The 57,934-nt window shown below is 40.9% G+C and overlaps 1 protein-coding gene and 1 long non-coding RNA gene across 3 annotated transcripts; one reads left to right on the top strand and one right to left on the bottom strand.

Annotated features, from left to right (window-relative positions):
- Nucleotides 1-218: 218 nt before the first annotated feature.
- On the bottom strand, nt 219-54,746 carry insra (insulin receptor a). Of its 2 annotated transcripts, none has more exons than XM_082513279.1 (21): nt 53,441-54,746; nt 42,928-43,476; nt 21,556-21,892; nt 18,281-18,420; nt 17,592-17,736; nt 17,032-17,246; nt 15,602-15,728; nt 14,929-15,182; nt 11,869-12,036; nt 10,074-10,272; nt 9,611-9,891; nt 8,963-9,102; nt 8,281-8,440; nt 7,393-7,492; nt 7,230-7,294; nt 6,538-6,767; nt 6,139-6,249; nt 3,362-3,521; nt 2,854-2,983; nt 2,447-2,581; nt 219-1,768 (listed from the first exon to the last, which is right to left on the bottom strand). In XM_082513279.1, exons 1-21 carry the CDS (start codon nt 53,532-53,534, stop codon nt 1,411-1,413), a joined length of 4,098 nt encoding a protein of 1,365 aa, XP_082369405.1. In that variant the 5' UTR covers nt 53,535-54,746; the 3' UTR covers nt 219-1,410. The 2 variants fall into 2 exon arrangements, with proteins under 2 accessions (XP_082369405.1, XP_082369406.1); XM_082513280.1 differs by having other exon boundaries at nt 54,522-54,746.
- LOC309693766 lies at nt 18,442-21,569 on the top strand. The gene is made up of 3 exons (XR_014272702.1): nt 18,442-19,683; nt 20,446-20,723; nt 21,488-21,569. It is a non-coding gene; the product is annotated as an uncharacterized lncRNA (long non-coding RNA).
- Nucleotides 54,747-57,934: the final 3,188 nt, after the last annotated feature.

The following is a 57,934-nucleotide window of genomic DNA, read 5'->3' as shown; positions in this document are numbered from 1 at the left end:
AAACATCATGGCATCAAGTGTTGAAGTAACGCAGAGCCGCCACTTTGTATGTAAACTAACTTCTGTGTATGTATATGATATTTTTTAGGTAAACAAAATGCTTCAGATGTGTTGTACTCACTGGGGAAAAACACAAACATCAAATTTACACATAACCATTTTGTGAACACAAACATGCTGGAAAAATAAGACAAGCAGTGGCAGAGCCTACTCACAAATGCATCTCGCTGCATTATTTACAGCACTATTTTATTTGATCTTGATATGACGGGCAAACATCTTAAGCCGAAGACGCCACACACTCCTTCCCCCGGGCATCACATAGATCACATAGTAAAAAGACCAAGTGCTGTTGGTTGATCATGAGTCCAAAAAAGCTAATTAGTATGATTTTCTGGATTAGAAAAAATAAAGGTAATAGACTAACATGTAAAAACATTTTCTATGACCGGAAATACCTCAAAATTGACATCAACTATGTACAAAAACATCAATATAACATTTATATATATATATATATTTTTTTATCTTCTATACCCACTAAAATATACCAACGAAGCAGCTATTGGTCAATCTGAGGAACTCGTTCGGCAACGTGTTTTTGAAAACAGTTTAAATATCCTTCAGCTATAAGTGTGAAAACTCCAAAACAAAAATAAGTAGGGAAAAAGGAGAAAACAAAAAAGAAAGACCATTATATAAATTAAAAAACAGAACCCGACAAACGTCCTGTGTGTATCCCGTGTGCCTTTTTTGGAATACTGCAGAGTGTGAGGAGGTAGGCTGCTTCAGCCAGCTTCTCCAGTGAATAAGAGTTTGTTCGAGGATGGGCCGCTTCTGACCATCCAGCAGGGAGCTCCCGAAGCTTTCCTTTTCAGTTCGTCTTCGTGTGCGTGCAAAGATTCAGACGCAGCTCCATGATGTGTGATGTAGGCCACAGACAAAATAGAAGGGCACTTTTTTTTCTCTTTTCCCCAAAAACTCAGGATGAACTCTTGTGATGAAATAAGGGAGAGGAGACGGAGTCTAGAATTAGGGGTGGGGGGTCAGTGGGGTTAGCAGCCTTCTTGTTTGTCAAGAGTTTGTTTCACAGTTGAATCGAATATCCACCCAGACTAGCACAAACTTGGCAATATATATATATTTATATACAGTATATAACCTACAATCATGAACAAGAGAGACACAGGAGATTCATCCTTAAATACAAAAAGTGTCTTCTGGCGTCCGAGCTTGGACTTGCTGTAGTGTGTGTTTGTGGCATCTGAAGAGAAAAATAAGGTCCTGAGATATGCACTGAGGGGCTGCTGAGGAGAGTGTTTGAGTGTGAGCTATATAAAACAACAAAAACAACAAAAATATATTTAAATCTATAGCATCAATGAGTTTGTGTGGGATGTCTACAGTATGTTAGGAGGGGCTGGACCGTGGTAGGGCCAGTATTCGTCCGTTGGTCTTTCCCCCGTTCATGTGTGTGAACGGGATGTGATGCTCCTCGTAACTGCCCCTCAGGCCCATGGAGGAGGCCTCGTCCCTGTCCAAACACTGCTCCCTCTGCGAGTACGACGAGGGGTCCAGTGGTATGCTCTCCATGTTTTCCATGTCCAGGTCGAAATCCTCGCTCTCTGGCGGCTTGTTCTCCTCGCTGTAGAAGAAGGAGACCTCCTGGAAGGTTGGATGCAGGTCCTCCCGCAGCATCTCGATGATCTCCTGGAAGGTGGGACGCATCTTGGGGTTGTACTGCCAGCACATCTGCATCAGGTTGTGTCTGCAGGATGAGACGGGGAGATTAGGAGCTGAACTGTCTACATCTTTATTTTTATAATGTACTTATGGTTGTTCTGTTAAGAATATTTCAGTCAAATCAACTTCACCTGATCAGGCTTCATAGATACGATATTATCCTTTTAATAAACAACATTAAAAACAAAACCAACTCCCTGATTTATATTATTCCCTTCCCCTCACCTCTGTTGTCCATGTGCACTGATTATTTTGAGTCACTGTCCTGCTGCAGCAAATGCTCAGACATCAACAGCTAAAAATATGGCCACCCTGAGAGCACACTTTAAGCAACACCTGCTAAAAAATGCTCTGCCCAGCTGTTTTAGGAAACTAAAAAGTAAACTGTACATCTGTTAGCAGCTTCTTTTTTTTTTCTTTAAAAAAATATTTACATATTTGCTCTCACAGCTGAGTTCAGATTTAGCACCCTGCACATTCCATTTTATAATGTATTTTAGCACATCGTTAATAGTTATTTATGAACATCATGAAATCCTATGCTTCACTTCCAATCTCAGTGATCTAAATTGAATAAAGTTCAACTTTTGACTGTGGACTTGTGAAATAACTGCTTAAAAGTGTTTTGACACAGTTTGTAGTTTAAGCAGGAGAAGTTGTTTTTCTCAGTGCGTAGCCACCAAATCCCCGTGATCATACTCACAGTCTGTCAGCGCAGTTGTCCGGCCGGTCCAGGAAGCCTCCTTCCATGACAAACTTGAGGACCTGTTCGTTGGACATGCCCTGGTACGGCTGCTCAGCCAGCGTGCTTACCTCCCACAGCACCACCCCAAATGACCTGGTAAACAAGCGAAGAAGAGGGAACGACATGAGGAGAATGAAAACGCAGCAATTAGACCCTAGAATAAATCTGCCTGCAAACATGATTGATGCTGTTAACAGATAGACAGAGTGCAGACAGGTGCAGGTGATACTGATAAACAATGCTGTCTGCTCCCATGTCGCCTAAATATCTGTCATATATTTAAAACTTCCACATGGATGGTTTCAAAAGTGAGAAGTAAAGGATGAAGGAGGAGAAGGAGTCTAAAATTCACACGTGTCACTAACCAGCAGTCTGAATGTGCAGTGAAGACGCCGTCCTTCAAAGACTCAGGTGCCATCCACCTGACGGGCAGCAGACCCTTCCCTCCTTTCCTGTAGTAGTCGGTCTCATAGATGTCTCTGGTCATACCAAAGTCTGGAAGGAAAACATAAATCAGACTCCAAATTACAGCCAAACCTGCACCAATTATCAGAAAGATCTGGTGGTTGTTATTTTACATTCACTATCTGCTGTGATATCAGCTTGTGTAACCTTGTGAAGTTCCCTTTTGTATTCAGGATATATCTAATTTATCTTAATTATAAGGGTGCCATTACCATTGCTTCTGCTCACACCTGTTCAGTCAATACATGGCACCTAAAGCTGTGGATTTGAATACTGTCTTAGTAATGTCTGATGACTTAATATAAACACCCATCAGTGTGACAGTGCATTGTTGGCTTTTCATGCTTCCACTATGAGGCACCAAAATCTAAGCAGTTTTTTGTGCCCATTTACTTTATGAATTCTTACCTCCTATTTTGACTGTAAGATCGTGAGCTACCATGCAGTTTCTGGCTGCCAAGTCTCTGTGAACAAACTTCTTGGCGTTGAGGTAAGCCATGCCATCCGCAATCTCAGCAGCCATCTGGATCATCTCCTTCAGAGTGGGTGGTGGACGGCCAGGGTTATTCTGAGGAACATGAGACAGACTTTGAAATTCTGATCTACCAACAAAAGGTTTGGCACAGTTAGGGCTGCTCAATTAATTGAATTTTAATCACGATTACGATCTGGGCTTTCAACGATCATTAAAGTGACTGAGTAGATTATTAGCCCCTCCCTTGTGCTTTACTCTCACGCTGCTCCATGTGGCAAATCGAGCGCACCTCTCTGCATTTCGAACACGTGTCACAACAATTAAGAGCAGCGGTCTCCAACCTTTTTTGCGCCACGGTCCGGTTTATGCCCGACAATATTTTCATGGACCCGCCTTTAAGGTGTCGCGGATAAATACAACAAAGTAAAACTAGTACCGGTACTGAAAAAAAGAAAATTTATTCATAACACACGTGAAAAGACCAAGGAAAACCGAGTAAACGATAAAAACGATAACAAAATAACTCTGAATACCGATTTAAAAACCCTGAAAACTATACATTTCACACCGGAGCCTCAACTCTCGCGGCCTGGTACCAAACGACTCACGGACCGGTACCGGTCCGAGGCTCGGGGGTTGGGGATCGCTGATTAAGAGGACCCGAGGGAAGCTCGGAAAGCTAAGCAGAAGTTATTTGGAGAGGAGAGTGACTGCCGTTGGTTGAAAAGAGAGGTAAAAAAACAAAAAACTGCAGTGGTGTGGAAACATTATGGGTTCGCGGAGTCAGACGTGGATCAAGTAGACATAGTGTGTAAACTTTGCTACAGTGTCGTAGCTGCACCACAGAGCAACACTGCAAAGTTCACTAAACATAGATGTTTACATTTTTCATTTATTTTTTATATTGCAGACTTATTTTTTAACAATCTTTAAAGTCATTATTCAATACATTGTTATTGTTAAATAAATATCGTCAAATAATCGAGATCTCAATTTCAGTGAAAATAATCGTGATTATCATTTTTGCCATAATCGAGCAGCCCTAGGCACAGTCATTATATTATTACACTTTAGGTAAATTATTGACAAGATAACACATCGTACACGGTTACACAACATAACACCCCGACACAGGCTCGACTTTCAGTTTGAACACTCAGAACTTATCAGAAAAATAATGAGGTTTGTGCAGATGTCAACAAACATAGCATGTCAGTTCAGAAACACTTTTGCAGTTTTCTTAGTTTTGAATTCAATTTAGTTTAATCAATTTAGTTCCAGTTTAATTTCCAGAGTGAGTTTTACTCATTGCAAATTACATTTTTAATCTTAAAGATGTTCAATTTCAGTTTAAGTAGTAGTTTTTCATGATATCAGACTGAAGATCAACCAAGCAAAATATTGTACAAACACTTGACTCATTATCTAGCCATACAGCAGATTTCAGATTTCCACTGTTTGTTGTGTTAACTACACTGTTTCTCAAAACTATGCCTGAAAAATGTAGCCAACTGAACAGTTTCTGATTAAAAAAAAAACCCCAAACACACTTTTATGTCCCAAATCCTCATCCAGCACACGTCTCAGCTAAAAAGGCAAAAGTGCGCACACTGAACACACATACATTTTTTGTTACCATACTGTATTGTTAACTCTGTGATTGATCAATGATGTTCTTTTCACAAGTTAAAAAAAATGCAAAAACTAAAGTACAATAGTTCAGAGAACGGACACAGTTTAACATCTTCAAGTTAAAAACTGAAAGAAAATAAACAAAGATGGATCAATGAGATGTGTTTTAATCTTATGAAAATTAGAAAAATAAAAAGTAAATTTCTGGACTTGTTCTCTTTCTGAGGTCTGGTCAGGTCACCGTAGTAAAACAAGAAAATCAATATTAAGTCATTTTAGTTTTTAGATTAGTGAATTATTATAACCTTGCTCCCAACACACCAGCCACCCGTTTCAAGGCAGCTGCCATGTTTTCAGTTGGCTTTACTGCTAAAACCTTCTGTCAGCATCCTGCAGCTCAGCCCTGCTTCTGCTCTAACAAAAACGCCATCTGCATGTTTACTTAAAAAGGCGCCGCATCGCTTTGTACACAGAAGCCCCCTCAACATGTATTAAAAGAAAATGCAGATTTTGATATTGAAGGCTTCAGTGTTAATGCCACATAAACTGATCCATATTTGTGCACACAGTCTCTGATGTAACACACTATTATTCTGTAGATGTGATTTAGTCCAAAACAATCTGACTGGAAACAAAATAGCAGATGTTTCACCAGGAAAAATACCCTATGACTCCAACTTTGTTAACAGCTGCTTACTTTAAACACTGATGGATTTAAAGTGTTGTTTATCTGCACTTTTGCAGTAAACTGAATGTATCTTTAAAGCACCTCTCTAGATAAGACCTCACTAAGAACCAAAGTAGAGCCTAATGTGTCAGTAAGAGCAGCAATAGCTCCTCGACTGAGCAGAATTAGCCCAGTTAAAACATGACGCTTTAAAAGCTTTTATGCTGCTCAGTGTAAAAATAATTTCCGCATCCAGTTATAAAAGATTGTTTTGCATAAAGTCAAGAAAATGCAACCTAAGCCTAGTTTGCCTATTATACTCACAAAATGCAGAAGTGAAAAGAAGAAAAGAAACCAGAAGTACAGTCTGAACTAAAAGAAGAATAAACATAATTCAAACTAATGTTTTACCTCAGCGTCGGGTCGCAGAGAGCGCAGGAAGCTCTTCAGGTCTCCGTGGGTCATCAGCTCCATAACCACCAGGGTGGGCTGCCCCTTAGACACCACACCCAGCAGACGCACCTGGCAGATAGAAACATGGGGATTTTCATCTTAATGTAGTTTAGTTTTTTCAAAAACGGGAATTAGAAGTCAGCAGGTGAAGCAGGTGCTTGCCTTTCACACAGCTCTGATTTTAGTACATTTAGTACTTTCTGTTCTAAATACTCAAAAATAACAGCTAACACACACACACAGCTACGGCCCACTGCTTCCAACCCCACCTTAAACTTTTACACATCGCCAGTAACCAAAACCATCAATGTCCTCTGCTCATGAACAACATGAGAAAAACATGTTGCTTCTCTTTACCACGTGGTGGCAGCTGAAGGCTTTCATGACGGAGGCCTCGTTCAGGAACTCGATTCTCTCCCGCAGGCTGGCCGACTCGTTCACCGTCTTCACCGCTACTCGTGTTTCACCCTCGCCTTTGACAATGTCCTTGGCAATGCCCTCATAGACCATGCCAAAGGAGCCTTGACCCAGTTCCCGCAAAATGGTGATCTTCTCCCTGGGCACCTCCCACTCATCTTCCTCATACACTGCAAAAAGAAAAAGGGAAAGAAAAAAACATTTAAATGCATAGGAAAACAGGCATGCCCATCATTACTAATAATAAAATAAAATAAACTATGTGAATAACATTATGAAATTAAATCCAAATTTCATTAGTTGTACTGCTGAAACCCCAAAAATAATGTTTATCAACTAATGCAATAGTAGATCTTATTGGATTAAATCTTTGCAAGTGAGAGTAGAAAATGCAGCAGCAATTAAATTCATGCTAACAAAACTAATTTAATGAGATCCTGCAGAGATGTCGTGGTGCAACAGTTAGTTTAATAGTTGATCCACCAGGAACAATTTCACCAGCCAATCACAAACCAGGGGATCCAATCGCTGATAACGCTGATGTGTAATTGCTACTAAGTTGTCAAAATCCCTTAAATTAGCTAAAATCATTAACTATTCTGTTGTTGACAGGAGACCCAAACCCTGTTTACCATCAGTGCTGAGATACTCGGGATTTGAAGAGGCATAGATGGGCCCGCTGGGTCCTTGGGTTTGACTAAAAGGAGAAAAAAATAAAACAAGCTTAATAAGAACACTGGTAACACGTCGAATAATAAGAGAATGACTAATGAGCCGGATGTGAAAGATATTTACCTTTTCTTGAACATGACGAAGCCTACCAAAGCCACAAACAGCACCAGGACAAAGCAGATGACGGGCCCGATGACGATCTTGACGACATGCAGAGGATCGCCTGTTCAACAAGTCCGCCCGGACAGTGAGTCAAATTTCAGGTGAAAAACAAAAACAAGCTGCACACAATAAACCTGCTAAGCTGGGATCAATATGCTGCTCTGTGATCCTAATCTGCTTCAAGTACAAGCTTTTGATTTGGTTTAAGAAGACTGAGTCATGCCAGGTGTCTGTCTGCGTGTTTTCAAGTTAAAATTCTGCATTTATTTGTATTTACACTCATTTCTGAGCTGTACTCAGAGGGGTTTTTTCAGCAGCAGGTCAAAATAAGAACATCAAACTGTATAAAATTTAATATAAGCACCTTGGTTTCTTAGGTAGGACCACAGGAGGTGCTTTATTAAACACAGTTTTGAAAGCTTTTATAATTTTGTGTGCACAGCAGGCCAATTAGATTATTTTTGTGTGTCTAAAATAGACAACTGATTTAGCAGGATTTGGTCAGATCAGGCAAGACTAGAGCAAAGTCACCATGCTGAAACTTATATTTACTTATATTTGTAAATTAATATCCAAACACTCCATAAAGCTAAGTTCAAAATCTTTGTTTTAATTTTGCTGGCACATTAGAGTGCCAAGGTTTATAGAAGAGAGATTACTTTTTTTCTTATTAGTGCATAAATCAAAATATACTGATAGCCAAGAAGAAAACATACATTTTCATCATGTTTTACAAAGAACGTGATATAGATCAGACTGTAATAAATGGACAAACCCGTCTACACATGCCTTCAGAAAACAGAAGGTGTCCGTAGACAAACCATGTCTGAACTCATTCTGTCTACTTACTTGGATCCTCGACGTAGAAGTACGTGGGCTCGGTCCATGATCCGTTCCCAGCCAGTGAGGTGGCCCGGATTCTCACCGTGTAATTCCCAGGATGCATCACTTTCAGTCTGCAGCCGCGACTCGCTTTGTACATGTTCCTCGACACGCAGTAGTGCAGCTCCTGCGGAGGAACAACGCGGCCGTTCAGGTTTGGAAAGTTTAAAACTTAATTTAGACTCATTTTGTTTCATATCTGTGCGTTAAAAACAAGTTTGTTACTCTTTTGGTTTGTTTTGCACTACAAATAAAATCACCAGCATCAACAAGATGTTCTGACTAACTGATCTCTATAGCAACTAAAACATGGTGCATCGTTAAAATTACTCCTCCATTAAGGTTATCTCCCAAATGACATTAGTGAGACCAACAGACCAAATAATAAGCGTTGCTTTTAGCCGTCTGTGCTGCGTGGTGAGCTTTAAGCTGAACAATTTGTTTCTTCTATATTGTTTTCCATTGAAAGCCAAAGTCATTATGTTTAATGAGAAAGAGGAATATAAAAATTGCTTGGTGTAAGAACCATTTGCATTGGCATGAACTTGCAATGAACTCTGCCATCCAAGATTCAAACTATTACATATACTAAGGCAGTAAAGCCATGACAAATGTGCATGCAGATGTGGAAGCCTGTGGACATGTTCACCTCAGAGTCACCCAGCTTCTTGTAGTTGATCTCATACAGGATGATCATCCCATTCGGGGCTTGCGGTTCCATCCAGGTGATGTGTACTGTTTTCTCTGTCACCTCGCATTTGATGAGACCCAAGATGTCATCGGCTTTGTCTGTGGCGAACAAAACGACATGAGTCATATTTGTGTGAAGAGTTGGGCGTGTTTGGAGTAAATAAAAGATGAGCTGCTCATATTAAAAACTGTTTCCTGTGAGCCAAAAGCTCAGGGGTCAAAGGAGCATGCAAAGAAAAGCGCCTGGACTTCTTTAAGTTGCTTGAAGACGTTTCACCTCTCATCCGTCTTCAAGCAACTTAAAGAAGTCCAGGCGCTTTTCTTTGCAAGCTCCTTTGACTACGATGACCTGGATGACTGAGAACCTTCACAGACAAAAGCTCAGGGGTTCATTCTGTGCTAAACACTCTGTTATACACAGGTTTTTACTACTTTTGGCTCTGTATGATGTCCCAGAGAGGGGAAATCCCAAATATGGTCATTTCTTTTCAAACTTTCTATTTGCAACAAGGAGCGAGTCAGAAGAAGGTTAGCTAAAAGAGATCCGGGTTTATTACACAGACCTACATAACCAAGTTCCTTGGTAACGTTAGCAATGCCTCTTTACCTTCAGGCATTGTGCGTGCGCTGACATACGCCGCCATGCTGCAGCGCGCCGGGTCGGTTGGGTGGTTACAGGCATGGACCTCGATCTGGTAGCTGGTGAAGTGGCGCAGGCCGGAGATAATGGTGGACTCCTTGGCATGGACGGTGACCACGGTCTTGGTGCTTTCAAAGGCTTCCTCATCCTCGGGGATGCTCGTACCCGCGCGAGGGCTTGGTGCGGTGGTTAGGAAGGAAAACGTTCGGTTGGCGATGCCATTCAGATCACGCCGGTCTCTCGAGCGTCTAGATGACAGAGGTCAAATTTAAAGTTATTCAAACACAGAAACCACATTACTTGTTATGTGCATCCAACCCTTTAAAAATGATTTAAAAAGTCAGGCCAATAAAACAAACAAACAAACAAACATAGGACATTTTTAGTGACTGTTATTGTTCCTGTGCAGGTTTGTTGTCAGGAGTCTTACTTGATCTCAAAGACTTCATTGTGTAGGTAATTCTCAAAGGTTTTGCGGTACTCTGAGTCCTCTTTTTCCTTCTTGAGCTCCTTTTCGGTTTTGGGGCAGGCGCAACATCGTGTCCCCTGGCCCTGCTCCTCTGTCTGGTTCCACTTCTGCTCCTCGTCACTGTCCACCTGAGTGGGCAGTCGTGATGGCACCTTCATCCCTAGTGACACGTAGTCAGGAGAGAATAAAAATGCATTTCAGCCAGGCAGTTTGGGATGACAGGTGCGATAAACACGGATACACAACACAGTCTTATGCACAACCCCTCGCACCCCCCATGCCCCGGTGGCATGTCTGTCACTGTCATCCCCAGGTCCTCATTCTCTCTGCTGGAGATAAATTATGAGTGACACGACCTCCCTGCAGACTCCCATCTCTGTATGAGCGAGCGTTATGGGAGTTTAAAAAAGGAGCGATTGCGTTGACACAGACGGGCAGTGATGGAAAGGCACACATGCAGGCTGGGCTACGACCAAAATAAATCAACTAAGATATGAAGTCTTCCTGAATTGGAGTTAAAGTGGATGAAGAATATGGCTGTTTTAGTACCACGTTTCATTTAGTTTCAGTTATGCACTGCAGCCCTAACAAAAGACACAACTTTACTCAATTTCATTTCCTTGTTTAGTGACTTTTAGAAAAAACAGGCCAGTGTTTTGGTTTGGGTGACTCATTTCCTTTGGGAACATCATTTAAAATATATTTTAAACAGTGTGTTTTCTTTTTGATTATTCAGTTTGTCTTTCATCCACTGGTCTCCTCCATCCTTTGCCTTCACCACAGGAGGTCCAAAGGTGCCGATGGAGGAAACAGTGGCTTCCTGAGATAATGAACCCGTGGAGAGGGAATGAGTCCCAAGTCATCAGCTAACTAACAGCTCTGGTGCATAGAGCCTGCACTGGACTGAGGGAGAGACCCCAAGTGTCAGACAAAAATGAAAGGGTAGTACAACAACCATTAATGATGTTTGTGCAGGTTCACCTACGGAAACTTGTTAAGACTCCCTCACACGGCTGTAAAGACAAAAGCTGGATTTTCAATACCAGAACAGCAATGACGTAGTAGCTCATCTGGGGCAGAGTGCATTCAAATTCAGAGGTTATTGGACATATTTAACCTGAACTTTGAACCTATCGTGGAGACCTATTATTATGTGCAAGTCTGATCAAATTCTTACCAAAACTGTAGGGGAATTAGTGATTCTAGTGAAATGTGGATATACGTTTCACCATGACCCAAGGTCACTGGTCCTTTGGCTAATGAGACAAAACAAAAGCATTATTCTGAAAATAGATTCAGCAAATCTATTAGTTATTTGTTTTCAGGTGCTGAAAGTGAAGCCATTGTGTTCTCACTGGTCGGGCTACTTGCACAGGAGTTATCTGTAGAGACCGGCACAATAAAACAAAGAGGAACCTGCCAGTTAAGATGGTGACAAGATAGATATCTGTTTTCAAATTAACTGAAAAGCAAAACAACAACTATAGATAAAATTCAGTTAATTGCCCTGCCATAATAAATACACTTTAGGTTAAATAAAACTATCACAGCACTTTCCTTTCTTCAAGGTAACAAAAGCCATCAAGAAGAATTACATCACAAAATATTTACTGTGTCATACGAGTAGACTGCAGCAGCCTGTAGTAGTCAAGAGCCTTAAACTGAGACGAGCTCCCGAGCTAATGAAAAGCATTCAGCGTGTCGGACACAGAAGCAGACGCACAAACACAAAATGACCACAAACAATGTGGCTAACCCTTCTGGCAGTAGTCAAACTTGTAAAGCTCGCTGGCCTCGGGCTGACGCTGGCAAAAGACCAGGTAGTGAGTGATGTTGCCGTTGGGGTCATTGGGAGGTTTCCACTTGAGGATGATCTGGGAGGAGGAGTTGGAGGAAGAAATGGGGTCCAGCGGTACCGACGGTTCTGGGGGGAAAATCACAGAAGTAGCCGATTAAAATGAAGCAACACGTATATTAAGCACACCGAGTAATAAATCGCCTTATTTATCCCAAGAGTGCAGTTCAGAAATACACAGAAGACTTAATAAATACTTAAATTATGACTTTACATTAAAAGAACAATACTGAGATTGTTACTCATTGTTAGTGATGTGTTCAATTAGTCATTCATGATCTCCCTAGATAGTCAGACTCCCAAATTTGGGAAATCTTTGTTTTTTGCCCAGAGTGTTTTATCAACACATGGATGGCTGTTTGCGGGACGTGAATACTATGACCTGTTACCAGAATTGCTGCCAAAAAAAATTACTTTTCTATATTTACTTTCTTCCTGTATTTGTGAATTCTCTGAAATTTGCCAGGAGGAAATTAGTCTTTCCACTATTTTACCATCACATAGATGCATAATAGAATGAATAAATAAGACAGACAACATACACCATGTTCTTCCATATATTGGTGCATAAATTAAAGAGCTGGATCCAGGCCGTGTCACCACCTAGCACTGCTATCTGCAGGACCATAACTCAGCTAAGTTTAAGCTCCTGAGAACCTGCATACTTATGGGGACATTACATTTGGCTTTTCTGCACCCTGTACACTCTGCTCAACACAGGCCTGTTGCATCCCAAACAGCAGCTGCCGTTTCAGCAGATTAAAACAGTTTCGAAGTTATTGAAGATTGTGGTTATCTGCTGCAAAGGACCGTCTGGTTAATGTCTAAACTCAGTTTTGACTATTTTCACTGTAATTTTCTACTGATTATTCATTTTTCCCCCTCACTCACATTTAATGAACTAGGAACATCTCGCTTCAATGTACACATATTAAAAGCACCAGGAATCTGAATTTACATAAAATAGACTCTCTACGAGTCTATTTTATGACTCTCTCTATGAGTCTATATTGAGACTCTCTACTCTCTTTGAGATGAAAACTTGCACTGTTCCACAGATCGGGCTGCGGTTTGATCATCTGCATTTGTTGTTATTGCAGGACGAGGAGTCCTCTTTCTATCCAATTTGCATTTCATACTGAAACACGCTTACTGGCACAGTTTGGCTCTGTGACCAGCAGCTGCCTGCTCAGGGTATTCCCCGTCAGTTTTGTTATTTGTTATTACAGTTTGATGCTTGTAACGTGCAACTCTCACAGAGCCCAGCGTTTCAGGTTACGGGGAATGAAGATCGAACTTTTCATGGGTGCTTTCGGCAGTAGCTTTAACTTTTTCATTCAGCTGCAATTTGATGACAGTTTTACTGAAACAACTAGCTATTGCTTTGCTTCTAGTTTACTGTAATTACCCCGGTGATTATTTTGTGGTGTCACATGCACTGATGTTGACACTGAGTTAACTGCTGGGGGTGTGTGTGTAATTTATACAAGTGTGTGTTGTTGGTGAGGTTTAGTAAATATGTGGGGGGGAAAAATCTGACAGCTTTGCAAGTTTGTTTTTCTTTAACATCTGGTTTCATGATCTGGAATCTGTATCAGTTGTGGTCAGCTGATAACAAAAAGCCCTGCAGATCAGAAAAAATAGGTTGCTAGCTTGTGGGTTGATCAGTGACTGGCATCGCCCTGTATTTGATCGCTGACACATGGCCTTCTTTCTGAGTGTGACGTAGATTTTTCGAGTAGGAGGAAGAACAAGAGACACTTCAGATCTCAAAAGTGTTCTGGCCTGAGATGGAGTATCGTTATGACGCTGCCGAGCTTCCAGTGTTTGATCAGGAGAGTGTACGTGAGAAAAGTGGGGCGCCAGACAGAACCCTTGGGAGCTGCAGAGACCTGAGCTCTGTTGTCACACTGTGATTATGTTGTCCTTGTTTCTTGCCACACACTGGTCAGACCACATTGTCTGACAAAGATTCACCAGCAACAGCTTATTTGTAATGACAGCTTTGCCCTGTTGGTTAGATTTGACACAGGCCAGGAACCCGGAGCGCCTGCCAGACGGGTAAAAAAAACAAAACAAAAAAAACCCAAAACCCTGCTTGACATGGCTGTCTGTGTGAGTGATGCGCCTCTGCTGGAAGCCTACTTCATGTGAGCGAGAGATGTCATGTTTCATGCGGTTCATCTGGAAGGAAACGTATATTGTCTAAAAGGAAGCTAGCTAGACAGGCCATCACCATGGTGCACACAGCGAGATCTGTGGGTGGCAAGGTACAATTAAGCAGTGGGGAAGAGCACGGTGATGGCTGCTTGAGTGACTGATACGGACACCTTGCACGCGGTAAGGCCCTGCAGGTCTGTGGCACTGTAAGCAAATCATGCCATCTGTCTTCCTCCTCCTTGTTCTTGTGCCAAGGACATTTTGGCAACAGCAACACACACAACACTGACTCCACCAGTCAATGATAGTAACACCGCGGGATGAGCCTAAAAATAGCTGAATTCTAGTACAGGACAAGATATTGACCTTTTCCACTGTGAGAATTTCACAGCCGATGACCTGCTTTTGAAGAAGCTGATACATCTTTAGCTTTAGGTTTGCAGTGGTTTCCATGTTTAGATTACACAGAGCAATTTTTATGCCTGGTTTGGTAGGACAGTCCTTAGATTCAGGTCCAGAACAGGCTTGACAATGCAACATCATTGATGTCTGAGTAGTGCTGTGGTTGGTAATAATACCCTGACAAGTTGCTTCTGTTATAATGTTAAGGTAGAGTCACAAAACATTTTTGGTATTAAAAAAACAAACTAGTGGAAAACAGTCGCAGGTAGTAAAGTTCCTGCATGAGGACAAAGTCTCCTAAATCAACTCCACAGTCTTCAATCAAAATATACTTCACAATTCAACTACATCAAGGCAATACTCAGGTGGAAGAAGCTGCGATCCACTCATCACACTTACTTGTGGCATTGGTGCGGACGTAGATGATCTCGCTCTTGGCTCCGTGGACCTGGTTCTCGTCAGAGGCCGAGAGCTGGGTTTTCACCATAATGGCGTATTGTGTCCACGGCTTTAGGGGGAAGATTAGATGACCCGGTTCGATCTGTTCTTTTTCTCCGTCTGTGGCTCGGCGCGGAGGGTCCACGTCGGCAATCACCCAGCTGTTGGAGCCGCAAGCGTCCTGCCCATCAAACTCCGTTACGTTCTGAAACGGTCTGTTGTAAGAAAAATAATTTATCGATTTATTTCAACAGCCTACAGAGGAAAATCTGCTCATATAAGATTACTGATGTTAGAGTGACGCTCACAGCGCTTCTGGTTAGAAAGGAGGGTATTCCAGGATGTTATCTTAAGATTTTATCGGTCTATAGGGATCACTTTTAATTATAGGAAACTTTTGAGGGGCCAGTAAACACTGGTGAGCATGTATCAGATGTGTGAGTACAGACAAACAATAACGTTCTTTAAAACTGATCTGGTCGCTTTAAAACATACTTTTCAGAAGTTACTGTATCTCTGCTGTCCTCTGCAGAGTATCTGAGCAGCTTAGAACAATATTGGTTTGGCAAAGAGCCGAGTCAGATTCTGAGTCTGATTGTGAGAGTGGCTGACTGATGACTCGAGATGAACTCACGCTTCTTTGTACAGCACCATGAAGCCCAGCAGGTCTCTGAAGTCTTTCGGCCAGAAAGGTTGCCACTTGATCATTATCTTATCGCTCATGGTTCGAATCTGGGTAAAATTGAGCACGTGGTTCTCACCTGAGAGCACATAAGACAGAAATAGTGAAGGTTAAAGATAATGAGTAATTATGCAGGTTTTTAAATCTCTGTTGACTGGAGAAAACTAAGGAATCATATCTGCTTTTGTTCATTTGTGAGAAGATCTTCATGAACTCCACTTGTTCAGCCAATTGTACTTTTCTAAACTTAAATTCTTCTTCAGCTTACAAACTAAATCCTTTTTCATTTGCTTTGCTGAACATGTGTAAAAGCACATCTCTTGCTTACAAAGAACTAACAAAACTGGGTTAACAATTCAAAAGCACAGCAGACATACAATTAAAGTCTTCCAGCACACAACAACAACAACAAAGGTCTCCTCAGCGCCGCTGTCTGCAGCTTCACTCCTACATGTTTACCAAATTTATCAAGGTCTTTGATAAAGAAAAAACGAAGGCTTTTAACATGTCAGTAAAGAAAGACGACCTTGGCCTTGTGCATCTCTGTGGCTCAATTTATGAAGACGTACTGCTCTGGCATTCAAATGTTTTCTGTGGCCTTTGCAGCAGAAGTAAAACACGGATGACAGGAAATCTACCTGAACTCAAGAGTTATCAAAAACCCTGATGGCCGCCAGTCTTACCCCCATCACCCTCCTATTAGATCCACCTATGACGTCAATTTGAAAGTCTCACATTGTCTATTTGTAGAAATATTGTATTCACAAAGTGAGGGTGACACAACACTCCATCAGCCTTTTACAGCTGAGGGGTAAAAAAGAGACTCAGGGCCAATCAGAAGCTGATCATCAAGATCCCAACTATATAAACACAAGTCCAAGTTACACAGACTGAAGATCTGTGGGTACAGAATGGACCCCACTTGGGAAATGTAAAACTTGAAAAGTGACTATGGAGATTTTTATTTATTTTTTTGACGAAACTGAGATAAAATTCCCAGGTTGATGAGAAATCATGAATTTCTTCAGTCAAACCTTTGGTCCAGCAATGTCGAGGCACCATGCTGGTGCCAGGTTTTATAACATCCTGTTAACCAGCTCGTACACATATGAATTAGGATGGAAAGGTCACAATCAGAGCAACGCCTAGATCACCAAGTTACCATGCATAGCGGTTATGAATGCTTTGCTTTGTTGGTTGTTCCTACACAAGTTACACAATGTCGGTAAAAGGTCTGCAGGAAGACTTCTGCAAACACAGGACAGGAAATGACCATCATAACAATAACTATGAGTATGTTTGCATGTACCAAGCCCGACTCGGTGTTTTTCGTTGCTATAATAACATCCTGCAAAAGCCGACTCGAGGGCCGAGGGTCTTACATGAAGCCTGGTCTCCGTTGGTCTTAGAGGCGATGTCGTTCTTGACCTGACGATCTTTGGTTCCCGTCACCTCCTCCATCTTGCGGATCTCAGACATGCAGAGTTTGGAGTTGTAGTGGAAAAACATGCGCCCCTGCTGGATGGTCAGCTTGTGTTTGGACCAGTCCCAGAGCTGCCGCAGGTTCTGGTTGTCCAGTGCATAGAAGGAATAATTCCTGGAAAAGAAGAGTGAAGACAGCATGAACATACTTTAATGATACATGACATTTGGCTGAGGGTACAAAAAGCTCCTTTGAGTAACATGAGCAGGAGGTTATCTGAGCATGGCTAGTCTTCAATTTATATCATGTCTGTCCTTTGCTATTTCTTCTGTAAGTGCAGCTCATTGTGCTGCAGGCGTCTTCCACTTCGTCTCAACGAAGCCTCGTGTATGATTTGGGAAAGTCTAACCAGAAACGGCTACCACAAAAAGACATTTTGAAAAGGTCAGTCCTTCCGCTTTTAACTCATAATTACAGGACATGGCAAGGATGAGAACAGCTAAGAAGAAAGAGTCTCACCCGATTTCCTGCTCCTCTCCACGAATAACACGGAGTTTACGGAAAAACGAAAGGGAGACGAGGGCGTAGGAACGTCGCACTGTCAGGTAGCCAGTGACCTCCTCCAGCTGGCCCAGACTGGCCTCCAGTTCAGCAGCTATGTTGTCTACAGAAATCCCCCAAAAAACAAAAAAAAACATGAGCTTTAAAAACTGACTACCGATTCTGCAGCATGACTCATAAAAGACACACAACAAACTGTTTTCATTCATTTGTGATTCCCATTTTCTTTTCATCTTTTTCCCATTAAATCGCAGGCTTACTTTGTAAATAATATAACTGGATTGATTTCAGCACAGCGTTTATATTTTAATGACTGCATTAAATATTCACATCCATTAACTTTCAAATGAAGAGGAACTTCTGCACCACTGTACATCAAATCTAAATGAAACTATGAGCTTGCTGTTTGTTCCTATTAAAATTTATTTTAGCTTTTAAAATGTTCAAAAATCATCACACATCTATGTTTTCCAGAGTTCCCATAGCTTTTATTTTCTCTTTAATTAACGTTGCTGGTTGTTTGATTGTACATTCTGGAGTATCTTCCTGGTTTCCTGCAATGTCAACATCTCTGTGTTTGTTGTTCTGCTGTGCTGATCTGCTGCACGATGTAATCTGATTCAGCCAAACAAACCGCACACACTCACTTCCTCCACGCAGGTTGATGACCAGGCTCCCGTTGAGGATGGTGCAGCCTCTTAACTCCTGGGCAGCAGTGACCGAGTCCACGACTTTCAGACCCAGACACACCTTGGGGCACAGCCCTGCGCAGGGAGTGCAGTTGAGCCTAAAGAACAGGAGAAGGAACAAGATGAGTTTTGAATTATATTCTGCTCTCTCTCTCTCTCTCTCTCTCTCTCTGTCTGTCTCTCTCTCTCTCACACACACACACACACACACACACACACACACACACACACACACACACACACACGGAAATACTAAAACCTTAAACCTGCGATGAGTGATTTTTGGACAGCAGACAAACGTCTCAAAATCAACTCTGACGTCATATTTCAAGGTGATATGACAACCCTGCTAGTAAACATGTCTATTTACACATCCAGTAGAGGAGGAGTGGCATTGGCAAAGGTTTCTCCTGGCTCAAAATCAGCCTTTTGTTGTGAGGCTATGCACGTAAGCATGACTGATCCAAATACAGTCAAGGCACAGAATCTGTTACTTTACCGTTTTTCTGTCCCTCTTTCTTTCTTCAGTGGAAAAAGGCCAAAACATATTTGATAGGTAAACACAAACAGAGTACATCTGTGCACGTTTTTCTCTCCCTCTCAGCTTACTGAACAGACATCCTACAGCCGGCACACATTTGCTGTGGAAAATGTTTCAAATTGAAGGGATTAAAGTGGAGGATTAGAAGATGGCGGACTGTTTGCTCCAGGTCATTGTCCTGGTTTATGAGGTGAGAATGGCCTTTGTTTAGTAACAGCTGATTAAGCAGGCAGGACAATTAGAGAAAAATGGCAAATAATGGATTCTTCTGGTACGCTTTTAATGGTAATCACTCATTTACAGACTATAAATACTTAATATTTCAAAAATGAAGTACACACTGTGAGCTTTGGCACTGATATAGTTGTATATGAAATTAACAACAGCTTTCAACAAAACAAACCAGCCACATGACAACAGTTTAAAAGCCAGAATGACTAAAAAAACAAATAAAATAGAAGTTTACTCATGCCGGTGAGTAAAGGAAGGTTTGTTCTCTTTTATTATCTAATCTGGCTCAAAACCCGCCTTGAACTACCCTTGACCCTTTTCCCTCCCGAGTGCCACATCTGCACTTTCAGCCCAGACACTCATCACACCTTTGAGTACACTGCTTATCCTTCAAAGCACTTTCATTTCCACAGCTTAGTTTAAAGCCAACAACAGCAGGAGGACGCCATTGAGAAGGAGGAACCAAAAAAGGGAACAGAAAGGAAGTCAAAGTGAAAAGGATGAAATGGGAGTACAGCTGAATCGCCACAAATCAGCTGCAGCTGGAAAATGCGCCGTCTCTTTAAAACCTTTATACACAAAACTAAAGGTATATTAAATATTATATTCAGTATTTTTGCTAAAGGTTTTTGGTGATAATAATATAAATTATCATCCATATACTTACACACTCACCCTTTTTCTGACTTCAAGGGGACCTATTATTCATATTTCCAGCTCCAAGTTTTTAATCCCTAGATTTTAGGGTGTCTTTGTATGATTTGCATATCAAAATAATCGCTGCTTATCTTGTGATGAGCAAAAGTGCAGTGCCTTGGTTCCTTTTTCGTCTGGAAGAAGCTGCTTAGCTCCTCTGCATTTAAGGCAGACCACCAATTAAGCCCACTTTCATTTGATTGGCATGACCTTTGAACAGCATGTAGGTCGGGCTTCTGTGCTTAGAGCCAGAGATGGGATGATGTGTGTGTGAGATGACACTAACTCACATAATATAAAGCAAAGAATAGAAAACTGCCTGAAAATGAAAGCTTAAAGCTGTCTGAAGCCCGAGGCTGTAACACTGGTGTTTTCAAACAAAGCACCTCATCTACTCCACTGGAGATGGATCTGCTTTCAGATGACCTGTCAGGTGTGAATGTACCGCATGCAACTCCATGAATGTGAAGCTGCATGTGGTTCAAACAGAGATTATGTGCTTGGCAAATCATCTGTGGATTAATAAAGGTGAAATACACATAACGCCGTACACCTGGCAGCAGTGGCACTGCCACCTTTCCTGTCATCACTGACAGACTGCATGGACTTTGTTGCTGCGTGTTGCTTGCCAGACACGCCCTCTATCTCTCCGCAGCCAGCCAGGGGAGTCAAGGCCAAGCACCCGGGGTGCTGACAGCCTGTCCCCTGATGTTTCACCACTGGCCAGTGGTTCTGTAACAGACGACTACGTGTCCTGAAAGACCGAGCTGCATTTTCAGCCTTTGCCCAAGCAGAAAGACTTCGGCTGTCTGGAGTGTTTGTGCTTACAGGCACACCCACCCTTGTGGACAGCCCAGTCACAGTAAGCGGAGGTGTCAGAGGGACACAGCGAAGGTCACTGGCAGGTCAGCACAAGCACAACACCTATTTGAGGTAACTGCAGAGCTAGAGAAAAGGGAAAACACAGTTCACTCACAAGTGTCTGCATTTACATAAAGATCGCACGCTGCAGTGCAGACACAAGCGTCTGGCTGGTACACAGCGAGCGAGTGAGCAACACAGAAATGTAGGATACTGAGTCAAATTCAGAAATGCAGACGTGCCCGGCTCCCTGCTGTGCCGTACCACTTTGACCTAGCTGTCTGCGGTGTCTGACAAACACACAAATATACACACAGAAAGAAAAAGAGGTCTCTGTGTCTGTGTGTGCACGTTGCTCTGTGTCTGTGTACACACACAGACACAGAGCAACGTCTGAGCTCAGCAAGAAGACCAATTCCTGCACCGTCATGGTGTGCTACAAACACACACAGTGGCAGCAACACGACCGACTATTTTTAATTCCACATTGAATTTGTTGAATATTTTCTGTTTTTTCATGTTACTGCAGGATGAAAGATCTTTCTGATTGATTGCCTCTAACTAAAAAGAAAAAAAAAAGCGCCCTGAAGCAATCTCGCATTTTGTGCCAAAAAAAACCATCATAACAAAATTCCTGCGATGTCTGCTCACTAACAATAGTCAGCCTGCAGTTATTATAAATGCACTGGTAAATGAAAGTATCGCAGCATTTTTAGCAACATGCAACCCAATTTAGACAAATTTAGACGTGTTTGTAGGGAAAATTATGCATCGTGTAACAAAACCATTGAGTAGGTAAATGTATATCGTTGGGGTCTGTGTGTTTATGTTTGCAGCCTCATTGATCCAGTGGCTCTTCTATGGGCCATTAAGAGCCTCTCAGCCTGACGGCGTGTGCACTTACGAGGAGGAGTTGACGGTCGTGTAGCCAGAGGGACACTCGGGGATGCAGGCGCCGTTGTGGATGACGTATTCGCGGCAGTCCGTGCTCTTGCTGCGCTCCTTCTCCCGCTTGCATGTGTTGTGCAGATTCTGACAGAATTCGAATGAGACACAGCGCCAGCCCTTGTAGGTGAAGTGGTTTTCTGGGCAGCGCTGCACGCAGGTACCTTCGTGCTGGAGGCCGCGGCAGGCCACACAGTGACTGGCTGAGTTGGGCTCCAGGCAGCCGCCCAGGCACTGGCTGTGGCAGCACTGGTCATCTTTGGTGCAGGCCCGATGTTTGCACTGAACAGGACACACTGAGGATTGGAGAAGGAGGATGAGGTTAGAAAGAGTGTGCTGCAGGTGAAACGAAGATGACACGAGTTAAAGAAAGGACAGGAAAAGGAGCTTATCAAAAATCAAACACCTACATGTTCTGATTAGTCCCCACTGACACTGAACTTTTACCTCTTGGAGAAACCTCATGTGATCAGATCTCTGTCAGAAGGAGTGAAATCCCTCCCTATTCTGCAAGCCAGCAGCCCCGAGGACCATCTGCCATTGGCCAAGGAGCATACTAAATACAAATAGCAGGGATCCAATACCAAGTCGACCAAAGAAAAATACTTCTCCAGAAGGCTTGGTGAAAGTGAGACAAAGGGGAGAAACTGGCATTTAAAGTATGCAAGTATTTTGCACGTGAGGGCTGGTTAAAAATGAGTTTATTTGCAATCCCTTTTATTGTCATTTAAGCTTTGCACTATCCAAGCTCATGAAGTTAAGTAAGAAAACAATGACTAAGCAACTGAAGTGCTTGGGAGACATGATATGATAATCTCCACAAGACCACAAGTAACCAGGGATACTTGTACCCTGGGTGGTATTTATCTTGTTTTCCAAGCAGTACATGGAAAGATTAAGTTAATCAGTCAAGGAACATTTTCATGTTTTTTGTGAACTTTTATGTTTGCTCTCTGATTAAATCTAATCTTTTACTGTTGTTCTCATGCCTGTACGTTAAAAGGACTGTTTTTTTAAAGGTGCTATATAAAAAACGTTTAATATGCGACTGTAATAGTTGTTATAATGAAAAGGGCAGCGGTGGCTAATGAAAACTAATTAGCAAACAGCTGAGAAGATTAAATAGTCTGTAAGTTATTGGAAAAATAACAAAGAAGCTGAAAATGATGGATTAAAGGGTTAAAAAGATTTGTTTTGTTTTTTTACTAATTAATACATTTCAATAGCAATATCTGCTATTTATTTGCAATACAATTATGCTTAAAAATACTTAAATGTCCACCTCATATAGTTAGTATGAATTTAGGATTTACCAAACAGACCTAAATGCTGACTTCACATGTTTAAAATTTATCTGAACGGCTTGCAAGGCAGTAAAATCAAATGAAACCTGCTGTTGATTAAGAAGTACTGGAGCTCGTCTGACAAAGACTGGAAATCAGTGATAGAGCTCCAAACTTCTGTCCAAATGTTTTAAAATCTCAGCAGCCCTTTATGAAGATTTCTTCTCCCACATCTCTGATCTCAGTGTTACAGACCAGTGTGTGTCATAATTTTGTGCACCTCCAAAACGGTTTTAAAAGAAACTAATATAAAATGCAAACAATCCATCTTTAAGATGTGGCAAATAATAAATCAAACTGTCTGGCTCATTAGAACATACCAACGTGTCTTTTTAATTAATGCTGGGAGAATTATTTCAGAGTTTATTTATGAAGGTCAATAATAAGTAATTATGTTTTAATCTAAATGTCAGTTACTAGTTTAGCTCGTCATTTGGGTCTGGGATGTTTTGTAAAGGCATTTTTATGCTTGTGTTGCTGCAGCTTTATCCTCCTCAGGCTGTGAGAAACCTTGTCCTGTTTCAATGAAAACAATATTTAGCTGAAGCCTTAATGTTGATAAAACTGCCACACACCACAAAGTGTTGGAATGTATGATATGATATAACCTAAAAACATATTATTAATTATGGCCTGTGTTTAATATCCATGTATTTCTAAGCTCTTGGCCGAAACAGCCACGGAATAAACAAATGATCTAAAGCAGCTGCAGAAAATGTATCCACGGGCCTCTCTTTGGGAGAATAGAGAGCTCTGCAAGAGAAATGAAAACACTGAAAGATCGCAGCGTCCTGACGGTTACAAAAAATATGCGACTAAATGTCTCCTGGGCGTAAACAAGCTCAACTAAAGACTCAAGTCTGCAGATCGGCTGTTTACACATGTTTGCTTGTGTGCATGCGTGTAAATCAGTCATTAGGTAACAGGAGGCTGTGTGGATTGGCAGGTGTGTGAATGTGCCACACTGTGTTGTCGATGAGTCCAAGGGGAGATGTAGGACTCTCAGAGGTAAATACAGCAGACTGACCTTCCCGCTGAGATTAGCTCCTCATCCACGATAGTCAGATTAAAACCGCTCAGCAGCAGGGCTGATAATGAGGGTACGTTACAGGTGAGGCCGTATAGATGTGAGCATGTGCGTCTTTATGAGGCTGAACTGACATTAAATGCAAGGGGAATGTGTGCGAAAGGAAACAATGAATCTGAGTAACGTGCAGCAGTTGTTGTAGCAGTTTCCTCTGCTGGGCAGCGATCGCTGAGCACCATTCGGATTCAGTGTGCATGTGTTGAAACGGCTTGTCTTCATTAGTGTCACGAGGTCTGCCATTAAATGAACAAAACAACATGTACCCCCCTGTCCTCTTTTATTAACAGAGGTAAGCTGCTGAGGCACACGAGGAGTGTGCTTGGTGAGGGCAGCAGCAATATGAGAATGTGAGAGGGAAGCTAAAGGGGGGCACCGAGCTAGAAAAACAAATGATATAATTGCCCCTTATCAACGTCAGTCAGTCAGGATTTACAGACAGTAGAAAAATAAAATAAACTGCTTCTTGCTTTGACCTTTTGCCTCCATCACCAAAGTTCATTTAAAAGCTGAATTTCTGCTTTTTCTCCCCACTCACATACAAACACAAAGAGACACACATACACAAAAGCTTTACTGTGTGTACTGACTGACTCCTGATCCTCCAGTGTGCTCCATGTCGCAGCACAGACCCAACAGATCCACCCTCAGCTTTAGCCAATGTGTTGGCTGGCTGTAGAAGCTAGCCATTCAAGTAGCCTCTCCCCTTTCCAAGGAAGACAAGCAGACGGTTTAACCCTTTGTGTCCTACTCAAACAGTCATACGCAAACCAACACGAGAGCCACACAGAAACAGGCTCAAGCTGAGGGAAAGCAAGGAGCGTGGCTCCACTCTTTCCATCTCCTCACTGCTATGAATCAGCTGCCTTTACGCTGATATAAACCACAAGCTGCTCCCATTAAGAGCGCCTGGAGTATATTTTAGCATGCATATGCATCTCTGACATTCAAAAGAAAAGTGCCAGTTGAGAAAAACATGGTTTCCTTCTGCTACAAACTCATGCTAAGACAATCTTGATTGTGCACTGAACAGCTCGGCGCCTCAGGACAATGATCGTGCCTCATCATGTCTACAACCTGTTACGAGTTCTTACAGATTTCAACAGCTTTGGAAACTTTTCCACCCAGACTGAAATATCGCTTTCAGCAACTGACAGCTCCTCCCTCAGCTGCAACTGCAGTTAGTTAAATGTTAAAGTCCAAGGAAATCCATAAATGTGGTGAAAGATGGCGATGATGTTTTTCCTTCGTTATGCTTTCAGTGAGAATTTTTAAATGCGGAACCATTATAATTAAAGAACCGATTACAACCTCCTATGCAGCAAAACCACACGGATGTGCTAAGATTTTAAACTGAGCAACAAACAAAGCTGAAGTAATACTTTACAGAAAGTTAAAAAAATAATAATATTTAGTCAGTTTTGCCATTAACTCCCAATAAAGTCTTTTCATTTCAGGTTTTGGACTGCTGGTCTAAGAAATACTTTGTTAAAAGATTCATTTTGTCCACTCAGAACATCATGTAGGCCTTTTTCACATACAATAATAAATAACACAAATTAAATTTTAGTTGATGCCATACACTGCTACTTATTGCAATACAAATTAAAAGTTATGTTTAGCTGCTCCCTTTTTTACAAGCAGTCACTTCTGTGGAAACGGATACACTTCCTGACACTATCCCAAAGGGATTTCTCGCCCCTCTCAGGATTAAACCGCAGCTCTCTAATTTGTTTGATGATGGTGTAAACCACTAGAATATAAAGCTACTATCTCAATATAAATGAGAGATTTTGAAAATGCGAAAAACTGCCACTTTTTGCAGGATAGCCTCATATAATTACAGTTTGAAAGTTATCAGAAAGGAAATAAATTACACTGTCCAGCCCAATATACACATAAATGTCACCAGCAATGTCACCATTTATACTCATGCTCAGGCTCGCTAAAGTATTTTCCTGAATGACAGTCTCAGACAAATCCGTCGTATCCCCGTTGAATTTGTAAGTTTACTCACAAAGTAATGAACATTTTCTCATTTTTATGGTAGTTTCATTTTAATGGTGACAGAATATTAACCAAAAATCCAGAAACCAAACACTTTACATGAAAGTTCTAAATTGATTTGCACTGAGTGAAATAACTATTTTATCCCGTTAACCATCCAGATTATGGCTTCCATGTGGCACAGATTACAATCAATCAATTACAGATACTCCTTATCTCAACTCTTTATATGTTTAAAGCACAGCTGACAAAAGATTCAATTTCTTCCATTTCAACCTCTACCAAAGAGCTGTCAAAGGACAGGACATCAAGAAACATGAGCAAGAAGCTGACAAAGAAGAAGATGACACTGTTGGTGTGATTATTGGGTCATGGATGGGTCTTCCAGCATGACAATGACCTAAAATATATTGCCAAGGCAACAAAGGAGTGGCTAAAGAAGAAGCACATTAAGGTCATGGAGTGGTCTAGCCAGCCTCCAGACCTTAATCTGTGGAGTGAGCTGAAGGTTTGAGTTCCTCCATCAAGTAACAATTCAATGCTTGTGGAATGAACACTTGTATCACTCAACGATGTGCAAATCAATTTATAACTTTTGTTTTTTGATATTCTGTCTCTCTCCATTAACATGAAACTACCATAAAAGTGAGACGGTCCATTTCTTTGTAAGTGAGCAAACTTACAAATCGAAAGTCACTTGTTCACTGTCCAAATGACTTACTCCACACTCTGCCATATCTGCGAAGCTGCTCAATGATCCTAAATGATCATTATCACAAGTATCCCCTATCGCAATCCATGCAGGCTTAAATAATAATAACGAGCGACCACACTGAAGGAGATACTCATTTCTTGTGCGGTTGTCAGAAATGTTTCAAGGTGGAGACCGTGATGACCTGTGAGAGCGAGGCCACACCAAGCTACCTTTGATCTTCCAGAGCGGGGAAGGATCCTGAGGAGGCTGTTTGGAGGGGTTTGCTATTCTTTCCTTAAAACATGCAAATCCCTAAATACATGGCTGCTTTCTTTCTTCTTCTTTTTGTTGTCAACACCGACGCTGGCAGTTTTTGACGAGCAGAGGTTCTTTCTCAGTTTGATCTGTACCAATTAGACACACTGAGCTTGAGTTCTCCATCTCTAATCTTCTGTTTGTACAATCACCTGGTCACATTATATCGATATATCAACACTTCTCTTTCCCTCTCTGTCTTTTCTCTTTACAGATGCGTGCAAAAAAAAAAAAAAGTCTCCTGGTTCTTATTGCTTTATTCCACTGACACGTTGGTCAATTTCTGTCTTTTCCATGCAAAGTACAGCAGGATTGCATGAAGGCTGGGGAATAAGCCTGCAGAAATGTCTGGCACGTTATCTCATAAGCTGAGGTTTCATTTGAATGAGGCGGCAGCGCGGCACAATAAGGCGCTCAATCTCCCGCGGCCCAAAAGGGACAGCAACAACCAACACCGCATCAGGTCTCCGTCAGCCTATCAAGTCAGTGCCAACTTGGAAAAAGGGGGTGAAGAAAAAAAGATTTGCATTGCCCAGCTGCAGCAATGTGGGGTGTCAGAAAGACAGAAAAAGTGACGCACTCAAGTTTTCAACAGGTCCACTGTTCTGGACCGCTGAGCAATTAAAACACAAACTGCATAAAGAGGTTCTTATTGTGTTGTTTCAAGCAGTTAAAGCGCTATAAACTGTAAAGAGTTTCTACATGTTTTCATTAACCACAATCCTCCCTGAAATAATTTAGTGATTTATTTTTATTTTTTTTTAGCTTTTTCCTCTTTTGGTGGTGATGAAACGACGACCTATTCAAACCTTTTTTGCATTGAGATCACATGAGAGTTGAGAAAATGCCAAACAGGAACGTGGTGGTGCAGTGGCTGGCAATTAAAATTCCACAGCTATGACAAGGGTAGTATTTAGTTTCTATGAAAGAAGGTTTTTGCTGAAGGCCCAGAAGAAGAAAAATGAAGAAAAAAATACATTTCTGTTTGTAGATGCTAAACTCAAGGATCGTGCTGAAAAAAAAGGCTAGCAGAGAAAGACCTAGAGTAAAGAATAATCTGCCCTAATGTAACAGATTAAAGACAGATTGAACTTTAATGTGGGAGTACGAGTTTGGGTGCGTTTGCTTTGCACAACAACCGTGGGAAGGTGGACTCAGAGAAAGTGCAGCATTGTGTACGAAAGGTTGGGATATTTTTGCTAACAGTTTATTTTCCGTTACTCTTTCACAGCAGTATATCCAGTCTCTGACTCCAGCTTCTTCTAAACTCCAACTTGTTACTGGCTGATCTGATGTTACTCTGGACACCGCTGTTAATAACATCAGCTGTGTTGACAGAGAATCACATGCGAGCTGCCTGATATATGGCTCTGATGACTGATCTGACAGGTGTTCTTCAGTGAGACAGGTAAAAGTCCAAAGAACAATCTGCAAATTTCTTTCTGTACAAACCTCCATTTGCCTTATAAACTTCTGTTTCTATGCATGCTTGAAATGCATCAATAAATCACTACACCTATATCCCGTTTTCCTGCAGCATATAAAAGAAATAAGGGGTGACTCAAGACTTATGCCTGTGTCTGACACAGGCGTTAGCTGTTTGCCACCCAGGGCTGGTGTTTCATTCTGACTGATTGTGTGTTGGTGACACACTCTGATGAAGACTTGAAGTTGATATACACTGGTCTGTTTTTTTCTGCCAATATGCTGAAAGAGTAATTTTAGAAGACAGAGTGGCTGAGTCATTTTCTACAGTTATTTTTGCAAGACATAATATTTACAGAGTTATCCAGGATTTTATCCTTTCCATCACTGAATTCATGATTTCAGCTCATCTAAAGCAGTAAAGACACATTGCACTACCTGACACAAACTCATTTTACTACCATAGCACTGCCTGTCGGGAACAGATGTGATATTAGTCCCTACCCCTCCCCTCTATACATGACAAATGAAAGTGCAAAGGTGGCAATTAATCAAGTGGGTGACATTTAAGACCAGATGCTGATTTGACCAAAGTCTTACAGAGAAAGGAAAATTTAAAAAAACAACAACAACAATCCACTGGTGATGACCAGCGACACCACTGCTAATAACATCTCACATTTCTTCTTTTATGTGTATTTATTTATTTATTTGAAACGTTGAAATTTTGCTTAAAAATTATTTTGTCTGGACTAGTTAACTGAAAGGTTGAGGGGTAGATACATTTAAAAAATATTTAAAATAAAATCTGTATCTGTCAGCTAGGAAAACTTCTGAAACAAGTGTGATATAGTCAGACAGTGAACAAATATAAACTCAAAGTACAAGTGTCATGAATGAGGCATCAGTTTGTGTTATTTTCTCTGGTCTTTGTTTTGGTGAAATCTGATTATAAAAATGTCGACATTTTGAATAAAAAGGGTAGGTGCAATAAGGTGAACTCGTTTGTGTTTTTCCCATTTAATTCAATAGTTTTTTTTTTTGTCAACATTCATTTTATAGTTAGGTGGCCATATTTGCTGCTTTTCTATAACCGTCAGACAGAGTAATGGTACTGTGAAATACTAGTATTAAGAATAACCACGATCATTAAGAATGCTGATATGTTATTTATCATTTGTATTCAATTTTATTTTATGCTTTTGTGCACATGTGGTTCCAAACGCTCTCACCACCTCCAAACACAGAGTTTAATTCACTTTTTCAATTTCCAAATAAAAGACAAAACACAGTAAATTAGATGAGTGGTAGCTCTGATCAATAAACATTGTTCTAATAAACTTATTTCAAATTACTGTGGCCACTGTAATCATCTAGAAAGAATCTGATATTGTGAAAGCTATAGATTAGACAAAACCAAAACTCTGATGGGTTTGACATAATGTGTTGCTATAACGATCAAAGCATATGTATGCATGTATCGTATCTGGGCCGATCTAATCAAAACTTTACACAAACATCGTCAAGCAAACAGCGATTATTATTTTTTAAAACATTTATTACAAATCCCAATTTTTTCCATTTTCATATTCATGTCCCTCCTACAAATGTCATGATCTCCAGCTTTATTTTGAGGATGTCATTTAAGTTAGAATCTGGATATTTTACACTCCAACATAACCGTCGGGTGTTGTTTTTTTTTTTCAGCCAAAAAATGTAAACCAAAAAAAAAAACCCCAAAAAAACCAAAAAAACCCAAAATAAACACTATTAATAATTTAAAAAAATCCTCAAACAAAAAGACAGCAGAATCTGAGTGTCAGCTATTCTGAACTTGAGTCTTCTTCTGAGCTTGAATTTATTTCAATGATTTAGTCTTGCCGAACAGAAAGAACTCAAAGTAGTCAATAATGTGTCTTGAATTTATTAAAACTACCTGCATCCAATCTTATTCAAACTAAAGCCACTTATGCCACAGGAGACAAAAAAAAGAGCTGTTGTGTCATTGGGACTTTTCAAAGAGCAACGGTTAACGAGCCAGGTTTATTTGTCTCGTTTAAAAACTTGTCAGCTGATCTGACTCAGCAGCAGCAGCAGCAGGGCTCGGTTAAGACGACTACGAGAGCAACAGGAACCGTAAACAATTTCATTAACTGCCTCCGGCCTCAGTTAATAGAACAAAAACACATAAACAACATGGAAAAGCACTTTTTGTTTTTAATGTTGCGCCGCCATCTCTGTCATCTGAAGGCAGGATATCCACTCTGTCCGTGACTGGAATAGAAATGATAAACAGCGCGCTCATTGATGGGTAATTGCGCTTCCTGCTGGACAGGCAAATGACGCACGCCACAGCCTTGAATCTTAATTTCCCGCCAGGGTTCAATGCCAGGGTCAAATAACGACTACCTGTTATGACATCAAAAGCATGTATGTTATTAATGCAACGTCACAACGTCTTTAATAATCTTCTTACTCGTGATTAACGCTGTCAAAGGGCATCCAAACCAATCACCATCAGTTTTTTCCTTTCTTTTTTAAGCAGATAACATCTTATTTGACTTGTTTAGAAAGGAAAACCAAGGTTACTGTTGCTGTTATATAAAATTCTTTTTTACTTATGATTCCTAAATCTTTGAAAGTGCATATGTTTTAGGTTTCTAGCAGAACCAAGAACAGACTTTGTGGAACGAAAAGAAAATCTCTGAAAACCATAAAGAGAGTTAGGGATTTTCTGAGCACGCAAATAATGAACATCTGCTTGGAAAAACACCCGATATCACAAAGGAAGATAAAACAAAAGCAGCCATCTCAAGGAGTTATTATTTTGCAAGGAGCAGCCATTATTCAAGCAAATGAGAAGCTTTACTTATTCACCACCTTTAAGGCACCAGGATGCCAAAATTAATTATAACCGAGTCTCTAAATCTGCTTCCTTTCACCGAAGACCGTTTTCAAGAGCACTCTTTACGTGGCATTTTGTTATTTTGTGATTTATTTGCAGCCCCGGGTACAAAACAAAACATAACAGGGCTCGGCTCTGACGCATCAGTGCCATTTTATGGAGTGAGGTGTTATGGATTTATACAACAGTGATATTTTTTGCTCCACCGCTCATTGAAGATCACACGCATACCTCACACTCGGCTCAAGAACAAAAACAATCTGGCACAGGAAAAAAATATCACCACTGCAACGCAAATGTTATCCACCCTGATCACGCGGCACTTGAACGACAAGGAACTGCTAAAACATCTGGATCGAAGCTGCATGTAACTTGTTTCTTTTTATCTCCTCTTAACATATTATTCAATAAGCTGTAAAACTGTGGCGAGATGTTTCAAATCCACTATGGCGATGGTGAGCGTGCACGCCGCTGAAGAAACGCCTGTCGGCCCTGCTTTAACAGATGCCTGAGATGTCTGGGATTCCATGGGAAAGGCTCCAGTAGCTGAACGGAGAGGGTTTGCAGGGTGCAGCTCCACAACACTGAGTGCCAGAGCACTTAAGTCAGCTCAAAGAAATAGACTTGTGGTGCGTGTATTGGGGGTTCTGAGGCTAGCTTTATGCTGGTGAAATAGTACTCTGCGACCATGAAGAGCATAGTTGTAGCTGAGGGGGGAAGAAAAAAAGAGGAACAAGTTTTAATGACTGGCGCATTTGTCCCATCTTTTCTGCCCTCCCTCCCCACTTCCTGCCCAATTCCAAATTGAACTTCTGTGATACCAATAAGGTCAAAGGAGTCAGAATTTATACACAATTTATCAGCTAACTGGGTTTTAAGGTCCTCATACATCACTGCACAGCTCAACTACTGTATTGTGAACCGAGCTGGTGTTTGCCATGGCCAACTCAAATAAACAGCAACCTCAGTTCAGCAGCTTTGCTCACTTATTTTACTTCAAAGCAACTTTGAGCATTTTATCGATCCTTCCTCTGATAGATGTGCTCTCGTTCTTGCATAACTTTTCCAAAATGCACCGCTTTGTTGCACTGGTTCTGAAAGGCGCTTCTTAAATGTAGTTTTGGTTATTTCTAAGTAAAAAGACAACTCCATCTGTGGTGCGATAAAAAAGAAAGAAAGAACGAAAACCAAATAGCTCACAGATGAGATGCACACTGGCAAAGAAGCACAGCGGAAACATAAATAAAAGAAAGGGAATTCAGACATAAAATTGGGGTTGTGCTGCTTCTTTTGGATGGAAAAAAAAAAAACAGCTTCTGGTCCAAATTTGTGACGTCACTAAACAGCAGTTTCAATCCTTTAATAAAACCACAGCAGCCTGTATTAAGGAGGTGTGATACATTGTGCACAGTGTAAGTGAGTCAGCTTGTGTTAGCGTGTGTTTAAAGGTAGAAAAGCTGTTTAGGCTCATCAAGGACACGCCGTCTTTCACACACGGATCTGGATTTTCTACCTTTGTTTTAGTTTAAATACCATTTAATTTACGTCTTGCAGCTGGGGTGTGCAGAAAGCTACAGATTTAAGCTTTCAGGATTAATATTATATAAATCATAGGAAATCAGCGTGAACGAGTGTCGTGTGTGAGAAAAAAAGATTCATGGGATGAGTGGAAGGAAAAATACCAGTTTAGCTCTCAAGTTTCATGACAAAGATGGAGACACCTGCGGAGTCATAGTTTAAAATAAAAATATTAGCGATGAGTCATTTAAGACACTTTGATGAAGCTTTTTTAAAAGATTTTCTCAGAGGTGACTCAATTTTCCCAAATAATAAAACTTGGTTAGAAAATCCTTCATTTCCCTACAAACAGCTTTACGAGCAGCGAAGTTTGTCTTTTTTTCTGCGAGCTAAACTCTCCACAGGTCAGCCTTCAGTATTTTGGTCTCATAAAAGTGTCTGCCGCTACCGAGGCGACACTCTAGGCCTCAACGTCCATTCATAACCTCGGAGAGGAAGCGGACCACAAAGACAGGAAACAATTGGGAAGAACACTCCGTGAACTTCTACAACCACCATTGTTTAGAATGGAAAGGGATTATGGCGCCAGCGCTGACTGCTGCGTGATGGACCTGCGACAAGGTCGACACAGAGGACTGGCTTGAGGTCAATGGCGAGGTGGGGCCCCATTCCCTTACCCCCATGGTGGCTTTGCTTTTCCTTCCGATACGGCCTGCATGAATAACTGATGCGTTCATATCCACGATTACACCACAATGTTACTCCCGTGTTTCCTAGCAGCAAGACTAAACAATGGCCGCCCGCTCTGTCTGCACACACACACACTGGCAGAGGTTATGTCCCCGTGTGATTTATAGTCCGTCTGTTACACAGACACACTGACCCTGACAAATCTCCCAGTTCATCTCATGATTGGAGCGCAGATATACATGGCATGAGCCCAGGGTTATTTTGGGCGCTCCATTTCAAGCGAGGTCCGGCACACGATCGTCACCTGACCCGCTCGGGCTGTTTCGCAACAATTCCCCGATTGTCAGAGAATCAGCCTGCACACACGTTGAATTTGAGGCAGGCTGTGTCTCTGCAGAGAGCTGTACTCCACCTCATGGATGCTTATTAATTATGTAGCAGACACAGGTGAAAGTTGCTGTGGTGGCAGGGGAGGAGGAGGATGAGGATGGTACCCGCTGAGTGTCGCATCTCTGGCAGAGACTATGAACTCCTAAAACACTGTTTCTCCAGCGTCCTTCAAGCAGTATTTAGCAGTCTAATATAAAGATCTCTGATACCAAACACAGCAATTTAATGCTCGCCTAAGTAGTGTATGATGGAAAGCTATATCACATTTCTGTTGAGACTTTGCAATAAGTCTGACAACTTTTTATGTAATCAATTAATTAAACAGTACCCAGATACCCTGTAGAACACAGATGGGTGGAATATCCAATGACAATTTAATTTTTTGCCCTTTATGAGCCTCTGCAGGGAGCAGTGGTGACAGTGTTAGTTTCAAATCTCAAAGCTTTGAAACTGTCAACTGACTGGCAATCACACTTTCCGTTTGCGCCAAGCAGCCTGCACGAGTATATTCACACATTTTTGTAGCCAGTGCGGCTGCGTTTGTGCGGCGAAAGACACACTTAAAGCCCGCCCAGCTCTGTTTCTCTTTTATATCACTGATAAAACAGTGGATGCGCATACTGAAGTCTGCACGTGAGCAAGAGTTGAGACAGCTTTTTTTTCTCGGCTCTGTATGATGAGCTCAGCATTTTGTTTGTAAGAGCCAGCCAATCAGAAGGAAAAAGACTGAGGCACTAAAACAGCTTGTTTCAGACAAAAGACGCCGAGCCCAGTGTAAGAGAAATAAGGATTATTTTGAACTATGAATCCTGAAAAATGCTAAATGAGCATTATAGGTCTACTTTTTATGACTTTTTAGCCTCTCAATGACAGATAATGCCTCAATAAACCTTCATTTCAGTAAATGTGATTCTTCATATGTTCCTCAAATCAGAGCTAAACTGTTAGCTGGTAAGTGAAACACTGCGCACTAATCCAATTTGTTTGTTATTTCTTCAGGCACATTCGCCTTACAAATTAAAAGACTACTAGATAAGAAAGACTAGGGGACAGCGAAGAAGCAACGCTGCATTTAATTCCTCATCCCTCTCTCTCATGTATAAAAGGACAAATCTGACAGACACATTGGAGAAATGTCTGTCAGCAGCGTTAAACAGTGGAAAATATTAGGATCATCAGTGGAAGTCCCGGATTTCTTATTGAAGCACATCCAATATTTTCAGCTGCCAGCCCCTTTAAGGACTCAGGCTTAGCTGACTTAACAGCCAAACGAGCCGTGCCACATAACAGCCATTACCAAACCATAATCAAATGCCCATTATCTTCAGTTGAGCGTTGGCAAGAAACAGCACTTCATTAAAAAGAAAACAGACTCAAGTACAACATTCCCCCTCGTGCCAGCTCACAATTTCAGTTTTTAAAAGGAAAATAAAGGCCTGGTTTGTTTCGCCTCTCAGACAAAAAGCCAGAAGACTTCAGATATTAACAGAAATATGCACAGAGGAAGGAGCATTGTAACCATCGACTGTTAGTGGCGACCACGTCTTTCAAAGTGGGTGTCGATATTTTCTTTGGCATAAAGGCGCTGATTTGGTTTGCGCCACATTAGATGTCTCTTTAAAAAGACGTGCACGTATTCAGCTTGTGGAGACCATGTGGCCATAGAAGCACGTTCACACTGACCCTTGTGAGGTTCAGCTGATCTCAGTGTGCATGGATGGTTTAAGTACAGGACAAAGCAGTTGCATTTAATAAGAGATTTTACAGCTAAATTACAGCCTACACACGAACCATACGTAGTGCCATTCACATAACCTAACAATGACACCAAACGATGAGGTGAGAGGACAGTACACTTATTGCACCATTATTCAACTGGCTTCATTTATTTCAGGGTCACTTGTTGCAGATTTGAAGGAAACTGTTCTGTAAATTACTTTCCTGGTCACAGAAAGAAAAATATGTGCGTCTGTGGATCAATTAACAATGATCACATTTTTAAACTACATTCTATAAGCTTAATATTTGTCTATAATAGTGCATTAAGCCTGTCCCGTAGCCAAAACATGCCTTTTTAAATAAGGCCTGCAGGTTTGTTTCTGAATGACCTGACTGGTTGGCTTGCCTGTTGAAGTGTCTGCTCCTGATGGATTGTTTTGTAACAGCTTACTGTTTAAAGCCTTGTAACTCTGGTGCTGACAGAAACTGACAGCATCATCATCATCATCTCGGTCCTGTCACTGGCCTCCAGACTCTTTCTATTCCTTCTGTATTTGTCGAGTACGTTTCTTTTCCTCCTCCTGTTCTGTGTGTGTTCTAGGGAGTTTATGCCCAGTACATGTCTTGTGTCTTGTTTGTTCACTTAGGGTTAGGCAGCATTCCTTTCTGCAACAACATCTCTGTTCTGTTTGTTCACTTTGGCTTTAATGCACCGCGGAGTGCGCTGCTTTCGGTTTAATGTCATGTTTTCTCTTATATGAATAAATAAATCACTCTTCGCTGATAAACCTGTGGTTACCCTCGGTTACACTGCAACTCCCTTTATTCTTTTATATTAACCTACTTTACAGAAAAATGGGGAAAATACAAACATTGCACTTCATTTGACTTCATTTCACAGTACAGTTCTGTTGTACCGTGTCACGAATGATGCTGTAAGCAAGTCTAACGAGTGTCTAGCGGTGACGATACAGCTCCAGTGTCCTGGCACATTTCCCCAGGCTAATTTTAGGTGAATATTTGGTTACTGGTGTTGAATAGTGACGTGGCATGTCTTAACCTGTACAGAAGCGGAGCACCGATGGAGTTCGGCCTTAACCCTCCAAACAACATCCAGGCTACAAGAGAGTGTGATTTTAGTAAATGACCTAGTTAAAAAGAGCTAAAATAAAATACATATAATTGACTTTTATTTAACATTATTTACCTTTTATGTTTATGTGTTATTATTCAGGTTATTTGATATAATGACTTCAAAGCATAGTCTGTTTTGGGCCTAAGTAAATACAGTTACTAATTAATCCACAACTTAGCTGTCTAATTGGGGGGTGATTGTGTCATTTTCTGTAAAAATTAAAAAATAAAACAAAAACATTTTTGTATCTTGGAATGACTAAACTACAGAAACACTAGTGCACTGTACGTGGATGTGTATTTTCTGTCTGGCATTTAGTTTTAATGAAACTTCATAACAAACAGAATTGAAGCTGAAATTGGACATTTCAAAGAGCAAATTGCAAATATAAAGAAGGGAGCAGGGCGGTGTCTCATGTTTGCCACTATTACGGCTGTTTACATGGTGTTTTTTTGCGCGCCTGTAGCTAAATCTAATCAAATTTGGTAATGAGCATCTCCGGTAACCGTGCTTTGCCACTATGCTGAACGGAAGCTTCCAATTTGGGGTAAAAAGGAGGGGGAATCTGCAGCGGCTGCTCGCCGAGAGGCTCAAATTACCCCTGATATAGAAGCAGGGAAGAGAAATGGGTTGTTACTCCAAACATGGGAGCCGAGCCAAGCCTCGTGGTTGCGCAGCTTTGTTTCGTGCTGTTGTACAGACTGCAGAAAGAATGTGTGTGTGTGTGTGTGTGTGTGTGTGTGTGTGTGTGTGTGTGTGTGTGTGTGTGTGTGTGTGTGTGTGTGTGTGTAAGAGACCCACAGTCACCCCTGGCACTTAACCACTGTCTATCCAAAGCTTCCTTTAAAAATAACAGTATCACAGTATGATAAATTTTAGTTCTTCTTTTACAACAAAATAAAAAAGCAAAAAGCAGTAAAAGTGATTATTTATTATGCATTAGAAAGAGGTTACATTACATTTTTCTTTTATTATCAGGTGTATTCCTGTGTTTATATTTAACATGCATGCATGTTCCTTTGTGTAAATCATCATGGAAATAAATGCAGCAAGTTTTTGGAAAGCCTCTAACTTGAAGCACTCCTGTAGGTCTATAAAAAGCAGTGACAGAGTACATCAGAAGAGGACACCGAATGCAACACTGTGCCCTGTGGTTCTAGCTGGAGCTTAACAGGTCTTTTTCATGCTTTAGTGAAAGTAGGCAAAAAAAAAACCGCAGGTCACAGACCACAATACCGCAGGCCCATGATTGGAGATCAGTGCTTGCCAGCCAACATCTGGCCTTGATTCATTGTCTCGATTAGGAAATCATCGGTGAGACTTTTTATTTAAACACTTCCGGATTAAGATTCACCGCCACCGCAAACTGACAACAGGTCTTCTGAGCCGATTCTGCAGATACTTCAGACGGACTTCAGATGGCTGTGAACCAAGTGGCCACAAGCAAAAAAGTCATTAGTGGAAAAACTATAAACACACTTCTCAGTGGCAAAGGCGCTGATGAGCGTAATAATGGGGCCGCGCTCAGCGCAACAGAAACTACCGCTGCTGCAAACAAACACTGGTTCAGTGGACTTGTTAAACTAATCTAGGCAGTCCCAGTTTTTCAGTGGGAGCCCAAACTCACACCAGTGCCAAACAATCAGCCACAACCTCAGTTTCATGACTGTTAATATTCAAATTTCACTGCCATTGATCAGTGGCCATGAGTATTATTCACTGACACTTGGGAAATGGCTACAATTACAGCTAGGGCTGCTCGATTATGGCAAAAATGATAATCACGATTATTTTCACTGAAATTGAGATCTCGATTATTTGACGATATTTATTTAACAATAACAATGTATTGAATAATGACTTTAAAGATTGTCAAAAAATAATATAAAATAGTGTGCAAATACTGATAACAGTGCAAATGTTTGCAATATAAAAAATAAATGAAAAATGTAAACATCTATGTTTAGTGAACTTTGCAGTGTTGCTCTGTGGTGCAGCTACGACACTGTAGCAAAGTTTACACACTATGTCTACTTGATCCACGTCTGACTCCGCGAACCCATAATGTTTCCACACCACTGAAGTTTTTTTTTACCTCTCTTTTCAACCAACGGCAGTCACTCTCCTCTCCAAATAACTTCTGCTTAGCTTTCCGAGCTTCCCTCGGGTCCTCTTAATCAGCGATCCCCAACCCCCGGGCCTCGGACCGGTACCGGTCCGTGAGTCGTTTGGTACCGGGCCGCGAGAGTTGAGGCTCCGGTGTGAAATGTATAGTTTTCAGGGTTTTTAATCGGTTTTCAGTGTTATTTTGTTATCGTTTTTATCGTTTACTCTGTTTTCCTTGGTCTTTTCACGTGTGTTATGAATAAATTTTCTTTTTTTCGGTACCGGTACTAGTTTTATTTTGTTGTATTTATCCGCGACACTTTAAAGGCCGGTCCGTGAAAATATTGTCGGGCATAAACCGGTCCGTGGCGCAAAAAAGGTTGGGGACCACTGCTCTTAATTGTTGTGACACGTGTTTGAAATGCAGAGAGGTGCGCTCGATTTGCCACACGGAGCAGCACGAGAGTAAAGCACGAGGGAGGGGCTAATAATCGGCTCAGGCATTTTTGGTTTGGTTTAGGTTGAAAGCCCAGATCGTAATCGTGATTAAAATTCGATTAATTGAGCAGCCCTAATTACAGCACTCTAGCATGGTGGAGGATCCACTCTTAAGGCACCTCCTCAGTTCAGCGTCACTACTCCCTGTCCAGGATATCCATCCTCATCACCGAAGGAGGGACCGCTGGCATGTAGGTGTAAACAGACAGTATAGTAATGAGGTAGCTCTTCTGTGTTGTGCCATCAACTTAGCTAGAGGTTGTTTGGTTTTCCTGATACTCTTCATTCTCTCTGGTTGTTTATATACTACTACTGTATTTTGTGCTCTCTTCTCTTTCCCCTCTTTCCCAACCAGTCACAACAGATGGCTGCCCCTCCCCGAGCCCAGGTTTCTTCCTGTTAAGTGGGAGTTTTTCCTTCCCAGTGTCACCAAGTGCTTGCTTATGGAGATCAAGTGATTTGGGGGGTTTCTTTTTAATATCGTAGGGTCTTTACTTACAATATAAAGCCCCTTGAGTTCAGTTGTTGGTGTAGTGTGTTATTTGGGGGTTGAAAGGCACAGAGATGCTGTGTTTGGAGCTGTACCGATAATCTTGACACATATGGGATCTCCAGTGGCTTCACCTGAAACTTTACGGTTCATAAACCTGAGACTGAAGAAGACACTCAGATGAGTGATGAAACGTTTCTCCCACTGAAAGCGCTGCATGCAGACGAACAGAATCAACTTTCTGGGATTTCCTTACCTGGATTATTGAGCATGCATCAGGACATAATGTAGGCAGCGTTGTGTAATGATATGGGCCGACACCCATGTGTAAAACTCTTCTCAGCACTTGAACTTGAACTCTTTATGTGTAAATTGGTGGGCTCCTTGTTGTACAGTAAAAGGCACAATGTACGTTAGACATCATGAACATTCATGATGTCTAACGTCTTCTATACAACGTCCCCACAACATAAGAAATGACGACACTACAGTTTATTGAGAGTAAACATTCACAGACTAACTGGAAAGGTGTTGCATCACATTAGAGTACAGTTCAGGCAACATTGACACAGAGCTTGGCCTACTTAACTTACCCTAGCACATGACAGAGGTCTGACATTTCAACATCAAGAAGGAGCGACATGCCCATTTTTGTTTTGTTATGTCTCTGTATTTTATATTTATGAGATTTACTCTGACACAAAGACATGTTTTGTTTCTAACAAATACCCTCATCAGCTCTTATTTAAGTTGAACTGAACTCTGTAAAAGCTGGATGGGTAAGACGTGTGGCAAAAGCCAATGGAAATATTGATGTACCAATGAAAAGAAGCTGAGAAGGGCTCTGCAAAGCTGCCACTAATCGCTGGCAAAAATCATAACAAACTAAAAGGCAAATCTAATTTTTAATGTTAGACACAGTTTCTTATACAATCATGGAAAAAAACAACAAAAAAAACCACATGATTTTTTGACTGCTGCAAACACTAAATGGTGACATAAAGGGGAGAAAAACTGAGCCAAGTTGATCTCCAGATAAAAATGGTGGCTCGTAAATAGATCTCAACTTGAGATAGAGAAATCTGGACATTATTTAACAATAATCATTATAAAAAGATCTGAACATTTCGATAACTCCCTTGATTAAAATTGTTGAAGGAAACAAATGCATTGAAACACAATAGCCCTCACTTGGTTTTATGTTTCGATGGAATTTCATTTTATTATGACTTTAAATCCACAATTACACTGAAAAATCAAGCTATGAAGGAGATTTTGCTGCATTACATTTTGTACTGAAGCCCTTGTTTTGTGTTGTGCTATGTTGTAAATCCAGGGCACAATTTTCCTTTACATCGGTGACCTTTCAGCTGTCACTCCCCATTAGGCTCAGCTCGAGCCAAAAAGAGAGCCTTTGGTCAACAACAGAAGCAAAAGCAATTCACCTGTGTGGAAATAACAAATATCTTTCAACAAAATGAGCACAGCTTGGGCTCTGGCAGCCCACAAGTCAAGCTCAACCAGCAATCAGTGCCACAACACATCAGCCGATGCTTCAGCTGAGTTCCTTCTGCACATCCTATTGGCAAAGATCATATGCAATGCCAGTTAAGATGCTTCAGCCTGCATACAAAAACCTACTTTAACTGCACCACCTGTGCTTTAAGCCATTTTACAATCAGTCTGCTGTCATTAATGCCTGCTATGTCACAAGGAGCTCCTGTGGTGCCCTCCATGGCCTTTCATGGTATCCACACGGCCATGCTATCCATACAGGTAGCCATGTTCTTTTGTTCATATTAATATCAATAAGGGTATAAGCACACAATAGAAACGGGTCAATGTCAAACTGCATCATTCAAGAATGATCACACAGCCGAATACACACGACCTCAAACATTGTTAGTGAAAACTGGACATTATCCTCCTCGTGAAGGCCAGATTTATTGCAGGACTATTTTTTTGAGACCTTTCAAGTTTTATCTTTGTATATCTAAACTGTCAAGTGTAGATTTAGAAGTGAATTTGAATTTCCAATGAATTTGTATTTAAAAAACATTTGTTATAAAAGAAGGCTTGTGACTATCTGAGTCACTGAAAAGTTCAGGATGAATGGGTAGGTGGAATGGTGTTTCACTGGATGGATGGATGGATGGATGGATGGATGGATGGATGGATGGATGGATTGAACTTTCAAGTTAAATGCCTTTTAACTATTACTGACTAAGGAGATTCTGCCATCTTAGTACTTTTAAACCTCAGCGCTGCATTTAATACCGAGATACATCTTCTCAAATGCCCTTTTTTCTATTTCATATGCTCCCCCTTGCTCATTTAAAAAAAAAAATTTTATTATTATTTATTACTTATTATTTATTTTTGCGTTTCACTTATATGCAGATGACTTGAAGATTTACGTGCCACTCAAACATCAATTCTTCTGAAGGCCCTGCTGCGCTGTTTCGGGAGATATTTGGACATGGATGGCTTTAAATGTTCTTAACTTAAATGAACAGAAAGCAGAGGTCAGTGTTCGGTGCTCCTGACTTTGACCTCAGCCCTTTAAAAATGTTTTTTAAAAAATCCTTTGCAAGGAATCTAGAAGTGTGTAACAACAATCCAAGTTTTGAGAAACCTTTGCAGTTTTTTCACCAAAACTGTGAATCAAACTGGCCAACATTGGTACTTCTCTGACATTAGACACCTGAAAACCATTTTTAATGTTTGGCTTCTAAATGCTTGAGTTCAGAGTTCCTTTTATTTGTGTTGTTTTTACTCGGATTTTCTCACTTTGTTTCCTTTCTTAAAGGCTATCATTTTGTCCTTTGTTTTATGTTATTTGATTTTATTTATTTTTTGTTTTTAATACAGCACTTTAGTCAACAGCTGCTGCTTTTTAAATGTGGTATATAAACAAACTTGACTTGACATGGATGAATGGATGTGTTAATAGGTGATTGCATCACAGATAGCACACGTTTTAGTAGATAATCTTAATAAAAAGCTGCTTACTTCTCTGACAGTGGTTGTGGGTCCAGCAGCGTTCACTGAAGTGCCCATTGAGGGTGGTCGTCTGGCAGGTGGTCTTTCCGACTGCCGCCCCTGGACACACATCGCCGCACTCTCTGTCATTCTTGTTGGCCACGATGTAGTTGTCCTCCACCGAGTCCAGGATCTTGGACCAGTCCAGGGTGGAGAGATAGCAGAGATCAGGGTTCTTCTCAATTCTCACAGCTCCTCTGGTGATGTTCATCAAACTGTGAAGGCCGATCTCGCGCAACTGGAGCATCTCAAACACAACCAGGGCATAGTTGAAGAAGAGGTTGTTGCCTCTGATGACCGTCAGGTTGGGGAAGAGTTCGCTAAGGCTCTCTAGCCCGTAAACTCTGAAGAGCAACAGATAGTCGGTGATGACTGTCAGCTTGGGGAAACTTATGCCTCTGAAATCCTCAGGCCTGGTCCTGAACATGAGTAGGATCTTCAGGTGGCCTTCAATCACAGTACAATTCTCGAGCGTCCGCAGGTTGGTCACATTGTTGCGGATGTCCTTGCTTGGACAAACTGAAAAGAGAATCAGAAAGACAGAAACATATTCTTTAGAAACGAGTTCTAGTGTCACATACAGAATAATAAACAGTAAATTGGTGGAGAGGTTCAAATGTACAGTACGCCATTAAGAGTGACGAAACTGTGATGCGTTTCAGAAAAATGTTTTGGCTCTTGGGTGTGAAGACAAAAAAAATTTCTAAGGACAATTAATCTTATGTGTTGTCTGCTCTTCTCAGTGCCGAACGTGCATTACACAAGATGTCTGCTCTGTGCACAGGAAAAACAAGGTCGAAGAAGTAAGACGTGACAGATGGGGGGGAAAATAGATCTCTTGATAATTAGGAGATATTTCTTTCCTGAAGAAAATATGTGGCTATGTCCCTAACTTTGATAAAGACCAGACCATCTTCCTTGACATTTTGTTTAGCAACCACATATCTGTCTGTGAGCCTCTGTCAAATATGGAGCGCTGTCATCAACGTGAGGCTATGCTCATCCTTGGTTATGCCGAGTTGATTTGTGGAGTTGCTTCTGTAACTCAAGACCATAAAAAACATTAGCTAATGCATTAAAAATATTTGTCCTTGGTAATGGCCATGTATTGCACCAGTAGCAGATTTGTGGCTTTGTCAGTGCTCACCCAGACACATGATCCTGTTCGATGAGAAATTCCTTAACTATGCCACCCCGCAGACGGGTTACATGTTTTTCTGTCTACTGTATCGCTGTGACGCAACACGTGAGATTAATGTTAGCCAGAAACTATCATTCGTCTGTCAAGTGTTATTTTGACACCACTGCTTATGTTTAGTCCAAAACTCAACAATATTACAGCTAACCCTAAGAACCACAGCAGTTTCTGGGTATTTTTTTGAAATCCTCTCACATTTTTACTCACCCTGAACTAAGTTTCCTGACCTGCATATTTATGTAAACAGAACATGCCCAGCTTGAAATAGAAAGAATTAAAAAATAAGGCATGAATTAAAAGATTTTGGACTTTTGATGACTCTGCCAGGTGTAAGAGTCATGCAGACATAAAATTACTTTTATTACTTGCAGCAGAAATTAAGAAATATTAATAAATAAATTGATTTCGTCAGCTTTAGATGAATGTCCAGTGTGTTGCAAGAGCTACAAAAAAACAGGGAGTTGAGTATAAAGAAAACTAAAGGTAATTTCCTAAAATGCCTTTTTTCAAATGAGCCAAACTCTTAACCTCATGGAAGTGCTATATGGGTCACCCCAGCCTTAGTCATGCTGGAGGTGTGCGGCCTGCTGAGAGTGGACTGCATTTGTTTACCAAAGGACCAACCGCTGAGCCGGGGACATCAACCAGTCAACCGGTCAGCCGTGTGGAGACGAATGTAACCACTAGGTGTACTTGTCTTTATGGCCGCAGCTCATTTTACACCTTCTGTTGCATAACAGTACAAGACAAGCAGAGCACAAACACGGAGTCCAATCACCGGGAGACTGAACAACAAGCGTTTCACTTTGTAACCTTAACCAGGAAGCTAATTCTCCAGCACTTATCTGGAGTTGAGCCTACAACTCGGAGGCGTGTTTAAAACGGAGCGTAAAATGTTCAAATGAGGGTTTCAGCTGCTGCCCATTAAAAGCAGCTCAGTTTGTTAAAAAGCACATTTCTCTTCTTAAACTACACAAAGATCAGCAGCTCTCCTTGGAGGCACTGCTAACTTGTAAGCACATATGACGGGCCACAATCCTTTTACTTTCAGCACATCTACTTCAAATTTAAACTTTTCACATCAAACTGACTGACAAACTGCCAGCAGCCTACTGTAGATCCATTAGGAAACACATTTACAACTACAAGCTTCTCTCTGTATCATACAAGGCCCCACACACAGTCGAGCAACGCCATTAAAAAGAACAAACAACAGCCAAAGTTTACAATACGAAGGGTCAGTGGCTGTGTAGTCACAGCTAAGGCAGAAAGCAGAGGACTAAAATGAGAAGGGGAATAATCACAGGGCGGCGAGTGCAAGTTCCTATCAGTGTACACTTTCAGCCAGGCCAGTATTTTTAGCACCACATTCCCAATAGAGAATCTAATACACTCCAGTCCTACCGATAGTGGCTCACATTGGAAAGTGGAACATAGCAGCCCTGGTGTGTAAGTGAGGAATTTTGGAGCAGCGGCAGAGAAAGAAACTGTCCGAGCACTCTTCTCTACCTGCGAACAGCAAGTTCAAAAACAAAACTCTGGCAGACAAAAACTAAGGCGGCTTAAATTTAGCTCATGACAACATGTCATGACTGAAACAAGACAAACTGGGACCACTGATGAATTTACATGCTGTATTGTGAGAAACAGAGAAACTGGGAGATTTCACAAAGGTTTCCACTCTCCATACATCCCTTAGTCTGAACCAGACACTGAAAAGACTGCTTTGAGTCATCAATTAGAGTCGTTAGAGGGGCACATTTCTATTCACCACAGCCATCATGTCTCTCGCTGCCTACACCTTTGAGAGAGATTTACTTTATAATTAATCGAATAGGAGCACTATGATAGACACAAAAGAGCAGGCAGAAATGTATTAATAATAACTATAATAATCACAGTGTAAATGTTTTCCCTAAATGAAATTTATAATGAGCAACAAATCGCACGAAAAGACGAAATAGAATTGTTTTGAGCAACATATTCTTTTATTATGAAAAACTGGGTCTTTTAACACCACTCATCAGCAGGATAAATAGTTGGTTTTGGCCTCTTTGGGCATTTTATTAATTATCGCTCAAATAACTCAGCCTCCATTTACACGTCCACAATATACTACCGTGTCTGGATTATCTTATCTGGATGAGGGGAAAATGCAGATCATTAGCACTGAAACAACATTCTGATAAGCAGTTAGTTAAACAAATAATCAGCTTCTCAGAGCTGGAGGAGATTTGCTGCTTTCAATGTAAATTATTCACTGTAAGGTGAATATGTGTGAGTTCTGAACATTTGGTACATCAAACGATGAAGAAATATAAAGGACGATTGGAGATTGCGGCTATTTTTCCTTTTTTTGCGCCACGGACCGGTTTATGTCCGACCAATATTTTTACGGCCCGGCATTTAAGGTGTCGTGGATAAATACAATAAAATAAAATCAGTACTGGTACCAAAAAAAGAAGATTTATTCATAACACATAGGAAAAGACCCAGGGAAACTGAGTTAACGATTAAAACGATTAAAAAAGAAACTCTAAAAACTCTAAAAACCATACATTTCACACCCGAGCCTTAACTCTTGTGGCCTGGTACCAAACGACTCACGGACCGGTACGTCGTCCGTGGCCCGCTGGTCAACGGTACTCTCTCCAATCCCAAAATGCAAAGAAAAGCTGGCGCCTGGAAGGGACTTAACTTACAGTGTACACTTAACAGTTAGGTTGGTTCGAGGTCTGAACACCTCGTGATAAATGAACGACTCTTGAGTTCATCTGGAAAAAAACGAGACCAGCTCCTCTAAAGGGTCCTGGTGCAGTTGTTTTGGTCTGCACCCAAATGCAATTATATCTTCAGAAATGAAGTCCTGTGAATTTCAGATGACCACAAGAGATGGTGTAAAATAGCCATGTATCCTTTACGTTGCACGTGCAGAGGTCGAGACACAATACCAACAAAGTCACACTTGTGACCTAGGCGACGCAAGCAACCTGACAAATGGACGTGGTGCCCAGCTGAAGTTTGGAAAGAAGATGAAAGTGAGATGCTTGCTGGGTGCCTGGCCCCTTCATTAAGAATGACATACAAACACCCTTACACCCGGACTGTACTTTCCACATCCAGAAGTCTGCTCGGGTCCGCATGAGGTCAATTTTATCATGGTGAGCACAAGGACCCGTGCCGATGTCCATGTGCTTGCATGTTATTTGTGACCATGTGGACAGAAAACTTACATAACAATGCACAAATTACACATCTCCAGCTTCCTGTCTGTGTCTGCAACCATATATATACACATGGCCCTAAGTGAGCGTGCTGCCTAGGAGGAACACGTAGGTAGGAATGTCTATAACGATACCGGCAGAATTAAGCAATTCTCGATACCCAATTCAATACGTCCATTTCAGAATAACAAAAGAAATGTAATACTTTGGATGCTTTTGAAACTAACTCAACTTGAATTATTTCTTGAAGTATTTTAAAATCAAATGGTACCATATGTATTGGTTCTGGTGACATCCCTACATTTAGGAGGCAGCACATATGACTCACAACTCCAGTGACTAGCTGTGAATTAACTGGACTCTATTACTCTCGCACAAACCAGTGCAATCCGACGTCACAGACTTTGTACTAATGTCCAACACAACTTGTGCACCACCAGGTAGAAGTTGCAGCCCAACAATTATTTTTAAAGCTGATAATTAAGCAGATTATTATTTGTCATTGTTTAATAATTTTATACATAAAACTTTTTTTTTTTAAAGCCAACTGGTCTGGAACTCAACCTTATGTCAATATCACCCAGTTTTCCAGACATGGATTCATGCAGCGTTCCTTTTACCCCTTTTACCTCAGAATCTGGATATTGGAGCTGGGAGTGACGTCATTCCCAAGTTGACTGCATTCCAGTAGTAGCAGATGGAAAAGCAGCCTTTGTTGTGCTCCCTAGCAAGGTAAAGCCATTCATCCATCATTAGCAATACAGCACAATGCCTGGTTTTATTGTGCTTAAAAACATCGCTGCAGCACATCCGCGTGCTTGTGTATAGCTTATATAGTGAGTGTTGGATCGCTGCCTGCTAGTGAGTTGCAAATACACAGCAGCGGTAATACAAATTACAAGTTTTACAGTTTTACTTGTGTTTAAGAAGTCAGGGTTGGTGGGGCTTTTCTGACTTTCAGAGTGCGCAATCCAACTTAAGGGTTGGACAATGTGAAAGAAATCTCACATCAGAACACAAGCAGATTAATTCTCCCTTAACCAGCTCATCGACTAATCGCTCTAAAAGCTCTACGGCACATTATTGCACTCAGATTCATTGGGTGATGTTTGAAGGTGGTCTGCTTCACGATGTAATCAGTCTGTAATAAAAGTCAATCAGGCAAAAAGGAAATCCATAGAAGTTGATCACATTTGAGAGAAAAACTAAATCTACCCACAAGCTCCAACAGTGTGACCCAATTCTATATAATAATGAAGCCATACAGCAAACGAGACCACACAATTAATTTCATGAGTAAGTGCAGACACAGTTATGATGTTACCGTCCTCATAATTAATCCACACAGTTAGCAGATTGTGAATGCCTCGTGTAAATCCCGCCTAGGTCACAAGTTGCACTTTAATTTGAATCAACATGCACTAATCTATAGCTCACTGAAGCTTTAATGCAGAACACAAATTGTGTGCATATGTGAACCAAAGGAGTCAATGCTGCACAGTCTGAGTGCCACAATCTGTCCACTTTGTGCTCAGTGGCACTACGTACAAAACCGCAATCCTTTCACTACAGCTGCAAGCATCAACAGGCACAGAAGGCTTCTGATGTAGAGAAGGAAGTGGATGGGGGGGTTCGGGCTGTTAGGCTGATGGTGTATATTATCACTGAGCCTCAATAAGCATGCAGGAGCGCAAGCACTCAGTGATTGCAACACTTCCCTTTTCTAAGTTTCACTGTTGTGTTGTTTTCTCAAACAGGGCTACAACTAACTGAACATTCACAAACTGGCACGTGATGTGATCCTCTTTAAGACGGGTTTTAAAACCTCAAAGTGAAAATGAAAAATTGTAAATTGTAAATTAATTGTAAAAATAAGGTTTCATTTATCTAACATCGTGCTCAAAACTATTCTAAGAATTACTTCAACTAAATGTTGTATTTATAAAAAAAACCCAAAACAAAACATCCAACTATCTGCTATGGAGAGCTCCTGAGCACCAATTACAGCTCAGAAATTTATCATTTTTGAATTGTGCAAGATCAGATATTACAACAGCCAGAAAGTGACATTACTACGACTCTGAAGAGATGCAACTTTCTTCAGAAATTGGTCAAGAGTCAAAGTCATCCTCCGCAGTGTAGAATCTCTTACAAGAGTCCAGAAAGCGGGCGTGGGTTGAGAGTTTAATCATCAAATATGTCAGCAACTGGGAACCACAGCACATTAACAATACAGTGCAAAAAACAAGGAAAACGTTAAAACCAAAGAAATCAGGCCTCAGTCTTTAAATAGAGTGAAACTGAGTAAAACAGAGAGCCCGACCACACCACAAAGTTCCCCTTGGGATTGTGTGATTTGTATACTGTGGCTGTGGACCAAAGATCATTTAGTACCCACTCAGCGGCACTCACACATTATTCTCTCGGCTGGTACCCCCTTTTTATGTAAAAATATAAATCACAACCCTATTATTTGTCCTTCATTTTAAATTTGGGGCGCCTGTTACTTTGCAAAACTGCTGACACAGTGCAGTAGCAGCCAAAACAGCTAATGTCACTACTGGCTTTAACCACCGGGATTCATAAGAGCCTTTTAAAAAAAAACCCCACAGAGTTCATACAAACAGCACGAGCACCGAGGTAATTATTACCTCTGAAGTGTGACAGCACGCTAACAAGCATATTTTCTTTAAACAAGGCCACAGTGTCAAGGGTAAAGATCAGAAACTACAAGGTTTCACCGTCAGCATGAGTGGATAAAACGAATGAGTGCAGGTGTGTCAGATTACCGTTTTCAAGCAGTGCATAAATTTCAAACCTGAACGTGCCAACAAGGATTAGAGAGCCATTGTTTCGGATGACAAATGCAAAAATCACACTATTGTATACATGTCAACTGCACTTGTGACTTTGGTACTTGAGGGCACAGTGGCAGCTTGTGTGTAGTGTTTTTGAAGAGGTGGCGGGGGGAAGGGACAGTTTCATTGCCCTACAATTGCTCTTTTTGTCGGGTGGCGTAAATCAAGGGCGCCAGGTTGCTGGATCGCTGCCTGATTTTTTGACCAAAGTGGTGCTTGACAACAGGGTGCCGGTGGCTTCATGGCGAGCCCCGGCTGTTTAACGCTCTTAAGGTGATATGTTATCATGGCACAACAATAACACGACTCGACCACCTGAGCCCTTGAAGCGCGACGTAAGGGGACATAAGATCGAAGCAGCTCATGCTTTTATATATTTTATATTTAATAATATATTTTTAAATTTAACCCAATCTATTAGACTGCTGTGATAAGACCCTGAATATTTATATATTGATTTATTTGTACTCCAAGTGTTGGAACAGACTGATGTATGGCCTTATTTTTTCGCACTCTTTTTTTGTTCCCTTTGCTTTGGTTGATGTTGTCTTTACTAAAACCAAAGTAGCGTCCAAATAACAGCAAAAAAAACAACCCATTTTTATTTGGTACAAACTGCGCAGTTGGCTCAGTGTTTGACATTTCCTCCATGATGTTTTCATGTCACAGACGGGGGAGTCACAGAACAGTCATGTGACAGCACACACAGTATATTTTAAAGGTGACAGTACATAATTTGGGGAAGTACTAACAGAATTTAACAACAGAGCAGGATTACACATATTAGAGGTTCTGAAAGTCGGTTGTTTTTTTAAATTAGAATTAACTAGTCTGTTTTTCCCCCCTGACGTTAAAACACAACCCCAAACTAAGCACCTGTTTCTGTTGCCCTCGTTTGGAGAAAAAACTGTATTTATGTTTTTTTTCCTACATTATTTGCTTTCTGAATCGTAAACTTCTGGCACTTGAAGTCATATTTCCAGTTTCTTGGATGTATGTATTGGCAATTACTCTTCTTGGTGACTTGCACTGTTACATCAGTAAAGAAGGTGACACTTATAAATGACTTAAGCTGATGTTTATCACATCAGTTCTGCAGTCGCCAAATGTTCAAAGTGTGAATGTAAAAAAAAAAAAAACTTTCTAATCGATCTGTGGTACTTTTTACAGGGTCCAGCTAAAAGCATAAAATACACAATATTTACCAAAAATGGTGACGGCTTCAACATTTTCAATTGATGTTTAGTGAATGAAATCAATTCACGGTGAATATGAAGTTTCCATTATTAAGTGAGTTTTTCCCATCAAGCTGAGCTGGGCAGCGAAAAACAAGTAGCTCAAAAGATTTTCTGACTTCAACACTGGTCAGTGCAGCTTATGAAATCGAGCAGTGTGGGGCCCAGGTTCCACTCTTCCCGTCTGTGGTTCACCCTTAAGTCTGAGAGGAGCGAGAGGGGGGCTGCACAGCAATTACACAACTCGCTTCAGATTTATATCTTAAAATTCTCGCTCAGCCTGACTTGATGGCATCGCTCCAAACGCTCCTCATTTAAATCTGATGAAAGGCAAGAGACTCTGCGCTTTTTCTTTTTATCCGATTGCCTCTTACGTCAAACCAATGCCATATAGTGAAGCAGTAGGAGTGTCAAAGCTACCTGGGGCTGTGCACACACTGTATAAATGTCATAATGTACATACACGGGAGGGGCTTCTGTTTATCTGTTCATCTGAAAACGTGTTTGTGTGCTTGTGTAACAGAACTGTACCAAAAAGCAGAGCATTTTCTCTTAGATATTACAGTAACTAAACAGGATTAAAAGTGATGAGTACAACATCGTTTTTACTTTGCAACCGCGCACAAAATTGACCATCAAATGAACCTACAGGCAAACATTTTTGTAAACAAACAACTTGAGGAAAACTGGTTAGCTTACCAGTTTACATCAGACTTTTGAAGATCATATAAAAAGGGCATTTACACCACATTTAAAGTCTGATTTTAACATTAAAGTCATTTTAAAAATGCACACTTCGGGAGTAATTTCACTGTATAAAACTCAAAAAGTATTGACAGATGTACCAAACACGAGCCAATATTCTTCCACCAAAGGCTGTGACAAGCATTATTTCAACAAGTTATTCTGGCTGGACAATAAGGAAACAACCCAAGAGTTATTTGCAGATTAAAAAAAAGGTTTTAAAATTTTTCTTCTGACCTATAAATCAAAGATAACCTGGAATGAATCATCTGCTCTGATAAAACTGAACTTCCTGGTATATGGGGCAATGACTGATCTCTGCCATATCACTGCTCTGCTGTGCAGACATCTTTAAAAATGTCCCACACCTTTTCTTAGTAATATTACCCTTATAATAAAGATTCCCACAGTGGAAAACTGTCAGTTTGCAGAGTCACTGCAAATGCCGTTCATTCATTCTTATCAACAGGGTGTAGAAGGGATTGTGAGGGGCTTTAAAGAGGGCTTATTGTCACATTCCTGCACAGAGCAGAGCAACAAGCCAAGCTTAAGCATCTACAATAACAACCAATTAATTCTACTAAATTCTCAGACTACTTACTTAATTTGTTTACAGTTAGTGCAGACTCACACAGCCGATAACTGCTAACCTTTGTCCCTTCAATGCAGGGGCTGTCTACAGCACTGCTGCTGCAGCCTGCGTGCTTTTTATCAACTCACCATCACTAACAAAACAAGAGAAAAAAAAACAGTATGGCAATATTGCAGCAGGGTATCCGACTAATCAGCGGGATGTTTGCTTCATTTAAGAGTAAAACCGTAATAATAATAATAGTGATTTACTGTGTTTTTGGATGTTCATATAATAACTACAGCAGCTACTACGTGGGTGTAAATATCTGTAGATAAAGAAAACCTGATAAGTCACTTATGAAATCGATCAACCATTATCTTGGCACTATTAAAATATGTGTAAAGATTTTTTGATTGCTTTCGTTAACCCAATCACTGCAACTGAGGAGAATTTTCGCAGCACTTGGCTGTCATTTTTTAATCAAGCGTAATTTCAATCTGTGCGTTTTCCGCTCTTTTTCGCAAAAAAACTTCTGCTTTCTCTCAGGGTAGAAAACAGGCATCTGCACAGCACAAACAGCTACTTACTCTAAGTTTCACACAGTTTTTAAAAAGAGCTTAACATGAAATGTGAAAATTGGTGTTACTTACTCTCTGCACTCGCTTGGTGACAGCTCATCATAAAGCAGACTGCGGTCAAAACAAACCCCAAAAGCAAAGTCCGGAGCCACATATCTGACACCATGCAGCGCTTACTCCCGGTCGAAAATCAGAAAAATATAAAAAGAAAAACCTCCCGACGAGCAGGACAGCTCGGACTTGAGAGAGAGAGAGAGAGAAGTACCTTCAGGAAACTGGTTTTGTTTTGCGGCGTGGGCCAACAGGTAAACAAAAATAAATAAAAGACATCCCGGAAGATGGGCGGAGGAACGACTCCAACGTGTTCAGTCAAACACAAGCTAGCAGTGCTGCTGCTGCTAAAGTTAGCCACCTCACTGTGGGGCGGGGGGCGCAACCATCAACAAACGCCAACACAGGGCGTGGGTGCTCTTTTATGACTTTAAGTGCTTTTTGGTTGTTATTCTGGCCCAGCTGAGTGTGTCAGTGTCGGTGAAAAAAAAAGTGCAAAAACGGGCTCGCTAGCCGAGAAGAAGCTGGTTAGCGCTGGTGCTACAGTTGAGCTAGCTAGCCTGGCTCCTGCTCCACTCCAGCTCAGGCCACAAGCGAAGTTTGCGCCGCTTTTCAGCAGCCCACTCAGTTAATTTTAACTTCACCAAATGCGACGCGTGGCAACTCGGCTGCAATGCATTTCATCCTCAAAAAATAGAAATGATGCATGCACAAAAATCTTAATAAAAGCGAGCTTTAGTGTGATTAAGAGGGATTTTTTTAAAAATAGGGGAGTCGTTTGCTGCTGACTCGATGGTTGTGGCATGCGTGGCGTAACGTTAGCGTGAAAAAAAGAGGGAGCGAGATAGAGACAGAAAAAAGAAGAAAAAATCCCGTCAAGTCCCACAGCGAGCAAAAAACAGCCCAGTTTTCATGTTTGTGTTGTGAATTTTGTCGGCTTGGCTGGAAAACTTCCTCCACAGTCCGTGTAGATATTTCAGCAACACCTCCGCTCTCTGAAAGGCTGACAGCGCAGACTTCGTCGCAGCTCAGAAGCAGAAGCACCACTCTCCTTTTTTTGTTTTTGTTTGGGAATTTAAAAAAAGAAAAGAAATTCACATACACGCTCCAATTTGTGCTCAGTGCACTGCACGGCGGCCCGCTACGGTCAAAAGTGTGTATCTAAACGAGAGGAAAGTAGGTTTATCGGAGTTTATAGTTGTTTTTTTCCTTTTCTTCTTCTTCCACACACAGAGGTAGGTCTCCCTGGTCCTGTAGGATCCCCTTCTTCCCAGCCCCTCCGCCAGTAAACAAACCCTGCCAGTGAGCCAGATGGGCTTGAGGGGAAATACGGACTGGAGCTTATTGGATTACACAACAAACTGATCCTACTGTCAGCCGGTAACGCGTTAGAAAGTAACACAGTTACTCCTGCGATTAATTTGCAACAACAAGGAGAAGTTTACCTCGAAAACTGCTTTAGATTTACTGCCGTGTCACTCGATTTGAAACGTACTTAGAACTTTAAATGTACGACTACAGACGAAATAATCGGTCAAATGATCGATATAAAATTCATCAAAAACTCCCAATTAATCTTTAAATTATTATTTTTTGCATGTTTGTGGTTGTTGTGAATTTGAAAACAATAATCATTTACACTTTATGAAATTTAAAGACCTAAATATTAATGATTAGCTAAAAAATAATCATTCAAGTTGCTCCCTAAATAAATTACTTTACCATTTAGTGATATTTAAGTTATTCCTTAAATATCACTATTACTAACTCCTAATACTATTACTACTAATAATAATAACAGTAATAATACATATCTAAACAAGCATCTCTTAAAATATTTTTCTTTTCAGGTTCAATTTAACTTTATTTGAGTAGACAGGGTACTTTGTAATTCTAAAAAGAAATTATTATTATTATTATTATTATTATCACTAGAGCCTTGTGAAAATTAATTAAAGGAAAAACAACAGTTTTGCCAGTAAGCATAATCACTTTGCACTTTTATGTGCATCTCACAATTAAAAATATTTAAATAAGCAATATTTACTAGTTAACTATATTTATACATATTATTTATATATATATATATATATATATATATATATATATATATATATATATTCTGACTCGAAGGAATACACATTTTATGGGTTTATTACACACACATAAAAAAAGAAAGACAATAAACCAAAGAGCATTTTGTTTTCCATAACAGACATCACACAGGAAACACCCAAATAAGGAACAGAGAGCTCCAAAAAAGGCCAGATAACCTCCGGAAGTAAACATTATTCAGTTCACGAGGTTACTGATCACATACAGTGAAACATAAAGTACTGTAATCTCCTGATTTGAAACCAGACTATATTAGGTGCACGCTGTGTGTACAGACCCACATTCTTTGTAAATTAATGAACCGAACAAGCAATATTGTTGTGTAGTAGCAGACAAAGTGTTCCTTTAAAATGACACTGATGTGATTATGGGTTAGTGGTGAAATAAGATGGATATTTACTAAAGTTGTAAACACCGTGCTGCCAGTAAAAACCCAAAGAAGTCAGTCAAACATGAGGCGAATTATCAGGTAGATAAATGAGTAGTAATGTGATTATCATAAAACAAAGCAATGCCCATGACTTTTATCAAATGCATCATTTAGAATTTTTGTTTATTGTTTTTTAATTACCGTTTTTATCCGGTTATTAAAAACATTGAAGTGAACTCAAATTGTGCATTTTCCATCAACTTCAATCCTCTGTTAAACAGAGGATATCTGGACTTCCTTTCCCCCTCATGAAGTTTAACTTGTTTAACTTGTTTTGCGCAATTTTACTGTTGTAGTTATTAATTCAAACTGTAAACCACAGTTTACAAAAAGATCAGCTGACATGGGCGTATTCAGAATGAGCTGCAGAACCTTTTAAAATTATAATAAGCATTCCAACATCTTAAGGTGGGTGCATTTTCACAGCTGAGCCTGTGATTTGGGATGGTGGACTTTGTCTGTAATCACAGATCCCCGGTTTGAGCCCGGAAGGACACACAACACTCAAACCCAGATACAGTGGGGCAAAAAAGTATTTAGTCAGCCACCGATTGTGCAAGTTCCCCCACCTAAAATGATGACAGAGGTCAGTAATTTGCACCAGAGGTACACTTCAACTGTGAGAGACAGAATGTGAAAAAAAAAAAAATCCATGAATCCACATGGTAGGATTTGTGAAGAATTTATTCGGAAATTAGGGTGGAAAATAAGTATTTGGTCAATAACAAAAATACAACTCAATACTTTGTAACATAACCTTTGTTGGCAATAACAGAGGTCAAACGTTTACTATAGGTCTTTACCAGGTTTGCACACACAGTAGCTGGTATTTTGGCCCATTCCTCCATGCAGATCTTCTCGAGAGCAGTGATGTTTTGGGGCTGTCGCCGAGCAACACGGCCGAGCAAAACTCCCACCACAGATTTTCTATGGGGTTGAGGTCTGGAGACTGGCTAGGCCACTCCAGGACTTTAAAATGCTTCTTACGGAGCCACTCCTTTGTTGCCCGGGCGGTGTGTTTTGGATCATTGTCATGTTGGAAGACCCAGCCTCGTTTCATCTTCAAAGTTCTCACTGATGGAAGGAGGTTTTGGCTCAAAATCTCACGATACATGGCCCCATTCATTCTGTCCTTAACATGGATCAGTCGTCCTGTCCCCTTGGCAGAAAAACAGCCCCATAGCATGATGTTTCCACCCCCATGCTTCACAGTAGGTATGGTGTTCTTGGGATGCAACTCAGTATTCTTCTTCCTCCAAACACGACGAGTTGAGTTTATACCAAAAAGTTCTACTTTGGTTTCATCTGACCACATGACATTCTCCCAATCCTCTGCTGTATCATCCATGTGCTCTCTGGCAAACTTCAGACGGGCCTGGACATGCACTGGCTTCAGCAACGGAACACGTCTGGCACTGCGGGATTTGATTCCCTGCCGTTGTAGTGTGTTACTGATGGTGACCTTTGTTACTTTTGTCCCAGCTCTCTGCAGGTCATTCACCAGGTCCCCCCGTGTGGTTCTGGGATCTTTGCTCACCGTTCTCATGATCATTTTGACCCCACGGGATGAGATCTTGCGTGGAGCCCCAGATCGAGGGAGATTATCAGTGGTCTTGTATGTCTTCCATTTTCTGATGATTGCTCCCACAGTTGATTTTTTCACACCAAGCTGCTTGCCTATTGTAGATTCACTCTTCCCAGTCTGGTGCAGGTCTACAATACTTTTCCTGGTGTCCTTCGAAAGCTCTTTGGTCTTGGCCATGGCGGAGTTTGGAGTCTGACTGTTTGAGGCTGTGGACAGGTGTCTTTTATATAGATGATGAGTTCAAACAGGTGCCATTCATACAGGTAACGAGTGGGGGACAGAAAAGCTTCTTACAGAAGACGTTACAGGTCTGTGAGAGCCAGAGATTTTCCTTGTTTGAGGTGACCAAATACTTATTTTCCACCCTAATTTACGAATAAATTCT

The sequence above is a fragment of the Aulonocara stuartgranti genome, assembly GCF_965226115.1.
Source record: "Aulonocara stuartgranti genome assembly, chromosome: 18".
NCBI lineage: Eukaryota > Metazoa > Chordata > Actinopteri > Cichliformes > Cichlidae > Aulonocara > Aulonocara stuartgranti.
The sequence above is the reverse complement of the archived record's forward strand: the minus strand, read 5'-3'. Positions and strand labels throughout refer to the sequence as shown.

Bases quoted from the DNA above. Each gene is read 5' to 3' on its own strand.
- insra (XM_082513279.1), bottom strand. From the start codon at position 53,534: ATGGTGTCAGATATGTGGCTCCGGACTTTGCTTTTGGGGTTTGTTTTG. The intron at 17,737-18,280 runs GTGAGTGTGTGC...GGATTTCTGTAG, and splicing joins CATCAACCTGCGTGGAGGAA to ACAACATAGCTGCTGAACTG. The intron at 10,273-11,868 runs GTTAGCCACATT...ACGTGTCACTAG, and splicing joins GTTTGACTACTGCCAGAAGG to GGATGAAGGTGCCATCACGA.